Source organism: Adiantum capillus-veneris, chromosome 7 (genome assembly GCF_014529385.1).
Source record: "Adiantum capillus-veneris isolate H3 chromosome 7, ASM1452938v2, whole genome shotgun sequence".
Taxonomy (NCBI): Eukaryota; Viridiplantae; Streptophyta; class Polypodiopsida; order Polypodiales; family Pteridaceae; genus Adiantum; species Adiantum capillus-veneris.
Window position 1 is genome coordinate 56681907 of NC_140937.1, and position 72089 is coordinate 56753995.

General features: G+C 41.9%; 2 protein-coding genes and 1 pseudogene across 2 annotated transcripts; 1 reads left to right on the forward strand and 2 right to left on the reverse strand.

Moving 5' to 3' along the window:
• Positions 1-12308: 12308 nt before the first annotated feature.
• On the forward strand, positions 12309-37388 carry LOC147453895 (dihydroorotate dehydrogenase (DUF3598)). Its single transcript, XM_086515966.1, has 5 exons — positions 12309-12771; positions 35166-35678; positions 35760-35843; positions 35915-36054; positions 36140-37388. Exons 1-5 carry the CDS (start codon positions 12367-12369, stop codon positions 36579-36581), a joined length of 1584 nt encoding a protein of 527 aa, XP_086372092.1. The 5' UTR covers positions 12309-12366; the 3' UTR covers positions 36582-37388.
• On the reverse strand, positions 30918-31436 carry LOC147453896 (uncharacterized). Its single transcript, XM_086515967.1, has one exon. The coding sequence runs from the start codon at positions 31434-31436 to the stop codon at positions 30918-30920; it is 519 nt and encodes a 172-aa protein (XP_086372093.1).
• LOC147453897 (uncharacterized) lies at positions 32012-33112 on the reverse strand (annotated as a pseudogene).
• Positions 37389-72089: the final 34701 nt, after the last annotated feature.

The following is a 72089-nucleotide window of genomic DNA, read 5'->3' on the forward strand; positions in this document are numbered from 1 at the left end:
TTTCTTCCCACCTTCTTCTTCCTTTAGCTTGTACACCCATTTGTTTTGAAGTGACCGCTTACCTTTAGGCAACTCAACCAACTCCCATGTTTGGTTGCGATGTAGTGAGTCCATCTCCACTTGCATGCTCTTCGTCCATTCTTCTTTGGATTCATGTTGCATAGCTTCTTCATATGATTCCGGCTCTCCAGAATCTGAGATCAAGAGATGGTTGAAGGAAGGAACAAACCTTTCTGGAGGTCTACTTGCTCTTGTAGATCTTTGGGGAATAGGTTGAGGCTCCTCATTTGGTTGACGTTGTTGCACATTGTCACCGTTTGCAGTCCTTGAGTCTTCACCGTCCTCAAGCTCCATGCACTCATCACCTGTTTCTTTTGTTTGTTTTCTTTCCAAGTAATCTTTGTACATATTTTGTTCGTTAAAAATTACATCCCTACTCCTTAAGATTTTACCATCTTCAGGATTCCATAGGCGATACCCAAAGTCTCCTTCTCCATAGCCAATGAAGAAACACTTTTTGGACTTTGCATCTAACTTTGATCTTAGGCTTCTATCTATGTGCATGAAAGCCTCACACCCAAACACTTTGAGAAATGCATAATTTACCGGTTTACCTGTCCATGCCTCTTCTGGAACTCCCCCATCCAATGCCGTTGAGGGTGACCAATTGATTAAGTACACAGACGTACTTACAGCTTCCGCCCAAAGCTCAAGCGATAGGCCTGCATGTAGCCGCATGCTTCGTGCTCGTTCCATGATTGTCCTGTTCATCCTTTCCGAAATCCCATTTTGTTGAGGTGTCCTTGGGGTTGTCCTTTGCCTCCGAATGCCATTGCTAGCACAAAAGCTTTCAAAAGCTTAGCTGCAATATTCGCCTCCATTGTCGGATCTGAGGCATTTAACCTTGGTACCTGTTTCATTCTCCACAAAGGCTTTCCACCTTTGAAATATGGAAAATACATCGGATTTATTCTTCATGACATAAACCCATGTTTTTCTAGTCGCATCTTCTATGAATGTTACATAGTACAATGAGCCACCAAGTGATGGTGTACTTGCAGGACCCCAAACATCAGAATGAACCAAATCAAGTTTTTTATTTTTTCTTTCATTTCTTAATTTTTGAAATTTTACCCTCTTTTGTTTACCATAAACACAATCTTCACAGAACTCTAAGTCCACTTCTTTCAAACCTGGTAGAAGCTTCTTTGTTTGAAGGATTTGCATTCCTTTGGCACTCATATGCCCAAGTCGGTAGTGCCACACCGCACTGTCAACTTCTGTAGTTGCTGCACAAGTTGAAGGTTGCGTGCTAACAGTACACAAGTAAAGTGTACCGACTTTTTCACCCTTGGCAACCACCAAAGATCCCTTTGAGATCTTCCACCGTTTGTTTCCGAATGCAATGTTGTGACCTTCATCGTCCAATTGTCCTGTAGAGATCAATTTTTTGCGAAGAGAAGGAACATGCTTAACATCTTTAAGCTTCCATTCATTTCCGTTAGCAGTTTTGACAGAAACTCTACCTTTGCAGACAATCTCACAAGCTTCATCATCTCCCAAGTATACATACCCAAAATTACCTTTGGTGTAGTCTTGGAAATGTTTCTTGTGTGGTGTCGCATGGAATGAAGCCCCGGAATCTACTATCCAGGAATTAGACACATTGTCTAATGAGAGAATTAGAGTATCTTGCTCTACTTTACCTGCCACATTGGCCTCCGATGTTGGCTTGTTGTCTTGAGACTGTGTCTCCTTCTTCTTCTTGGACCAACAATCCTTCTTGACGTGGCCCTTCTTGCCGCAGTTCCAACATTCAAGAACTGACTTTGTGCGTGACTTGCTCCGCCTTGAGCGATCACGACCCTTTTGGTTTTTGAACCTCTCCTTAAGCCTTCCTCTTGTTTCCACTGATAGTGCAACACTTGATGATTCTCCTGTGCTTCTCCTTCGCATTTCCTCGCTTAGGAGAACACCCACAACATCATCAAACTTAAGAGTATTTGTGCCAGAGATAGAATTACTTACAGCCATCACAAGGCTGTCCCAACTATCCGGTAGAGATGATAGTATAAGGAGAGCTCGCACTTCGTCATCGAAATTGATTTTCACTGATCGAAGTTGACTTATGTTTGTGTTAAAGTCATTTAGGTGTTCTGCAACTGAACCATTCTCTGCCATCTTTAGATTGAACAAGCGCTTAATAAGAAATACCTTATTGGATGCCGATGGTTTCTCGTAGAAGTCGTCAAGTGACTTCATCAAGTCCTCCGTGGTCTTCATCTCCAAAACATTGAAGGACACCATTGACGCCAAGCTTAACCGGATTGTTCCCAGTGCCTTTCGATCAAGGACAATCCATGCTTCATCTGCCATTGTTGCGGGCTTCTTCGCAAGACTGCCTAGTGGCAAATAGAGGTCCTTCTGGTAGAGATAGTCTTCAATCTGCATCTTCCAATGTTGGTAGTTTTTGCCGTTGAACTTCTCAATCTTGAGCTTCCCTTCCTCCGCCATAACTCCCACTCAATTCAAGGAATCCTTTCCTTGAGATAATTTAGCTACGAGCAAACCTTGCTCTGATACCAGTTGTTAGGAATAAGACGTAGCTAAATAGATAATTGAGTAGATTACTTAATGGAGAGAGACAGATTTATATACACGAGATTATAGAGTAGAGAGAGAGAGAGAGAGTACACACGATATACGTGGTTCACCCAATGTGGGCTACATCCACGGGAAAGCAGCCACTCAATGGCTTTAGTACTTCAAAACAAGAAGTAGTTTACAAAGGGATTATACCCTTAACGGAGCTCCCGCCTTGCTTCACTCTCACCACCTCACACTCACCTTGTTGCATCAACTTCACACTATGAAATGTGTGTAGAAATGGCCTCCTTTTATAGGCCAAAAGGGCTACCCTCTCTTATGAGAGACAGCCATGTGTAGCCGCCCTTGTGCGAATAAGTCCAAATCGGACCCTCCAATCCGTCCATGTGTGGCCGCCCTTGAGAAGACAAGTCCGCTTTTGAATTCGGCCACCGGCCACCGGCCACCGGCCATTGACTTCCGACCACCGGCCACCGGCCATTGACCTCCGACCACCGGCCATCGGCCATTGACTACCGGTCACCGGCCAACCGACCGGTTGTTTTTCGACCACTTTCCGGCCGCCGTCCGGCCATAATATTCCGGCGAAAAAGAATATTCCGGTGAAAAAAAGTCTCGGGGGCCTCCACCCCCGAAGCCTTTAAAGTTGCCCCTGATTCTTGTCCGTGAAATTTTTGGTTTCCTGTGAGTGATTTTCCTTCACGCACGATGGCTTCTCCTCATAATGGGGGCCTTACAAATGTGCGCTTTTACCACAGAAAATTACAAGGGTAAATCAGGCTCCATACTTAACAGTTCAGCTATCTCTTTAAGCATTTGCTCCTCTTTTTGGACTTGCATCGGTGCAAGGTCTCTTCTCTGTGATTGCTCTAGCTTCTACTCTAGCTCGAGTTCATTTCCAAAGTCTTATAGACTTCATATGTACCTTTTATTGACGCAACATCACAATTTTCTCTTATCTGTCTCAAAAAGGCTACCTCATATTAATCCTTTGCTCAGAGTACTGCAGAGATGTGTTTGCTACATTGAGCTGCACTTGGATCTTCTATACTGACAGAGTCATGGTTAGTAGTTCATTTGTTACCTCTGTCATTTGTTGATCTTTGGTCTTGCATGCATTGAATAACTTGGATAGAAGTTCTCCCAGCTCCTCCATTTCTTTCTGTTGTTTCTCCTTTGCAAGTTGGTGTTGTTCGGCTTCAGCTTTCAGCTCTTTGATCTGTCTCTGTAGATCTGAAATGACATTCATCCTGTCATCTAACTCTCCTTGTAGAGCATCAATGACTAGCTCAAGCTCTCTAGCCTTAGCATTGTGGCTAGGTACTGTTGTTCGCATTTTTCTTGTCATCTGCTGCATCTGCTTGGCATATTCATTTACTTGCTTGATGACTTCGTCGTTTGTCTCCCATTCTTCAGACTCTATAGGCTGCCTAGATGTTTCAGCCATTTTAGTTTGTGGCTCCTTGGGTGGTTCTGTGGTGGCTGCTTATGGTTGCGGTGGGGGTTCTACTTCTCCTTGAGGCGTTGCGGTTGCTTCGGCTACTTTTGCTTCTTGAGGCTTCATAGATGCCTCAACTATTTCTTGTTGGGTGGTCATAGAAGGTGTGGCCTCTGTTTGTTCTGTTGGCTTTGGTTGTTCAAAACTTGCTGATGCCTGTTGTTCAGGCTCTTTTTCTTTGGCTTCCTCTCCCTCATTGGGTTTAGCTGTGGTTGATGGGCTAGGACTTGGCATTGGATGGTATGCCTACTTTGTAGTGGGTGAGTTGGGATTTGGAGACATCTCCTCCTGGTAGTGCTATGTCTCGCTTTTTTTGTAGCCTCCGCTTGTCTTTGTTGTTCGGCCGCTTCTTCCCTTCCTTTTCTCTCAGTTCTTGAGCTTCTTTTAACTTTAGGGCTTCTGCCTCTGTGTACATGCATTCAAGAAAGTCTGTGGCGTCCTTTGCTTCTTTTCTTGCAAGGTTTTTGGTTCTGGGTCTCCTTCTCTCTCTTGGAACCAATCTTTTTGGGTCCTCACCTGCATCTTGGTGGCTTGTTTCATAAGTTTGTTTTTCCCTTTCAAACCTCACCTTCTTTTGCTGAGGTTTAACTTGATGTGCAGCCACTGCCTTCTTCTTCATCTCATCAATTCTGGCCATGCTCTCCTCATTCTCCGAGCTCTCACTGCTATGAGCTTCGTGAGAGCTTTCTGCCGATTCTTCATCTAACTTATAAACGCTCTTTGATGAACGTGTGGTTCTTAGAGAAAAATGCACAGATACAATCCATGTGTTCTATTGATATGGGGCTAGCGGCAAATTGTCAGCAATGCCAATAGCATGATATCCTATTCTCGTCAGTACTTCAGGTGCGTCCGGATATGTGATTTTACCTTCTTTCTTGGTGCCCTTCATTTTGATTACTTTTTTCTATTTTTTGCATTTTTGACATCATAGGCTTGAAATACATAGCATTTAGGTGCTTTGAGTGAAGTGTGGGCTCAATTGAGTGCACTAGGTGGAAATAGTGTCAGATTTAGGCTTTTAAACTCAAAAACAGATAATATAAAAAGATTTTGAGATTTTGAGATCCAAATTTGCTCAAACTTGGTCAGTGGACTTGGGACATCATGTTCTTTGGTCCCATAAGGTCAAAGTTTATTTTTTTCCCATTTTGGAAAGAAAGTAAATAATCGCGATTATTAACTTTTTCATCAAAATGTGCATTTTTTGTTGCAACTTGGTTCTAGGCATGATGCAGACTCTGTGTATGAGATATGGGGTGATTTGGATCAAAAAATGTGACAGATAACTCAAAAAGTTGGATTGGAAAGACTTTGGTGCGTTTTTTGACAATTTCCAAGTTTTCCTTGATCATTTTAGCTCATGCTTGAAATATGGCATGTAATACATGTGTACAAGTGATAGGTGAAGTGGAGTTATCATTTTCAAGCCAGAAAAGGACAAAAGTAAATTATCACGATTATTTACAACAATCAATTTTTTTGCTAAACTTGACAATTTGATGACCTACATATTCAATACATCTAAAACAAGTCCTAAATTGAATTTGGTAAAGTTTTGTCATGTCGGCACCACTTTGTACTTTGTTGACTTTGAAATCACCGATTTTTGTGACTAGATGGCCTGTGGAGTTGGTTAGTCACTTTTGAAGCTATAGACTTGTCCGCTACATAGTCCTAATGCTACCTATCCAGTTTTGGCACATTTGGAGTCAGTTTGACTTCCTATGTCAAATTTGACGCTTTGTAGCCTTCGAGCTATTTTTTGTTGTCCGAGAGATTACCTTGATTGTTTTCATGAAACCATCCATGTACATTGTGTATAGACCCAGCCTATAAGCTGTCTGTGGAGCCAGAATCCAATTCTAGCATCTGGCAACAACCTAGATTTTCTACTTAGGACTCCCCTCGACCCCTGCTGAATGGTCATGTGGTGATATAGAAGTGTTCTATTATATAGGGGCATGCTACAGTTCAAGTCTCGTCCAATTTGGTTGAGCTGACAGGCCGCTATGGTCAATTTTTGGTCGTAGGACTTCGTGCACTGCGAGGTTTTTAGGGTTTTTTCCTTGAGCCTAGACTTGCTACCGGCCATATAAAATTGATCATTGATAAGCTTAGAAATAACCCCTCATGTCTCGTGTGAGATGGCGCTGTAAATGGGCGACTGTGGACTTCCAAAATCGCGTGTGAAGAAGGTCGAGAGCTCTCTTCTCCAAGGGCGACTAGTGGAAATGAGGTGATTTTGGACTACCTTGGATATATATACTCGGACTTCCCAAACTATTTTTCTCCGAATTTCCCTGTTAGTCGTGAAATCTATGTTAGACTCAAAAAAATTCTCAATCGGATTCCGGTAGCTCATTCTGCAAGAATTTGCGAAAGTAGGTCTTGACGCCCTAATTTAGGCTTCCCGCTTTCATCTGTCGATTCGATTGAATTTTTTTGTGTCTGTCCACCTTGTCCTTTTGATCATCAGCGTATCTTCAGTTTCTCCATCTTAGCTCATTTGCTATTTATTACTAATTTTTGACCTGTCTATTAAAAAAATTAAGGATAATAACAAAATGCACTAAAAAAGCAAAGTGAAAATCCAATAATTAAAAAAATCCATTGAAAAACACAACTTTATTATGTTTGGTGGATTTCTCCCAATATCAAGAAAAATGGTAAAAAATAACAAAAAAATATCATTTTTTGATGATTTTCTGATAGTATATACACTATTTACTCTCATCGCGGAGATGTTATTAGTTAAATTTTCCTTTTTGATGACTTGTTAAAATAATTATTAGGTAATTTTGCAAAAAATCACACGTTAACGTCAAACTTTTTCCTCCCTCTTCAAACATTGCCCTTAATTACTTAGTTCCCTTCCACCCCTCCTAGATAGCGTACTCCGGGACGACTGTGTGCATGGGTTGAACAATTGTGTCTATGCATAGCCTTGGTTGGCTCTACCATGCTTTGAAGATCAATGTAGTTAAAACCATTATGATGTGTAAGAGTTGGATCTTGAGTAATTAACTCAAGGGTTTCTGATGTAGAGGTTTTCTTTTGTTGCCTTCCAAAGAGCAATTATTGTAGCTTGTGTGCTCTTTGCTTGATTCTACCATCAGGATGCTTTGTCATGTTGATTTTCTGAGCTGTCGGTATCACTAATGGTTGTTGTTGAGCTTTTATCCGCCATCGGTATCTTTGTTTGTCTTGGTCAGAATGTTGTGGTTGATTCTTTTGAGACTTAACTCTCCATTGCTTTATTGGATTTAAAGTTTGCGGAGAAGATAAGTGCTCCTTTTTCCTCCAATCCATTTTGTTTTAGGTTCCCTGCTTGAAGATGCTCCTCTTTATGTTTTGAACCATCTTTGATACAGTAGATGATGTTTTGGGCACCCAAATTTGAATCGGCTTGTCTTTAAGCTGTGCTTTTGGTACCCAAATTTTCCTGACTCCTTGCATGCTACTTGTAGAATTTGCTTGTCTATAGGATGGAGAAGATTGTTTGCTTTGTGGTTTGCTCTGCTGGTAACCTCCTTTCCATTTCTCTTTGCTTGGTACAATTGGAACAATGAGTTGTCTGCTTTTAGGTGATAGCTTGAGCTGATTGGTATCCCAATCTGGTACTGCCTTGCACGTCCGCATCCATGAGATTCCAAGAATCATTGTTTCATTCATGTGTTCATCTGATAAGCATACAACTTGATGAGGGCAGGAACATCCATGTACTATCACATTTAAGTTGACTATTCCCAATGTCGGTGTTGGGTTCTTGTTGCATCCTTTAATAGTCGATATTCATGCTGTCAAAGACTGACTTGTTGCTTTCTTGTACGTGGAAAATTAACTGCATTTACTCGAGCTCCTGTATCGACCAATGCATTTGTGCTATGATTATTGAATTTTACTTTGAAGGTCCATTCCATCTAACCATTCATCATCTGTTGACACTACATCTTTCTGTAATTCCCCTAGTCGGTCATCTAGTTTGAGAGTGTTGATGGGAATAGGTATTTGTTGATTTTTTAGAGCAGTTTTCCTTTTGAGTACTTAAGCTGAGCTTCCTCTTGGGCTTTATCAATAACCTGCTGTCGTTTTATCTTTCTTTTCTTTGTTGCATGCATCTTTTCTAGAAATTCATTGGTTAGCGACAAATTGTACTTCTTTAAATGGCATCCACTGATCCAATTAGCCATTGGTTAACCATCTAGGATGGATAACTTAACTGCTCCACTTGGAGATACATCTTCAATGATAAACGGTTCATTTTCCTTTTTCTCAAACTTGGGGATGTGTTGCTTAAGGGAATATACTAAAACTAAGTCCCCTTTCTTGAAGATTTTTGTAACTAGATGGGTATCAAAAAACTATTTTTGTTTCCGCTTTTGTGCATAGATGTGAGCTACAACAATTAGCCTTTGCTCATCAAGATTTTCTAAAAGTGCAAGCCTCTCTGATAATTCATGTCCAGTCCACTCAAGATCCTTAGCTACCCTTAGTGCCGGCAATAGAAATTCTATCAACAGTATGGCATCAAGACCATAAACAAGGTTAAAGGGTGTAGCATTTAAAGCTCTCTTGAATGAAACTCTATAAGCCCATAGAGCGGCATGGAGATTCATTTTCCAATCTGTACATCTTGAACTAACCACTTTAGTCAGTACAGAGCTAAAATTTATTCGTATGCTCAGCTTGTCCATTTGCTTGTGGGTGATAGGGAGCCGATTTTTTATGGATGACCATAAATTCATTAAGCAGATACTCAATTACCTCATTGAGAAAATGAGTTCTTCTATCACTGACAATTTCTATTGGCAGTTCATACACTACAACACGGCGCGCAAAAATCGGTGCAAATACCGATGAAATAAAGTTAGTTTTAAAACTAAAAAAGGCTGAAATAGGCCTCGAAAGAGACACCGGTATCATGACGTCGATATAAGTACCGGTATATTATGCATCGGAATAAACTATGAAACGAGCATCAAAATACGGAATAAAATAACCACCGATAATACTATAGCATATTCCGACACGTCTATTGAAGTCTATACCGACGCCTATACCGTACACTGCACCGACGACCAAACTTGCAAAAAGAAATTGGACTGAGAGGACTCGGAACTGATGCTGCATGTACTGCAGCAAAAGAAAACAACCCTCTCTGCCCAAAGGAAGAGTGCACAAGCAACCGCACTCCACCTACAGCTGACGTTAAAGAGCGAGTGTATGGCAATTAGCAAAATTGTCAGAATAACATAACCACAAAGTCAAAAATCTTGATCATGGCATAACGGCATAAAGATTTTATAACCATAATTAAAACATGAGTCGAAAACTGCAAAACCATAAACATAACATGTTTGCCATAACATAACCATTACCATAACTTGCTTGTCATACCATAACCATAACAGCCATACCATCATTGCACACCATAACCATAACCATAACCATAACCATAACCATAATCGTAACCATAATCATAACCATAACCATAACCATAACCATAACCACCACATAATTGCCATACCATCATAGCAAAACCATAACCTTAACTTGACTGCCAAACCTTAACCATAACATTTGTGCCATACCGTAAACCATAAACATAAGCACTACAAAACTGTACATATGCAAACAATCACTGAGTGAGAAGGCCCTCATGGTAATGCCTCCCAGTCGACGTCCTCTCCCACCTCTTGCAACTGGGTCAAAAGGGCCACAAGTCCATGCTTGTACCCATACTTCTCCTCTCGGTGTATCTGAGGGCGCTTCATCGCAACTTCTTGTAAAATTATGGTTTAATCATTAGATAAATCTTCAAATAACATATATATTTTAAATAATTTAAAGCATACGTATAATACTTACAAACTCGTGTCGAAGCGTATCGTAGCCTCCACTCTTAAGATGTGACACTCCAACAGACTCCAAATGTGCTCTGGCTGTATCTCTCTGCCTGCTGAAATCTCTCAGGATTGTCTTGTCTCTCTCGTGCAATCCCCGCCCACTCCTCTGTGTCCAACCATGCCAGCTTGTGACTGTCATCATTGTACCTATCTCTCGCCTCTGGCCAACGGTGTGACATTATGGACTTCACTACACTCAAAATCCAGGGGTTCCAGACTCAATCGTACCCCTCTGCAGGGTATGTACTCTCTATGAATGGCCACCCCAAAGAGGATACATCGAGGCTCGTTCTTAAATGTAGGCCAACTTTTCTCTATGTGCTTCCATGCACGAGAGTCAACAGGTGCCTGCATCACATCATCTGTCGATCTAGTATTTGCGTGCCATGCCATCGAAGCAGCTATGGACTTGCACTTGAACATGCTCTTTATTCTTGGAATGATAGAAAAGTGTCGAAGGACCTTTGTAGGGATAAATTTTCCTTGTGTGTCCTCTCTGTACCTGTTTGATCCACAATTGGGACATTATTCCAAATTTGCATACTCATTGCGAAAAAGTATACGATCATTAGGACATGCATGTATTTGTGATAATCCAAGCCCAAATTAGTAAGAAGCTTTTTAGTGGTTGAACGCTTAGGAGGCATGTAATTCCCTTCTGACAAGATTTGCTCATTGAGTAACCTGTTGTTACATGAATAAGTCAGCCCGCTTATGATAAATGTCTCAAGTCGTACTTGCACTTCGAGTGTGCAAAGTACACACATTTTCGTTGCATGCCAGATTCTCAACGATAAATAAAGAAAAATAATTGTGTACCTTATGAAGCCCTTATGCCGGCTTACCTTGCCGTCAGAATAACACTTCTTTGGCTTGACACCCTCGATGTGCATGGCTCTTCTTTGGAAACTTGAGTACTGCTAATTTTCTTCAAGAAACCCCTTGGCATATGGAGGTGATAATATTTGCCTTCCATGATCTGGATGGTATGCAAACAACCATCCTCAAGCTTGCATGAGGATAGACCCAAGAGGAGCAATCTCAAGCTTCCATGCCATGAGCTCTGTCTACCTCACATGCCTTCGAACCTTGCATGCCTTCAAACTCGTCTGATAATAATGCTTGTTCGAAATGATGTCCTAGCCATGCTTGGAATCCCTTAGTGGTAGCCAATCTCGATGATTTCGTGCCTCTTAATGATTATGATGAGGGCCTTGCCTTAAGCCATCGAAATCGGGCATGGGGCTCGGCTCTTAAGAGGAGTTTTTCAAGATAAAAAATCTCTCTGTCAACAGCGATGGCGGACTGCAACTCTGCGCTCGCTTTCGGTCAAAGATGGCTCACAAGAGGTCGCCTGTGTCACTACCGCGTAGAGGCGTTTCTTCATCCTCATGCCTGTGCGCATCTCCCAAGCCAACTTGGGGGTGATTCTGTGATGGTCGACCCCGACTCTACCTTCCCTTGCAAGCGATCGATCCCGCCCACTTCTCTGCTTCCCATCAAGCCCACCTAAGGGTGCTTTCTCACAAGCATGACATTGTGAGTATGAGAAAGAGAGAATCCTTGCAAGAGATGTACCCACGAGCCCTAGCTTGCCATGGGGAGAGAGAGAGAGAGAGAGAGAGAGAGAGAGCATGCATAGCCATGCAATGCCACCTTTCCCCTTCCTCTATAGCTCTCATCTCCCCTGAGATTTGATACCAATCTAGGACAAGAGGGGGGTTGGACCATGCAACTCTTCACCCAACCATGCCATTCTTAGCCGTCTAAATATAGCACCCCTTAACCGCATGCCAATCCTGGCCCTTGGCCTGACAATAATGCTACATTTTCCTTGCATAACAAAACACATGCACAATCATAGTGACATGACATTCACTTTGTGATGGGGAGATCATGAGGTCGAACCTCGTCCAACCAATATTTTTTTTGCCAAATTGATTGGATGGTCCACAATCAACAATGATTTGGGACCATAGAGCCCCTCCACAAACGGAGGCGTCGAATAGTGCCGACTAATTGACACTGTCGATTTTGATAGGCGGATGTGAACATGTTGTGAGCTTGCATGTGAACTTCGCAATCGACGTGCATTGCATTTTGGTGGTGTGAATTGGATGTGAACTTTGCGTAAACCCAAAGTGAACTCAATGTGAACTAGGATCGCGGGTGGGTCAAAACCACTCAATATAATGCTATCGTTTCCCTTTCATAACAAAACGTGTGCTCAATTGTAGGGTAAGAAATTTGCTTTGTGAGGGGCAGATCATGGGATCAAACCTCGTCCAACCAAATTTTTCCTTCCAAATTGGAACAACATTACTAGCGTGGAAGAGGAATTGTTCAACAACAATGGGATCGTCACCTCTTATGAGATTGGAGTTCCCGAGTGGGTGTGCAGCTCACAAAACACAGGTAGGATTCTTGTCGAGAGGTCTGCCATCTGCAGGGTTTCGCAGCAGCCGCAGCAGGAACACTGTGTTTGTGCGTGCATCGAAAGGGGCAGGCGGAAAGAAGAGCAATAGAGGCAGCGCCAAGGCGGCCACCAAGAAAAAGGAAAGCCCTTGGATTGATGCAGACAATGACTCCCAAAGCACAATTAGCAGCAAATCAAGGAGGACGGCGCGGTCGCGTTCAAGCAGATCCAGCAAGTCACAGACGAAGTCCTCACCTGCCCCTGCCCCTGCCCAGGGTGACTCTCGAATCTTGGTTTCTGGCATCATGCCTGTGGAAGTGGAGGAAGTCTTGCAGACTGGGGTATTTGATTTTGGCTTTCCTTTTATGTCTCATTGCTGCGTGATTTGCTTGTTCCTACCTGGCTGGGTTGATAGTGGTCAATGGTGCCATGTGTTTTTATGACTATTCAGATAATTATAGAACAGGCTGAAATAGAGCACAACATATGGTGAGAGAGAGAGAGAGAGAGAGAGAGAGAGAGAGAGAGAGAGAGAGAGAGAGAGAGAGAGAGCAATGCAATAACTCAAGAATGAATGGGGCCATATACAAAACGATAACAAGGGTTTCTTACATATTTACCAAGTAGAAAGTTGAAGCAAGGGCCTCTCAACTAGGAAATGGGCCAAAATGGCCTTTAAAGCTTATTGAAATCCTAAAAATGTGACATAATCGATCTCAGAAGCCTCCTCTTCAAGAATAGATGCATGGCCAACACCAACACCCACGTGTTGAAGAAGATGATCTAAAGCAGGCACGGTGAGAAGGTGTAAAAACAATTCAAAAGGTGCCTGCTTTAGATCATTGTCATGGTAGGACATTCCCCAAGCTGTTACAACCGTCTCAATTTATCTTTCAACAAAGTGGTAATGGACATCAATATGCTTAGTCCGACACAAACAAGAAAGCAATAGCATTTGTGAATTCGAGTAAATTAGGGTAGTAGATGATGGGGAATGTTTTTCATAGCCTCTAACAATATATTTAAGTAGATGTTCCACTTAAAGTCCGTTCTTTAGGTCACCAATTGATATAAGCTCCAAGATATAATTGTCTTCTAAGGTACATGCATAATAAAGACGTGACACAAGAGGCAATGATCAAAAGAAATGAGGTCAATCTATGAACGGCATGAATGCTTGATAACACGATGCCTTGTGTAACAAACTTGGACACTCCAAGTCAAGATTCTACCGCGACACAGCAGAGATTCACTCCAAAACAGTTCTCAGTTCACAATTGATTCGACACGGCCTGACGGAGGTTCGTGCTTAAAGATATTGGCCCGAAAGATTGACGTCCCTTTCGGTATTTGTTTTTGTATTAATCTGTAACTCAAAGTACAAGGGAGTGGGAGGGTTCTCACTCAGACTCTGCGTCCAGATGCTCTGAAGAGTGGGAGCCCAACCACTTATTTAAAGGTTTACAAGGGATGCCAAAAGCAGAGCCCCAATAGCTTCAAATTCAAAAGCTTCTATTAAAATCAACTTAAAATAAAGCAATTTATCCAAAAAGCTTTCTCTAAAGCCTTGCATAGGCTTCAACTGCACAAAAAGCATCTTTCCGTACAGCCCTGCCACGTCAGCATGTTCTCGCAAATTGCACTGCAAATCACGGAAAGCCGTACACTGCCACGTCAGCACTCGCAGCGTGTTTTCCGGGCTGTTTCCCTGCTGCCCTGTTTTGGGAGTGTGTTGCCACATCACCAGTTTGTGACATACCCCCCTCTTGAAAGGAATGTAATTGCCCTCGATTACGCCTGTAAAACAGACAGAGGCCATAAATTGTCTTAGCAGACACTGACTGTTAGTACCGACGCACTAGGAAAACACATCTAGCACATGTACCGATCGACAGTCACATCACAGGACATCACATGACAAATCACATTCAAAATTCATTCGGATCTCAAACCATCATTAATCGGCAACGTATTTAGCAATCGCATCTAGATCCAGTCGGGACCTCATTAACTAATCCTTATTGCAATCATGTCTATAGAGATCGTATCAGACCGAAATGCTGCAGTCATTTCGTCTATCAATTCCTGCACTTAGACAAGTGGAGAACAAATTAGTATCATATTATCGGGAATCCCAGTTCTTAAAGTCATACAGCAGAATATTGTCAGCTCACAGATCCCTGAAACTCAAAAGAGACGTCAGTGACTTTAGTATCAAAAATCGGGGCAATCTATTGACAAAGGAGTGGAGCGATTCCCCTCTTGTGCATACCCGCTGCACCAAATTCCGCCCAAGCTGAGTTCGGGGTTCTATTTGGAATAGGCTATGTTAAACCAAATGCTTCAAGGTAAAGGTTCACAATCTGAGGAGTATTTGCCAGGTCCTCCTCCTCCATCCACTTCACATCCAATGTGGCATAGTTCTTGAATTTAACCAAGAATTGCCTTATCATTTTACCTTTTACCTTTCTATCTTTATGTGCCAATATTTGTTCTGGAACGAGTATCTCCTTGTTTTCCTCCACTTCGGGTTGCTCATCTGGCTCCCCATCATCGGGCACATCGCCTTTAAAAGGCTTCAGGAGATTCACATGAAAAGCATTGTGAATCCTCCAAGTATCGGGCAGCTTGAGTCTAATGGAGACATCATTTATCTTTTCTTTTATCTAGAAAGGTCCATAGTATCTAATGCTAAGCTTTGGAAAAAGCAGCTCCTTTCCCTTTTTCTTTGTCAGGCGTGCCTTCTCAAAACGTAAGAGCACCCAATCGTTCTCCTTTAATTCAAATCGCGATGATGTCGATCTGCTGCCTTTTTGTGTCTTTCCTGAGATTTTTGTAAAGCCTCACGGACCTTGGCAAAAGCTGTGTCCAAGTCCCTTGTATACTAGTCGGCTTCAAAAATCTTATCTTTTGTGCTTAAGAAGGGTGGAACCTTCGAAGCACCTTCAATAATCTCAAATGGTGCCTTCCCCGTCGAAGAGTGTATTGTGTTATTGTAGGCAAATTCCACCAAGGGCAAATACTTTTCCCATCGAGTCTTCTGATCCGAAATGTAAGACTTTAATAAATCCAGTACGACTGAATTTGCAATCTCAGATTGCCCATCTGTCTGCGGGTGGAAAGATGACGAGAACTACAACCGCGTGCCAATGTTCTCCCAAATAGCCTTCCAAAACAAACTCGTGAATCGGGGATCTCTGTCGGAGACAATTGTCTCAGGCATGCCATGTAATCTGAATATCTGGGCAATGAACAGTCTCGCTAAGTGATCCGGCTTGATTGTCTTCTTCATTGGAATGAAATGAGCTTGCTTGCTAAATCTGTCGATAAGAGTCCAGATAACATCGTGCCCACTGTGTCTTCGGGAGATCAAAAATGAAATCCATTGCAATACTTTACGAGGGGCGGTTGGGTATGTGTAAAGGCTGTAACAATCCCCGTGCTTTATGCCTGTCAAACTTGACCTTCTGGCATACCAAGCAATTGCGTACAAAATCGTCCACATCCTTCTTGAGTCTCGGCCAAAAGAAGTATTTCTTCACACCTTTCAAGGTGGTATCAATGCCGAGGTGACCCGTATATGGTGGATAGTGGCATTCGGTTAAAACCTTTTCCCTCAATGGTTGTGTAACGCACAACATCGTTTTCTTCATCAAGTAGCCATCCTGAATGGAATATCCCGCTACTACCTCCCCATTCTGTATTCGCCCGAATACATCTGCAAAATTTGGATCTGTGGCGTACTGATCAACCATGTCCTCGAAGCTTCTATGGTGTATCGCGGAAAATAGCCAGAACCAACGTCTTCCGGGACAAAGCATCTGCCACCAAGTTCTTCTGTCCTTGCACATGGACAATCTGAAAATGAAACTGTGACAAGATGTTTGCCCACTGCATTTGCTTTTTCGAAAGCTGCTGTTGTGACAAGAAGTAGCGTAAACTCTGATGATCTGTGAAGACTGTAAAATCGGTTCCGAGTAGGTAATGTCGCCACAGAGTAAGAGCATGGATAACCGCCAAAAGCTCTTTCTCATATATATGTGCTGTCAATTCCGGCCTTGAAAACAATCGGCTTTCATAGGCAATGACATGGCCTTCTTGCATTAAGACCGCACCCAGACTAAGCATCACAATATACTTCAAATGACTTCTGCAAATCCGGCAAGTCAAAACTGATCCTGTAGTCAATTTCTCTTTCACAGTTTGAAAGGCAGTCACCTCTGTAGGTCCCCACGAGAAAGGGACTCCTTTCTGTGTCAAGATATGCAAAGGGGAAGCAACCTCTGCAAAATTTCTAATGAACCGCCGATAGTAAGAACATAAGCCCAAGAAGCTTCTAACTTCATGGACATTCTCAAATTGGGCCAATCACCTATAGTCTCAATCTTGGCCGGGTCCATCTGCACTCTTGCTGTTGAGACGATGTGTCCCAAGAAGTGTATCTCCAGTAGGAAAAATTCACTCTTCTTGGGCATTGATCACCAACTTGTGATCTCGCAATGCCTAAAAGACCTGTATCCGATGATGTCTATGTTCTACCTCATCCTTGGAGTCACAAACTGTTGACGTGTCAAAGCCCTGAAGAATGGAGCCAACTTGTAGATGTTGGCCGAGGGGCCTAAACCCTAAGAAGAACAATTAATAGAAGAAGAAGTCCTACCAACTTATGAGGACCCTGTCCGATGGGGCCCCAGTGACATAAAGGAAGTAAAATAAAGCAGGACCCACGCAAAAATTGATGACATGGCAACTGTACGGATGCTCCGTGTTTTTTCGCTGACTGCTGACGCGGCAGTTGTACGGAATTTCGCAAAACACAATGGCAGCTTTTTGGCATTGCTTTTGGACCATAAGCTTTTGAGTTTTGAAGGCTTTTCACTGTAACTGCTTTTCAGGCCAAGGGCCTTTAAATATGAGGTTAGGGCTCATTCTTTGGCATGCTTCTTGGAGGAGGTGTAGAGATTGGAGTACCGGCTTGTACTGTGTTGATGCAATATATAGAAATACCGAAAGGGGCGCCAGGGCCAATACTCTCTGGGGTGGAATTCCGCCACTCCGTCGCGTGTCGTCTCTCTCTCTCTCTCTCTCTCTCAGTTCAATTGCTATTGAAGTGCTAAAAGTCTGTTCAGTCTGTTCTTTTCTATTGCACGAGGTGCCCGTCCTGTGACAATGGTATCAGAGCATCAGGCGTGTGCTTTTCTGAAAGCACACCGGTCCTACAAAAGAGCAGACAAAGCCATTGGAATTTCTACTTGAATTTTACTTGAAGTATCTTCGGGTCCCGACCCGAGACTTATTAGCCACTCCCACCCTTAACTTCATCGCGCATCGGGTGCGCTCCTATCTTCATCGCTCTGTCTTACAGGGCATAAGCCATAAAGAACCCGATACATAGAATTCATGGATTCATCAAAATATTCGCAGTTTCTGCTCAACAAACTTTACGACATTCTTTCGCGGCACCCGCAGCAGAATCTTCATATGCTGCAAAGTTTTTAACAATTTTTGAACTACATGTTACCCCCTTTGATGCCACAAGTGGTACCTCCTCCTCCAGCATTAGAAAGTACGAGAGCTTCCAACCGGCAACCTTCTCAGCCGTCTTTTCGATCGGGGGAGTCTTCAGGAATATGGTGCAGCCATCTGACCCTGATCAAGTGCAATTGCCTTTGCCATCGCCATTGCCACCACCTCCACCATCGCTGCCACCAAGCTGCAATGGTTGGAGCCCATATGGATACCCTTATTCTAAATACCCGGGATATGCGCCTAACCATCCCCAAGATTTCAAAGATGGCGGCACGACAGTCAAATTTTTCACTTTTTCCGGGGTGAAAGATCGCAAGAAAGCATTGCAGTTCCTACAACAATTCGACAACATCTATGCTTTGGGGAACTATACAGAAGAATCCAAGATTTCTCGAGCAGTGGGATTTCTTAAAGATAATGCTATGCAATGGTGGAGTTCAATCGCGACACAACCGCATGCTCCAAGGACCTGGCAAGCTTTCAAGATAGTTTTGCACGTAGTTACATGACTTCGATCTTTGAAGTCCGGATTTTGGCAGAGTGGGGTAACTTGAAAATACTTGCCACCGAAACCATGGACGACTATAACCAAAGGTTTCTCGACGTGTACCTTTCGGTGACCTTCTTTAAGTTTCATTTCCTTGGAGGACCAGTGCGTGCGCTACACCATTGGAGTACCATCACCATTGCAGGAATATTGTCTTTCCATATGGACCATGCCGCGGTCGGCTACAAGCTCATGAAAGGAAAGTTGGAGTTTACCACAGAAGAACCTTTGGCCACTAACCAAAACTCCCGGCAACAATGAACAAACTCTCGAGAATCCCGTGAAAACCAACCTCAACGGCCTCATCTGACACAACGTCAATGAGACGCCTTGATGCAAGAAGGCCGATGCTTCGAATGTTTCCAAACAGGGCATACATTCAATACATGTCCTGAGCGAGCCTCGACATCCTCAATGCAACCTTCCGCTCCCACGTCAGACAGATCCCCGGGGCCACCTCCGGCCAAGAAGGCTAGACCTACTATTGGACTAGTATCCGATACCCGATATTTATGGTATACACCTCGAGAGTTTTAATGAATTATGCAGAGCTTATGGAAAAGTCAACGGCTTGAAAGCCCTTATTTTCTTTGACCCCGGAGCTATGGAGAACTTCATCCATCCAGAATTCTTGAAGCAGATGCACTTTGATTATGATGCAAAGGGTGGAGAAATTGAAGCTGAGCTAGCCATGGGGTAAAGTAAGAAAGTGGTACCGCTCATTGGTGCACTTCCAGTGACTATACAAGATTATCATGGAAAAGCCGATTTCCGCATTATGAAGTTGGGCAATTGTGACGTTCTCTTGGGCATGCCCTGGCACGACAAGAATGATGCAACTCTCCAGGTCCGGAACCGAACCATCACCGTGATGCAGCAGGGCAAGCGAGTTGTCCTCAAAGTTCGGTTGTCCGAACAAAGCCCTGAATGACCTCTCTAGTTGTTTTCTAGTTAGATACTTTTGAACATTGTTTGAGAGTATTGTTTGAAATGGATGCTATCTGTTTTAAACCTGTCTTGGTGCCGATTTGAATTGTTTGACTCTGGTTTTAAATACTGGTTTCAATGATTGGTGATTTTACTCCCGGGTGGAGAAGTGAGAGATACTGTTTTGGTATTGTTTGAACCTCGGAACGACGCAGGCCGATGCCTGGCCAGCGTTTCGTTGTATGTTTGAAAACCTCGGAACGATGCAGGCCTATGTCTGGGGAGCGTTCCGTTGTATGCTAGAAAACCTCCAAATGATGCAGGCCGATGCCTGGGGAGCATTTGGTTGTATGCTTGAACCTCCAAGCGACGCAGACTGCGGTCTGGGGAGCATTTGGTTGTATAGTCCTCTGAGCTCATGGCCCGGACCTTTTTAGGTTATTTAGGGGGTGATGAGGTAGTCGTTGAGTAGCTTCATACCTCAAACAATTTGTCTCGAGGAGTGCTCAGTGGCGCTGTTTGTTGTGTCTTGTAACATGCATATGTAAGCATTTGTGTTGCATTGTGATGTGCCAACTATTGAATGTTCCTAACTGGACGAGATTGCCTGGGTATGTAATTTTAGTGCATCAAGACACCCGTGGAAGATCAATGCGGTGTGGGTGTGATGGCATAATTTAACTATGCCAACATATCAAACAGTTCCGATCTGGACGAAAGGAGAAGCCAACTCCTTGATCAAAAGAGCCGAAAGGAGAAGCTAACTCCTTAACAAAAAGAGCAAACTGATTGTCCATCCGAAATTTTTGAGCTAACTTGAGTTGTTTTGCAGATATACTGTAATCGCGGACGATTACTTTCTTTCAAGAAGGGGGGATGTCACAAACTGCTGACGTGTCGAAGCCCTGAAGAATGGAGCCAACTTGTAGATCCTGGCCGAGGGGCCTAAACCCTTAGAAGAACAAGTATCCTACCAATTTATGGGGACCTCGTCCGATGGGGCCCCAGTGACATAAAGGAAGTAAAATAAAGCAGGACCCACACACACACTCACGCAAAAACTGATGACGTGGCAGTTGTACGAACACTCCGCATTTTGCGTCGGCTGGTGTACAAAATTCCGCAAAATGCGATGGCAGCTTTTTGGCATTGCTTTTGGGGCCATAAGCTTTTGAGTTTTGAAGGCTTTTCACTGTAATTGCTTTTTAGGCCAAGTGCCTTTAAATATGAGGTTAGGGCTCAATCTCTGGCATGCTTCCTGGAGGAGGTGCAGAGACTCGAGTACCGGCTTGTATTGTGTTGATGCAATATAAAGAAATACCGAAAGGGACGCCAAGGTTTGGGGCCAATACTCTCTGGGGTGGAATTCCACCACTCCGTGTCGCGTGTCGTCTCTCTCTCTCTCTCTCTCTCTCTCTCTCTCTCTCTCAATTCAATTGTTATTGAAGTGCTAAAAGTCTGTTCAATTTGTTCTTTTCTATTGGCACGAGGTGCCCGTCTTATGACACAATAATGTCATCAAAGAAAAGTGCCAACAAAGATCTGTACTCTCTGAGAATCCTGTCCATCATTCGGTTAAAAGTCGTTGGAGCATTGGTAAGGCCAAAAGGCATCACCAAAAATTCATATAAACCGAAGGTCGTCCGAAAAGCTGTCTTGTAGACATCTCCCGGTACAATTCGGATCTGATGATATCCACTTTTCAAATCGATCCTGCTGAAACAAGAGGATCCCTGTAGTCTATCAAGAGTATCATCGATTCTCGGATTTAGAAATCTGTTCTTGATGGTGATTTTATTGAGAGTTCTATAATCAATGCACATTCTCCAAGATCCGTCTTTCTTCAAAACCAACAACATTGGAGAGCAGTAAGGTGAAGTACTCGGCTGGATAAGACCCTTTTGCAAAGAGGTCTTTCACTAGGTTCATAATCGATTCATTTAGGGCTTGGCTCATACAGTAAGGTGGCCGGTTCGGTGGTGTGCTTCCAAGTATTAGATCAATAGTACGATCCTCAGGACGAGCTGGTGGCAACTCGCTTGGCAGGCCCTCAAAGAAATAATCAGCATGTGAGGAGAAAATCTTGGCGTTCTTTTCGAGGTCAAAACATATTCGACCTTTAATCATTATTCATTCAGCTCTCTCCAGAAAATCGAATCAAGTACAATCTCTATGCCTTCATTTGTTAAAGTCGCTTTCTCAACCTGATAGTCAACCACGATGGTGTTCTTGTGCACCAAGGGATTTCGAGGAGGACGTCACAACCTCCCACGAAGTTTGCCAATGATCGGTGTAATGGAAACATCCTGTCCGTGTGCCGCTAGAACTACCTCCGCCTGTGGCCTCAGCGTGTCGGACGTAATTCCAAATTGAGCCGCCAATTCAGGCGAAAAGAAGTTGGCCTTGGCTCCTCCATCAAAGAAAATGAGGGCTTCCTGATCTCACTTTGCCCTAAGTGTGGCAAAGTTTTGTACTTTCGTTCATCTGATTCGGTTCGGGCCCCACGCAATGTGGTATCAGTTCTGCTTTCATCTACCTTTTCTGCCACATTCCTCTGCTGCTCTGGAACTTTGTGGCCTGTGTTCAATCTGTTCTTGCTGTGCCCTTATGGGGCACTTTGCGGAGATGTGTCCGGGAACATTTCCCCTCTTTGAGATAGATAACCCTTTCTCTAAGAGTCTGTCGGGGACGTGTATCTTTCTTTTCTTTGTTCTGGGAACTCTTTCTCTTTCTACTCTCATTGTGAGAGGTCTGTTGGGTTTTCTGAGTCAAGATCTCATCAGTGGGGTAAGTCATTTCCTGAATGTATCGCAAAACCCCGTTTCACATGACCCATCAATTCTTCAAAAGAATTCAACTTTTGTTCCAAGCAGTAGTCTCAGATCTCTGTAGGAAGTCCGTAGCAAAACCGCTCAATCTGTTCCTTAAACAAGACCTTCGTAAATGAAGAGGTTGGTAGAAAAGAGTTCCAAAATCTCTTGCAATAAGCGTCCAAAGAATCTCCCTACGTCATCCGGAGATAATTCCAAGCAGTTCGTATATCTCATTCGTACTCCCGAGTTAGCCAAGAAGAAATAAAAAACCTTTTGAATTTCCAACCATTTAATCGGAGCTTCCTTGTTCATTAGAAGGGTGGACCACCATGTTCAAGCATTTCCCTTGAAGAAAGCTTCAAAATCAAAAGCTTCTTTTAAAATGAACTTAAAATAAAGCAATTTATCCAAAAAGCTTTCTCCAAAGCCTTGCGTAGACTTCAGTTGTGCAAAAAGCATCTTTCTGTACAGCCCTACCACGCCAGCATGGTGCCGCAAATTGCGCCGCAAATCACGGAAAGCCGTACACTGCCACGTCAGCACTCGCAGCGTGTTTTTCGGGCTGTTTTCCTTGCTGCCCTGGAGGTCCGCTCCTTAGAGAGTCGACTTTACTTGGAAAATAGGATTACAAGGAAGGAGGAGAAAGTGTTTATACTTTTTATGTTGCGCATGACGAGCTAAGGGCTTTTGGCTTCTATCAAGAGTTTGATGTTCCTTGCTTGGGAGGAAACCTCAATTTAGCCTTCGAACTCGAGAAAGCCTCTTTGTTTTTGAAAGGCAATGCTTCACATTGGTGGTCTCCATTGTTGTCACGGCGACAAGCCCCTAGGGCTTGGTTGGAATTTAAGCACGCTAGAGCTATTTGCTTGGCTTACACATCTTGGAGTTTTGGAGGTCATGTCTTGGGTTTCCTCTTCTACATCTTGTGAGAGCTTTTTTGTGGCTGTGCTCGGCCTTGTGAGGCTTTTCGAGATTTTAGGCATGTGGAGGGTTTTTTTCAGATTTGGTTCGATGAGCCTCTTGCAGCCGTTATGGTGGGTACCTTATTTTTTGGAGGGTTTTTTCCAAATTTGGTATGGCCAGCCTCTTGTGGCGCTTTTGGTGGGCGCCCTATTTTTTCCATATTTTCCCACATTTTTATGGGTCTTGGGTGTAGGGTGTGGGCCATGCATTTTTGCTTGGTCCATATATATGGAGAGGAGGTGCCCCTCATTTTGGCATATTGAGAGCCTTGTACTCTCTTGAGCTAGCAAAGTTTGTTGCCCCGTAGGGCTTGTCCACATTGTCTCCATCTTCTTTCTCTAATAATTTTTTTCTCTGGGGTTCTCTTCTCACCACGTCTTCTGTTGCATTTTGACATGGTATCAGAGCCTAGAATTGACGATGCCTAACCGATCCGGGGCACGAGGAGGGGCTGGTCTAGGCCGCGTATGAAGACAACTCACATCGAGGTACAATTGTGTATTAGAAACCATCGGCAATTGAAGTCCATGAAGTATCAAATTGAGAAGATGCAAGAGATGCAACATGTGATTCATCATTCTTTAGGTATGGAAGTTGATCTCTTTGGAAGATATGCTATAATCTAAATGATGCATTTGACTCGTGAGTATAGTGCTTTCTTTTCGGCCTTGATGACTTTGGGAAGGACTAGCGATTTGACATGCAAGGAGTTGTTCCCACAATGCTTAATCAAGAGAACCAGTTACAAAGGTGCAGATTCAGTTTGGCTTAGAGACCCTGGCTAGACAGTCGTCCAAGAAAGGAAAGCAAAAGCAAAAGGCACAAAAGGATGATTTGGTACTGGTGAGAGATAAAAAAGGAGGCGATTTCTCAAAAGTGTGGAGAATAGGGGCATATCCGGAGAAATTGTCGGAAGAAGTCAAATTTGGACTCGGAGCCCGTTGAGGCGGCTACTGTTGCATCTGTTTCGGCCTTTACACACTTGGCTCACCAACCGTCATCTTTATCAGGTACTCACAAAAACTTGTAGATGGATAGCACCCTTGTCAGATTTCTTTCTCTCAAGCGGTGGCTCCTATTGCCTTGACAGAGCCTAGAGGACCTATTCAATCTTTGGAGGATGGCGTGGGAGATGAGTGAAAGGTTGTACATCTATGTGATACTCGAGCATGTAACGTGTATGTTGGCTTCTGACATTGTTAGCCGGATTTTGGAGAAGGATGGCTTGACTAGTCCTCAGAGGAGTCGGGGCCGTTCTCTAACTTTTCCTATAACCTATAGCTATTGATTACATCTCCACTTGGCATGGTGTGTCTAACCAGGACAAGCACTCTCGAGTATTTATGAGAGTAGGATCAAGTTGGAACATTGTTCTATGAGATGAACTGGTTTGCTAACCATCCAGAAGGTCAATAATTAATCAGTATCCGGTAGTTCTCCAACAAATTACCTGCTCTTGCGGGTAGGGCAGCCGAAAGAAAGGAACCTTTCCAAGATTTCAAGAAGAGTAAAAGCTTTCGCTAAGCTTGAAGCATAAACCAATTAATGAAAGCTATGGCAGTGCTTTTCACACAAGTGAATGAACACTCTCTTTACGAGGGAAGGAACAAGTGACGGCTATGGCCTGTGCTCGAGGAATCCAAGGATTGAAATCCTAGTTTATTTGATGAGCGGGTTTTGCTCTAAGATCGAGCCAAGGAATCGTCAGGTTGAGCGTCTTCGCTCTAAGGATCTTACGAAAGGAAGGAAATCTTCCGATTTCATAAAAGCTTTGACTCTAACATAGCATTAGTTTTATGTACACTTTCGGGTACATGGATAACACACAAAGATGCAGACCTATGCCAAGGAACTGGACGGGAGTATGTTATACTCTCTTGAGCGCCTTTTTGCACGCAAGGATATTTTGACACAAGAATCTCTTTGTCAAATGTGTTCGGTTGCTTTGAATTTCTCTATTGAGAAGGGGTATTCTAATGGTCAATGATTATCAAGTACGCTACTACAGTAGCAAGTTATGGTTGTAGCATACGCTTCTCCATAAACAGGTCAAGTACCATTAGCATAGTGCTAGTATGAACATGAGCTATTTTGTTTGTGCATGTAATGATCGGCCAACCGTTTCAAAATGAGATCTAAAGCGGGTTGCCCTTAAGTGGGCCGAGTTTGAACTTATGTTCACAGAATAGTCTGGCTAGAATTTTATCTGCCTAAGATTTTGCGAGCAGTCCTAGATGCTTGCTAAGAGAAAAATTCTTGACGATTTCCGCAAGAAATAGACGCTAGTAGGCGTAAAGAAAAGAGTACACGTGGTAACAACCCGCTCGAGGAAAAAATGCGGAAAGACGTGTGGCAATGCACAAGGGATCTTCGGATCAGAACAAACGACCTGGAACAAGAACCTTCTTTAAGGTGATCGCATACTCTATTTGTGAAAGAAAGACATCGAGATTAATGCTCTATGACTTGGGCATTCCCTATGTGGGAGGACACAAGAGGTTTAATAACCTCACGATTGAGCAAAATTTTGAATTTTTTCAGTTTCTCCCCGGCAGTTCAGTTGGATCTGTACAGCTGAGGACAACTGTTTATAAGTGAGAGGGATGTTGCTAAATTGGCTTTATCTGACAGAATAATTCTAAATGAATTGTTGGATTTATAAGTGAGGGTTTTCTCGCTTGGAACACCAAGGAAAACTAATTCTAAATGAATTATTGGAATTTTAGTGAGAGTTTTTCTCACTGGAGACATTCGAGTACAAAGTATTCCTAGTGCGTCATTCAGAGTAATGACGAGAGCACTGTTTAAGGGAATATCCCCATCCGGGAACGGACATCTCTGCGTCATAGGATGGGTGACATAGAGCATCGCGAAGGAGATTGTACTGTAAGTTCGGTATTCGTGATGCGTCACAAGGTGGGTGACAGGTGCATCGGAAAGGGAATATCCATAGTTAGGAGGAAATTCGGAACCGTGTTAGAATTGTGCACAAGGAAAAGCAAGCACTTGAATGAAGATGGGTTCAGAGGAAACTTTGAGGAAAAACAAATGCTTCTTGAGAAAGCGGGATTGCTTTTCGGGAAAGCAGATGCTTTCCCGCGAGGAAGTCTGTCTGCATTGCAACTGTGAATGTGATTGCATCCAGGGACGCCTGGGAAGTGCTGTGAAAGCATTGTTTTTAACTTAGAAGGTTTTATTGAGTTTTTGGACAGATTCAGACCATTTTTAAAGGTGACCGGCTGCCCACTTAATAAGTGGGTAGCCTATGATTAAATAAAGCAATAAAAACCAGCCATTGATTTTTCCCTCTCTTTTTTTGGCAGAAGAGCCAAAAAAAAAAAAAAAAAAAACCGGCCGCGATCTCTAAGCAATCAGCCAGTGCTCCGCTATCTTTGTGATGGCCAAGGAGCTATAAAAGCATCACACGTCCTCCCCCAGAGGTGTACTTCCTCTTAGTGAGGGAGTAGGAGCAGAGGAAGGCATGAGCCTCTGTAGGAGAAAAGCGCTCTGAGGAATTAGAGCCAGATTAGCCCAAGGGTTTGGTACCCAAGTTTGGGAAGTAGATCCACGGATTGGAGAGAGGTAGTCTCTCAAGTTGTGATCCAGAAGTTGAGATTCCCAAGTAAGGACTTTGTGTCCGGGAAAGCAGAGTTGATCTGCGGGAAGAGGACTCTGGAAATAGAGTCGGAAAAAAAGTTGCAGGGATGTCGTGCCTTGAGTCTGGAAGGTGAGCTCCAGAGGCGAGAACCTTGGTTCTCGAGGATTTGGAATAAGGAACGGAAGTTCCTTGGAATAGGGTTTTGCCCTAGGAATAGGAAGCCGAGGCTTCCAGGAACCATCAAGTCTTATTCTAGAACGAACGTATTACACGTTTGGTTCAAGTGCTTGTATAGACTTATCCTCAGTAATAAAGATACTATTACGGGGGGAGACCAGCCCATCTTCTGGTCCCCAATACTGCACTCTCTCTCTCTCTCTCTCTCTCTCTCTCTCTCTCTCTCTATATCCTCTGGCTTCAGTATTAAGTGATAAATTCTATTTATCCGAGTATATTCTATATTGCTATGCACTCCCGTTTGTGACAGTGTGCACCCTTTATCGTCAGTTTTTGTGCATCAACAGTGTGAGACTACATTTTGGCACTCTCTCCCTCCCCCCCTCCCTCAGAAAGTTTCTCTTTACCGCAACATTTTTCTTTGTCTAGCATTTTCCTCTCTCCGTGCCTTGGCATTTTTGTAGATCCCTCTCCATCTGTGCCTTAGGCAATTCTCCTCCTGCAGTGTCCTTGGAAATTTATGAGATCACCGTGATGGGGTTGCTCTTGGAGCTTCCACATTCGGAAATTGCTATTGTCTACCATCGTGGACGAGAGGTTGTGTAACTGTTGCCACTTGTTGTTTGACTTAGTAACACATTATTTTGTTGTTTTGATCTCTAGCGCTTCTAGTATTTTTACTCTAGCTTGACAAATGCTAGCCTTTATCATGGCTGAGTATGCTCATCATCTCCGGAGGGTGATAGAAACTCAGCTCGTTGGTTTTGTAGCGTATGTTCAAAGCATGATTGACCTCTATACAAACCTGCACCTACTCTTGGGCACTGACGACGTGAGTAGGGATGTCATAGCTGTTGTCTAAACTATGCATGATAAAGGTGATAATTTTGTTCTTCCTGTTTGGACAAGCAGCGAAGTTGAGGTCACATATTGTCAAGTTTGGATCTTTGCTCTTTGTAGGTTTGTAGTAGTATTCATTTTTAGATTTCGTATTTAGCTTATGTGAGGACTTAAGAATTTGTTCCTTTAGAAGTTGTTGTTTGAAGTTTGATTTCTAGGATTAAGTTTTTAAGATGTCTTATCCTTTTTTGTTTAAAGTTGAGTACTTGTTTTAAGCCAAGTAAGCTACGTCAACTTATTTGTGCATGCCTTTTCTAAAAACATTTGTAAGTTAATAATGTTTCGGTTTATCTAGTTTTGTTTTGTAGCAAATAAAGTGATTTAGTCTGTTTGTTGTTGTTGTTTTTTTTTTTTAAATTTGCCTTTTCTTTTTTTGTGTCCCTTGCTTTTATAGTTTTATGAGTGCTTTATTCCCTCTTATAATTCGTAAGTTCGGATTGTAAGCGCGAAGAAGGGAGCACTGGAGGATGCGCGGCTCGAGGAGTGCAAGCTTGGGCTGAGGACAGGAGGGCGAGAGCACAGAGAGCCAATGGCGTGGAGGCTCAAAAACAGAGACAGAGAGAGAGCTTGTACGATTTGGGGGAAAGACCTTATATTCTTTGTGGTCTTTGCCCACTTTTATTATAAGTGACTTTAAAATAATGTCTAGGCTCAATGTGAACTTCGACAAAGTATAAAATGTACAAAAGGGAGCCTAGGCCTTGGGCATTTAGGCCTTTAACCCAACAACCTCCCACTTAAAGGCATAAATGACGCCTTTAAGCTATCCAACTCCCACCATCTGCATGCAATGCTCATGTTGAGCCTTGGCAAGACTCTTGGTGAGAACATCTATAGGGTTATCCTTTGTGTTGATCTTAGTCAAGGTAACTAGATTATCTTCCAATACCTGACGTATGAAGCATAGTTACCCGGAACGCGGAACGGGAATGGCGACGGGATCCCCCGCGGAACGGGGGAACGGTGAGGGGTCCGTAACGGAAAGTTGCGAGGCGGGAGGCATAAAAACACCCAAATAATGCAATTTTAGCTCTATGTGATTGAATAACAGTAGTGTCAGAGTCCTTTGACTCTAACACACACAAAAAACTTGATTTGAAGACCATTCAATCTTACTATGGCCAACGTGTGTCGTATAGACTTGAGAGCTTGAGGGGGGAGGGACTCGGGGAGAGAGAGAGAGAGAGAGAGAGAGAGAGAGAGCCTTGTCGACTCTAGAGTCTAGAGTCTAGACTAACGAGGCTAGAGCTTGAGAGTCAAGACTCGAGACTCGAGAGGGTAGAGCTTGAGCTTTGACCCTTGAAAGCTTGTGTGCACAGTGAAGGTAAGGGGTGGGGGGAAGGGCATTTAAGAAGGGGGAGCCTCACAAGATAAAGCTCAAAAATCTGAAAATCTGCCATTCCCAATCGTTCTGGGCCATTCCGAGCCGTTCCGGTACCAAATCCCCTTGCAGAACGTCTAGCCGTTCCGGCGTTCCCAGCCCATAGGGGGGCGTTCCCTGGTAACTTTGGTATGAAGTGGTACTGCACATCAATGTGTTTGGTACGTGCATGAAACATGGCATTTTTGGCCAAATAGACAGCACTTGGCTATCACATCCCAACACTGGAGTACTAGCAGACATGCCAAGTTCTTTTGCAAGTCTGCCTAACCAAATGGCTTCTTTAGAAGCCTCAGTGGCTAAAATATATTCAGCCTCAGTAATACTCAATGCCACGATTTTCTGCAACCTAGAACACCAAGAGACTGCACCACCAGCAATAGCAAAAACATATCCACTGGTAGATTTCCTGGTATCCAAGTCACCTGCCATGTCTGCATCACAATATCCATGCAACTTTAGGTCACTTTTGCCGTAAGAGATACACTTTGAGTTTGTACCTAACAAATATCTCAAAATGCATTTAACAGCTTCCCAATGTGCTTTGCCAAGATTCGACATGTATCGACTAACAACTCCCACTGCATAAGCAATGTCTGGACGAGTAGCAACCATAGCATACATAAGAGAACCACAAGCAGATGCGTAAGGGATTCCCTTCATTGCTTTCAATGCCACCTCATCCTTTGGGCAATCTGCTTTGCTAAGCTTAGTACATGGAGGTAAAGGCACTCCAAGAGGCTTAGCAGCCATGTTAAACCTGTCCAACACTTTTTCAATGTACTTTTCTTGAGACAAATACAATATGCGTTGGTCTCTTTGCCTTGTAATCCTTACTCCAAGAACGTGTTCAGCTGCCCCAAGGTCTTTCTTTGAAAACGCAGATTTCAGCTGTTGTTTAAGAGCATCTACAGTGCTTCTTTTCTTCGCAGCCAGCAGCATATCATCTACATAGAGCACAAGAATGATAGGGCTGCCATCTTCATCAAGTTTTGTGTACAAACAATGATCTGCATGGCTTCTTTTGTAACCATGTTTGAGCATAAAAGCATCAAACTTTCTGTACCATTGTCTAGAAGCTTGTTTCAGCCCATATAAGCTTCTATTGAGCATACATACCAAATGTTCCTTTCCATGAATGACAAAACCTTCGGGCTGCTTCATGTAAAGCTCTTCTTCAACATCACCATGCAAGAAAGCTGTATGTACATCCATTTGGTCTAACTCCAAATCAAGGACAGCCGCTATGGCAAACAATACACGTAATGTGGCCATTTTTACTACAAGAGAGAACACTTCCTGAAAGTCTATGCCCTTGGTTTGAGCATATCCCTTTGCAACCAGCCTTGCTTTATACTTGGGTTTTCCATAAACCGTCTTGATTTTGTACACCCATTTGTTAGTAATGGCCTTCCTTCCCTTGGGCAATTCCACCAAATCCCAAGTATCATTAGCATGTAAAGCTTTGATCTCTTCCTACATAGCAAGCTCCCACTTCTTACTGTGCTCACATGTCTTAGCCTCTTTATAAGTGAGAGGCTCCCCTTCATCTGTCAGCATAATATAATGCAAAGAGGGATCATATCTACTCACATTCCGCCTTGGATGAGTAGAACGCCTCACCCAGTGATCCACATTATTTGGAAATGGGTCTACATCAGGTGAACAATGATATCATCAACAAAGGGTTGCTGTACATCATTTTCAGCTCTGTTTTCAGCATTGTTATGTGGCTGCACATGCCCTTCAGGAGCTTCATTTTGCTGTCCAACATCATCTGGCTCAAACACCACTAGTTCATAAACATTTTTAGCCATATGTAGTGCATCCCGAGGGTCAAAATTAGGCCTAATAGGTGGTTGTACATGCTGAAATTTGACCTTCTTATGGTCACCATTAGAGGCACAATTGTTTTTAAGTAGCCTTGCCTCATAAAAAACAACATCTCGGCTGCGTACAGCCTTTTTGAGCTGAAGTAACCAAATTTTGTAGCCCATTTCACCTTCTTCACCGTATCCCATGAAGAGGCCTTTAATGGACTTTGCATCCAACTTACTCCTCAACTCAGGCCTTACATGCAGAAACGCTTCGCAACCAAAGACGTCGAAGTGATCATATGAAGCAGGTTTACCAGACCAAACCTCTTCAGGGATGTCACCTTTCAAAGACATGTGAGGGGATCGATTACATATATGCACTGCAGTTTTTAGAGCTTCTCCCTAAAATCCATGAGGGAGATTAGCTGTGGATAGCATGCATCTCACCCTCTCACATAAAGTCCTATTGTATCTTTCAGCCACACCATTAGAAGAGGGGATGTATGGAACAATAAGCTCCCTCTTACTGCCCAAATTTTCACAAAATTTGTTAAATTCACCACTTGTGAACTCACCACCATTATCCGTACGCAAGCATTTCAGCTTTTTACCTGTCTGGGTGGTCACAATTGCATGAAATTTCTTAAACGCAGCAAAGGCTTCATCCTTAGATTTGAGCAAATGAACCGAGATTTTTCTAGAATGATCATCAACGAAAGAGACAAAATAATGTGCACCCCCCATAGATTTAGTGGGCATGCTATAAACATCAGAATGTACAAGATCAAGCACATTAGATTTGCGAGAGACCCGGGAGTAATAAGAACTTTTCACTTGCTCGCCATATTGACATTCATTACAAAAATCAAGCTTTGTGCCTTTAGCATCAAGCTTGTTCAAATTACAAAGCTTAGTAAGGTCTTCTTGGCTCATATGGCCAAGCCTCTTATGCCACAACTCCATATGTGAGCTAATTTCAGCCAAAGCAATAAATTTACCCGACAAGGCCTTTCCATGCAAGCAGTAAAGTGTCCCTTCCTTGTACCTTTTACAATCAGCCTTGAGCCTTTTGTCATCTTCCATGATCCTCTTTCAAACAAAATGTTGTAACCATGCATATCCATCTGACCAACAGAAAGCAGACTCTTCTTGATTCCTGGCACATATCTAACATCGTGCAAGACAAGCTCATTTGTGCCATCTATAGAAAGATGCACGTTGCCAATACCCTCAATGGAACATGCATTATTGTTTCCAAGGTAAACATGGCCATGGCTGCCTGCAACAAAAGTAGAAAAGCACTCCTTGATAGGAGTCACATGAAATGAAGCATCGGAATCAACTATCCAAGTGTGGGATAATGCATCATTAATAGTCAATAAAGCATCAATTAGATCACTCTTGGTGATCTGCATATCCTGTGTATGAACATTGAGAGAGGCATCAAACTTATGAGCATCATCAACTAACAAAGTGACACATAAGATGTCTTCAACATCTGACAGCTCCTCAATAACAACACTAGAGACTACATTGGCTTTCTCTTTGTCCTTTGGACTGTCCTGTGCATCTGTCTTTATCTCCTTCTTCTCTTTCTTTTTGTCTCCACCGTTCTTCTTTCTTTCCAATTCTGCCTTATACTACCTGTAGTTGGGTTTCTTGTGACCTTTCCTGCCACATTGATAGCATGTCACATCACCCTTGCCTTTGCTGGTATTTCCCCTTTCTCTACTCTTACTCTTACTTCTCTGTGCATAGGCATTCTTCTTCTCTGTCCTGCCTCTAACCATGTTGGCTGAGCCACCTCCTTCTCCACTTGCTTTCCTCCCGATTTCTTCATTCAATATTGAACCCCTAACTCCATCAAAAGTCAAGTTGGGATTATTTGACAGTGAGACTACCAATGTTTCCCAAGAATCAGGTAGAGTCATCAGCAAAAAGGTAGCTTTGAGCTTATCATCAAAGTGCCTGTAACTGAGATAGAGTGCCTGTAAACAATGACAAATGCTCTGCAGCGCTCTTGGACTCATCTAATTGCATGCCAACAAGTTTCCGCATCAAATGCACCTGATTAACTGGGGTCGTATTTCTCATACGTTGCCTTCAATTTCTCCCACAACTCAAACGCATTGACAAGACCCTTGAGATCTACCAAGATCTCGTCAGAGACGACCATTTTAATGTAGGTAATGGCCTTCTTGTTCAATGTAAGCCATGCTGCATCTGACATATCTTCTGGCTTCTCTGCTTCAAGTGCCTTGTCACAATCTTTAAGAAAGAGGATTCCTTGAATCCTATCCTTCCAAAGATCAAAACCTGTTCCCTCAAACCGCTTGATTTCGTAGAGATTTTTAACGTCAGTGGAAGTTGATGCCATAGTTGCACAAACAAGAGGGTTTAAATGCTGAAATTTTTGGGCAAAATGCACCAAAAAATAGCATATAACCTCACCGCAATGTGCACAACAGCTCCAAAGTGTCACAGAAGCAATGTGAGCCAAAAATATGCAAGTTTAGGCAAGAATAGCAATTTCTGAATTTTTTGTGCAGAAAATTCAGCAAGCAAATTTTTGCCCAAAAACAACAAATGTTGTTTTTAACTTCAAAGAGTGTACATAATGCAAAAACACAGTCTTTGGGAGTATGTATGGACAAAAGCCCCAATTTTTAGCATAAAAGTGCAGAAAATTGACTTGAAAAGGGCATTTTGCATCCAAAACTTGCTTAATGCTCAGGAATTACAGCATTTAATACTTTCCCCAATCCAAATACATCAAATGTACATTTGCATAAACCTGCGTAAATCTGTATTTTGCCGTAAAAACCTGTTTTAGAATCTGTTTTTCAGCAAATTTGGTTGATTTAGGGTAGTATGGACCAAGTACAAGTGTTCCCACAACTTAATACATCATGAGAGAACCTGTACTTTGCTGTAATAACCTGTTTTTGACCTAAAAACAGCCTGTTTTGGGCTGCTTTGGCACTCTAGGTATCCCCGGTGATCCCGGAAGCAAGGGGGTTCGCGATAGAAGTGGAGATTGTCGCAAGAAAACACCTTTTGCTTGCTGTCCAGCCACTTGCGTAGGTCCTTGTGAAACCCTAGGGCTCTGATACCAGATGTAAGCACGAAGAAGGGAGTATCGGAGGATGCGCTGGCTCGAGGAGTGCAGGATTGGGCTGAGGACAGGAGGGCGAGAGCACACAGGGCCAATGGCGTGGAGGCTCGAAAACAGAGACAGAGAGAGAGCTCGTACGGTTTGGGGAAAAGACCTTATATTCTTTGTGGTCTTTCCCCACTTTTATTATGATTGACTTTAAAATAATGTCCAGGCTCAATGTGAACCTGGACAAAGTTTAAAATGTACAAAAGGGCCTAGGCCTTAGGCATTTAGGCCTTTAACCCAACACAGACTATTCTGAATGTATGAAGGTATATAATTGTTGCGACTGTTTTCAGCAATATCCATCCACCTTACACAGCCACTTTCGATAGTGCCATCAGATGATGTCTATAGCTCGGTGGTTCGTTTCGACTCATGTCCATAGGCAGTCCAGTCAGCTGGGAGAACATGCCTCGTCCTATATTTCAGGAGATCATGCAAATCATTAGAGGAGGCTCCCATATGTACACCATACTACACCCCTACATCATCACAGGATGAAGCTGATTAGGATCGCCATTTTCATGTTTATGTACTCTCCCAGGCATATAGTTATGCCATTGAGCACCCAGTGAGTAGAGCGCATCTAGCCCTCATGTATCCCCAGACTATTTTATATCATTTTATACATTGTATCCTACACATCGACACCTTGTTCATGGTTTTGTCGCATAGGTCACTTCTCTTTCACCTCTATGAGAGGTTCATCAAAACTTGTTCTCTTCCTCTCTCCTATTCTCCCACATTGTCTATAGGCAATGTGGTCAATTTTATCTTGTGTGTACACTTGCGCACTATGCTATTAATCCGATACAGTTTTTTGCTTGCTTCATGCATAAAAAATTTGTAGAAGATTCGAAAAGGACAAGTACTGATGTTTGAGGCACAAACGAATCTTATCAGGCTCTTGGGTGTGTGAACAGGAACCTGCTCTGACTCCATCTTGGCAAACATTTGTGAGCAGTTTGTGTGGGGTATGGAGGGGAGTTGGAGCAGCTTTCTCTCCTGTAACTGCAGAGATGGAGGCAATTGCTCTTGGAATCCAGGATGAAATGCTTTATGATAGTCGTATCCTAAGTACAATTGAGGAATGCAAGGGAACAGGGATGAGTCAAATTGAAAGGAAGACGGTTTGGGCTGTCGGAAATCCCTCAGGTGAACAGGGTCAAGAAACCCTTCGAGTGCAGGAGCCATTTTTGCTACCTCAAGAAATTCCAGATAATACAGACGGCAATAGGTTGATGATGGAGGACATTGAGGACCTTGGTGTTGAGCTGTTGGAGGACGGCACACTAGAGTTCATGGACTCTACTTCTCAATCACGAAAGGCATCAAGTGAAAGCATAACTTCAGACCTAGAAAGCCCAGATTTGGTTTATGATACAGTGATGGAAGAAGACGTACTGGAATTGGAGCCTGGCCTTGTGTATTTTGAGGTGAGATTGTGCAATAATACTGTCAAGTGGTTGATCTAATTGTCTCAAATTTGTTTGCCAATTTTGCTTCATTATCACCAGGATGGAGCTTATTCACGGGGTCCCTTGACTTTGTTAGATGGAGATTCTGATGGTCTGACTTCTCCTTCTTTTAAGATTGAACAGGTGGGTGCTTTTCATCAGATTGTCCTCCACTTTAATTCGTTGAAATCCTAACTAAATGCACGCAAATACAGTGTCTTGTGAGAGGTGGGCACACTAGGCTTCGTTTAGTGCATACGATAGCTGTGGAGGAAAATGGTGAATCGATCCAGTTACTTCGTGTGGCCGTGTACAATGAAGAGTGGATGGGACCACATAACATGAAGTCTATTAGGTGCAACTGCCAACAAACTTTTGCTGATTATATGAGTCGGTACATACAGTGTTGTGGATGTCTGAGTTTGTTTGTCTTGATTTAGTGATTCAGGAGGACACCATCTAAAGCTGTTCTCTCAACATGCACGTCTCAAGCCCCAAGAACTTATTGGCTCATGGAAGGTCTTTGAGCTAAGTGCTACTGCTGTGCTTGCTGACAATGTAGAGGCTGGAGAGTCAAATCAGAGACCTCCGTATGTATACATGACTACAGAGACGAAAAAACGTCGCCTTTTACCAGAACTGCCTTTGCATTTTTCTGATGAGGATATAATGGACATGCAAGACGTTACTGTTATGTGGCTTCCAGGGGGCATCAGTGCATATGTTGATGTGAAGGACGATGGGATGCTGACAGTAGGGGTTGGATGGTATGAGAACGGAGTTAACCTTGTCATGGAAAGAGATTACAATACGGAGGGAAATCTCATTGAGGTTCATAACAAGTCTGAAGTTAAGGGCGGATGGGTTGGTGGTCGCATGTGACTGTTCTCAGAGTATACCGGGTAGCAAGTGGAAGTTCATGCTTGTGCTGTCGACTTAAGCTGTTATGTGGTATGACTGTAAAATTTTTTCACCATGCTAGTCAACATTGCCGAAAAATGAGGATGCTTCAAGATCAGGAATGCTGCACAATTTTGTTTTGATACAGTTGAACCCTCATGCAATCAATGTGGCACTATGTTCTCCCTTCCTTAGCTTGTTGGTGGCTTACTTGATCAGTAATGCACTGATGGGACACCCGCTGAGTGCCATCCTCAATCCAAAACGGATGTAATATCAGCAATGGTTAAGCTGTCACTATGCAGGTCAGAGGACGGCATATTCACAAGCTCGATAAAGTAATTTTATTTGTCAATTATATGCTGTGTCTTGGATTGGCATGAGACAGTATATTCCAGATTGGTTCAGCACAAATATGTACATACTCAATGATCACTTGATCTTATGACACAGAAAGGCGGTGACTATTGCTTGGTTCTACACGCTGTTTGGTTCAGTACAAAAAAAAGTGGACAAGTTAATGTACATACTCAATGATCACTTGATCTCCGGTTATGACACAGAAAGGTGGTGGACTATTGCTCGGTTCTACACACTGTTTTCTACTTGTTTATGGTGCTCGAATTTGTCCTGGCTGCTTAACAGCTTTCATGTACTTTAATTTTTATACCTAAGGTCCAACTCAAAACGGCCCGTGTACTGTATGCATGTTTCTGTTGTGTGAAAGCATGCTGATACATTGGACAATCGGTGATCATCTTTGTTATTGAATGAGTGCCTTTCTTTGAAGTGTGGTGCTTGATGTAGTTCTCACTGCTCTCACCTACTACTAGTTCCCTCTGGGTACTTTGATCGAGCCTGTCTTTTATTTCTCATCTTTCTTTCCTTGGGCTAAGGCGCCACTTTTTACCTGCTTCAGGAGAGCTTTTTTCATCTGGCCTGTTTCAGTTTTCCACTTATTGGCCCTTGATGTTTAGGTTTATCAGTTTTTATTGTTTCTTAGTGTAGCCACTGGCTCAGTTGTATCATCGATCACATGCTTTAGCTCGGGGACTTGCCTTTCTGTCAGCTCGTTTTTGTGGCACCTTGGGGGGCAGCAGAATATTGACATAGCCTTGTTTTGTGCACACACACACAGAGAAAGAAAAGAAATGTTATATTACCGTCTTAAAAGGCCAAAATGACCTATGAGACCAAATTGGAGGGTAGGTATCCAGGGTGGTGTCAAAGATCAAAGGCTCGCATCGGTGGATGTTGAATGGTATCAATATCCTCCATAGAGAGGGTTTGCATCAGGACGACTCCTGTGTCTTGCCAAGATAAGTTTGATCTGTTGCTGAAGTCTCTTTGTCATTGTGGGTCTTTTGGATCTCGCAATTTCGACTGCTCGATCATTGAGTATGTTTCTACTGTTGATATGATATGTATCTTCGCTCTTTGGCTGCTCTCGTCTATGCTTTGGCATGAAAAAATCTGTGATTTGACTCTGGGTGTGCCTCTCCAAATCTCTCTCTCTCTCTCTCTCTCTCTCTCTCTCTCTCTCTCTCTCTTTGTTCAATGTCGTTGTATCTCTATCAAATATAGACCTAGGCATATCTGGTTGTAGAATCATATGACTCTAGATAGAGGTCCAAACCCCTCTTGAAGTGGCAATGGGAGCGGCCATGTATCTCATAGTAGGTTGTACAGTGGCATATGCAATGAAGCTTTGTCTCTGGCTCTCTTTGACATAGCTAACAGAGTTTGTCCGCCGTTGGGATGCCTCAATTTGCTTGGGGATAATAAATTTGCAAGCTTTTAATTTAGAGCTTTTTTAATTGGGTGCTCAAATAAACTTATCGTATGTGAGAATGATCCCAAACATTGAGTTTTTTAACATGATTTTACACTTATGTAAAAGTCTGTTGTAAGTGTGTAAATTTATGTTCCAAACATACATTTTCTTCGATAGATTTAGTATGTGTACCCATTCTATGCCACAGAAATCAAATTTTACATACTTGTTCTATACACATGTATAATCTTAAAGGATATTTAAAAGTGCATTAGTACTACATGCAATGCACTGTTAGTGCAAATTGTTTCTTAGCCATGAAAATTTATCTTTATTTTGCATAGATGTTTGACCTTTGTGTCATATGGCAATTTATCTTTATCTCTCATTTGTAATTGACCTTTACCTCATCATATGATTGGCTTTAACTTCCCCATTACCATACAAGGCCCTCTCTCTCTCTCTCTCTCTCTCTCTCTCTCTCTCTCTCTCTCGTTGTTGGTGTGGTAGCTCACGGAGTGCTAGCAATGTTCTATGCTAAGGTTTGGTTGGAGTAGCTGTTGAAGTGGAGGTGAGGTAGCTCATGGAATACTAGCAATGAACCATGTTAGGATCACATTGGAGTAGCTGCAAAAGTGATAACTTATGGAAAAGTGCTAACAATGAACCATTTTAGGATCACATTGGAGTAGCTGCTAAAGTAAGAGCTTATAGAGGAGTGCTAACAAAGCAGAATGGTAGCCAATGGAGGTGAGCATGGTGTGAAAATAGATTTCAGGGAAGAATATGGTGGGGTGGGGTGGAGAGAGAGAGAGAGAGAGAGAGAGAGAGAGAGAGAGAGAAGAGCCGGAATTTAAGATAAACATTTACCTCCCCGAGTCCCTCTATATCTTTTACTTCATATAGAAATAGTAATGCTTGTATATCACAACCAATCTTGGGATGAATCATTATCGCCGAGTAGACATCGAACGTCCAATAAAACATTTGCAAGCATCCAACAAAACAATAAACTCATTAAAAAATTTGACAAAAACACACATTCTCACACTCAACAATGAACACCGTTGATAAATTTATAAGCAGGCAAAGAAACCAAACCCCTATTGAAAGTAATGAATTTTGGAGAGGTTTTGTGAGTCTCATTGCAATTTTTGAAATATCCTTCTTGGGATATGGAAAATTAAGTTCAAGATCTTGTAGCTTAAAACTATCTACATCTGTGAATGCTACACCATAGCTTGTTTTGAACGTATCCAATTGTTCTAGCCACTTCATTTCGACACATGATGTCATGAACTAGCTTTGCTCTAGGGTACACACTCAAGTGTATATCTTTCTGCTTAACAATTTCCTAGCTTAAACAAGAGAAAACTAAGCTCTATCAAAAAGCCAAAAGTACAAGAACATTGTTCTCAAAATACATGTACCTTTCATCCATTAGATTTGAGTGACTACGTGATCTGAGCACAATTGCAAAAATGACTATATATGGAGAGATGCCCTTGTCTTGCGCCTAATAAAAAAAAGATGCCAAAGCTTTCTTTGCCAACCCTTGGTAGCATAGTCTAGACCAAGAGACATCATCTATAAAGAAACCCTTGATTCGCATTTGCAAAACATAGCCTATAGCTTTTTTGGTATATTTTTCAATTACACACTTGAAGAGACACTATTTCAAATAGGGCTCTCGTCAGAAGGAACTTATTACAATTTTTAGAAGCAATAGCTCAATAAAGTGTACAAACTGAGTACTTCTTTCACTCTAAGACCCATTTTTGCATCGCCTATGTATCAGCTTACAAAGAGCCTTTCATGGTCTTCTATGAAACCCGTCTATAAGCACTTGCTCTTGTCAATCTAGCCAAAAGTGAGAGCACTGCATGCTATATTAAGCTCAATCCCGTTTTTTGAAATCATGCCTACTACTAGTCCATCTCAAACAAAAAGCATAATCTAATCAAGCATCAGAATCTTGAAGGGTGCCTCTTCGTGCTACAACTACTAATGATACCTCCTCCTACCATTGACAACCACAAGCCTATTAGAGGGGCTTGCATCATCTGCCCCAAGACAAACACCCCCAAATGGTCTTCCCCTTGAGACAACATGCTGCTCTGTTTTTCATCTTGAAATCCCCAATCACAAATTGCGTTGGAAAGAAGGGCTAGAGCAAGAAAGAAACCAAAGCTTCTCAGTGCTTTAGACTCATCCATGTTTGATACACCTTGCATCATTGTAATCCAAGAGAGAACTTCATTGCATGTTCTTCATGGTGTGTTTGCATATTATGAATGAGCACAGAAGCAACGATCAACTCCGTACTACGCATCATGTACAATGTGAGTGGCAAAACTTGTCCTAAAAATTTGTTTGTGAAAACATCTAGTCTCATGAGCAATCTCAACATGCCACAAGCTGTAGGTGATGGCTCTTTGGAGATAAGCGCTTGCATTTAAAAATAATCCCTTTCATCGTGGTCAAAGCTCTATAATTTCCCATACAACCGATAGTTTTTCAGGCCTCTCTTATGAACAACCGTGGAAGAAACAATCTGAAATATAAATATATATTGGCATGTTACCAAGCCCTATGCTTTCCACTAACATTACCACCACCTTTAGAGTCTTTGTAAACGTTTTTCCAAGTACAAATGCGCGCGCGCGCGCGCACACACACACACACACACACACAGAGAGAGAGAGAGAGAGAGAGAGAGAGAGAGAGAGAGCACTCAAAAAACATCCTTGCGCTGCCATAGCCCAAACAACCATGTGCTTTGCCTTGCTTGTCCCTGCGCGAAGATTGGCATCCAGGCAATTCAGAAGTTCTGAGCATACTGTCCGTCCGCGCGCGCGGACAAACATTGAGCAGGCAAGATACCCCACATAAGATTCTCAGGCGTCTTAGGCATTTCAAGAGTCATCAGCTCACTTATCGTCCGCACCCACGTGAACGGACAACGTGCTCGTGACTCTCGAAATGTACCCCTCATAAGATTTCCTAAATGCCCATAAATTTCTTAAAAATTCGCAAGGATGAGCAGTTTGCTCAAGTTATGAAAACAAAGGCATCTTAGCGTTCTCAGGCATTTCAAGAGTCACGAGCACGTTGTCCGGTGGCATGCGCACGGAGGGTCAGTGAGCTCAAGCTTTAAAAAGATATTGGGAAAATTGCCAAAATAGCCTTGAAATTTGGAGAATTCCATAAATACCCCTCATATTTCTCAAAAAACTCTTAAAATGCCCTTAAATTTCTCTAAAGTATCCCTTTTTCTTCTTGCAAACATCTCCTAACACTTTCCTTTTTGCAACTTTTCATAGAAGGACTAGTTCTCCCTCAAGAGAAGATGATAGAACTAGAATTTGGGATGGTGTTGTGTGCTCTCAAGCTGAAATGGCTTATTATCCAATAGATGCAATTGCCTCTATGTTTAAGCTATATTTCAAGGGCATTTTGGGAGTTCAGCCAAATTTCATGGGTATTTCGATAATCTTCCCAAAAATATTTATGACATATCTCATGGCACAAGCTGACTATCTTTTGTCGCTTAGGGTACAATTCCCTTCTTTCTCGAGACAATGTGTATGAGCATACCATGTGGTTGAGCATCAGCGTGTATGCAAACACTCCGTGCATTCTATATATGTCCATCACTCTAGGGCTATCTTATCTTTCCATTGCACACTAAGTAATATACTCTCTATTGTGTGCCTTGAGCTTCCTTCGTCTTCTCCAAGCTGTGTGTGTTTCCTTGAAACACTAATTCCAACAATTGGTATCAAAGCAGGGTGTGTCCTCCTGGGCTTAGTCACCAACAGCTCGAGCACATGCCTGCTCACTTTCTCCGATTTCTGTGAGCTTTGGCGAGCGTCAACAGGTCGACAAATACTTTGGGCGAGCACTACATGCAGTACTGCGTAGGCTATTTTGTCATTTTGTGCAAATTTTTTGTCAATGCCGTTTTTTGCATAACAGGTCCCTTACAGTCTTCTACGGTTTGTGCTATATAGCACGTGTTGTTCCTGCTTCGTTTCTCCTCTTTTCGGGCAATTTTCACATCAAGTGCAGTATTTGCCATGGCTGACTACAACACAAATGTGTTCAATATGTTTGCTGTTGCTAAGGATAGATTGGATGGGAACAATTGCTTTATGTGGGCTTATATGATGCAACATGTTATTGTGTCAAAGGGCACTTGGAATATTGTGCAGGACATTGATGTACGATGGACTTATAGAAAATTGATAGATGGCTACCATGCAATCAAAATATGCTGCCCTTATAGAAAATGACACATGCACTTTATGTGATTTTCCTCGTGGCAAAAAGGCCATTGATACGAAGTGGGTTTACAAGTTGAAACATAAGCCGGATGATGAGATTGATTGCTATAAGGCTCGACTTGTTGCAAAGGGTTATGCACAACAAAAAGGCATAGATTATGAAAAGACTTTTGCTCCCACTTGTCGTATGACTACTGTGAATTTTCTATGTGCATTGGTAACTGATTTTGGTTGGGATGTACATCTGTCAGACATTGTTACCACTTTCTTGAATGGTGACATATTTGAGAAAGTTTATGTAACGCAACCTCGTGGTTTTGTCATTAAAGGGCAGGGAGATAAAGTGTGCAAATGTAAGAAAGCTTTGTATGGGTTGAAGCAATCTCCTCGTGCTTGGTATGAGAAGGCTGACACTTGTGCTTGACACTCATTTGGTCAAATGAGGCTTTTGTAACAGTCCAACTGAAATCACATTGTACGTAAAGCGTGAGGGTGATGTACTTCTCATTATCGTTCTCTATGTGGATGAATTGCTGATCACTGGACCAAATGAGAGTTATATTGCTGAATTTAAGGTTGATTTGAATGCTACTTTCAAGATGAAAGATTTAGGGTTGTTACACCATCACTTGGGGATACAATGTAAGCATTGTGATGGTGGTATTGCTTTGTGTCAAACAAGTTACATAGAGACATTGCTATATAAGTTTGGACTTGAGGATTGCAAACCTGTTGCCACTTCCATGGAAACATGTTTGAAATTGAGTCTTCATGATGCTGGTGATCCTGCCGATGTCACTCTTTACCAAACTACTATTGCCACCTTATTTATGTATGTAACACGAGGCCGGATATTCAGTTTGCAGTCTCACAGGTCATCAGAGATTCCTGCATAGCCCACGGTGTAAGGATTGCCAGGCTGTCAAAAGGATTTTTTGCTACTTGAGTGGCAATTTGCATCTTGATTTGTTTTATCTCAAGGGGAGATCATTGCCGCCAGATTTACATGCTTTTTTGGACTCAAATTGGGCTGGTTGTTTTGACACACGAGTGTCCACAAGTGGTTTTTGTTTCATGCTCAACAGTTCATGCATATCATGGTTGAGCAAGAAGCAACCTAATATGGACATTCCATTTGTGAGGCTGAGTACATGGAAATCTTCACAGCTATTTTTGAGTGTGTATGGTTCAGATGCCTTATGGTTGATTTGGGTGTTGGACAGGACATTGCCAACACTATCTACGCTGACAGTCAGAGTGCATTGAGGAACCCAATTTTTCATGCTCGCACAAAGCACGTTGAGGTGCATTACCACTATGTCAGGGGGAGACTCTCAATAAGAGAGATTAGCTTGGCTTATGTGCCCACATAGGGCAACCTTGCAGATATCTTCACAAAGGCATTGCCTCGTGAGAAGTTCAAAGCTTTCTGCAAAGCTTTCGACTTACTCCCCTTTGTGGATTGATCATGTCCTCAGGTCATGGCGCTTCCCTATACTCTATGTGCCAGCTCTCGTTCACCGCATCACTCCCAGGGGGGATTTGTTACCATATACATGTGGTAGTGATGTGTGTGAACACACTTAGGACCGTAGGGACATTTTTCCCTCACTAGGAGGTTTTTTCTGCGTGCATTGTATATACGCCCATCACTCTAGGGCTATCTTATATTTCCATTCACACTAAGTAATATAATCTCTATTGTGTGCCTTGAGCTTCCTTCATCTTCTCCAAGATGTGTGTGTTTCCCTGCAACCCTTATTCCAACAATTCAAAACTAATGTCTCTATATTAGGGGTGGATGACTTCCTTAGCCTATATGTTTCAATACTCTATATTAAAATTTATAATAGAAATGTTTCAACCCCCTACTTCTCTGGTGGTGACATGAGAGCACCATCTTAAATTATTAGGATCATAGTCTTGCTTTTTCTCAATTCATGGAAGAAAAGTGTGTTGGTTGTCCACATGCATGTAGGTAGTCAATGCGTCTAGATCAAGGCTCTTCAAGGTGCCTCCCAACCCATAATGTTCCCTGGCAATGATGAGAGAGCCATGCCGCAAGCCAAGATATCATGCATGTATACAATGTCCTTCCCTCTCGTAACTCTATTGTAGAAGGATTTTGGACATTTGTGCTTTACAAATGGTTTGTGGTCTCTTGTGCCATGGCTTGCAAGCATTGCTCTCATTCCCTTTGTGTGCTTTGCCTATGGCTAACAAGCATTTATCTAATCACCATGCCTATGTCTAGCCTCCCAACCATAAATCAGTGACAAGATTTAACCCTACCAATCTATTTGGTAAATGCGGTAGGCCACCTTGGGCAACTATTCGATCCATCAAACCAACACAGTAGGGTGCCATGTTGCTAAATGAAGACAAACTCTATTCATATTGACACTAGGTTGGTAGTGGGACACTTTTATATTCTGTTAAACGACTTTTTTTTTTGAAAAATTTGAGGAGTTCTAAAATACCATTTTTTAGTGTTGTTTGTTGTTTTTAGTACTTCACAATCATGACTAGGATCCTTCTTCGAGAACTTTTTATGTGTTATTTGCATACTCCATGGTTCCTCATGGATGTAAAAGCCCAAAGGAACCCAAAAGAACATTTATATATTGACAATATTGAGCGTGGCAATAGAAACTTTGATAATAGATCATAGGTTAGCAGAATGGAAAAAAAAGAAACTTTTTTTGTGCCTAATTCTATGTCAAAAAAATTGATGTGTCTAAAAGAGTGATAAGTTTTGATCATCAATCCATAGAAGTTCGTAGGAAAATTTATCTCTTGCGAGACAAAAAACCCGAGTTTTCTCAATATGCGATAGATCACAATAATTTGAGAAAAATGCAGCGGTACATCAACTTTGGAGGCATGCCATAGTCAAAATATGAGATATTTTATATGTTTTTTTTTTTTTCATATGTGTTGATCCGTTGAACTATAAGTTCAAGAAATGATTTTCCAAAAAGAGTAGATATTCTATGGTATTGCAATTTTACTCCCAAAACGTGGAAAGACACTTTTATGTCACGTTACGTTACCAACCTAGTGTTAAGAATTTTTGTCATACTACATAGACTGCTTACAAGTGAGAATCCTTATTCCAACTTGGAATTGTTGCCCACTTAGTAGAAGATTTAGACATAAGCTTCTTTAATCTTGTCCCTTAGAAAGAAAATACACTATATATACGTATATGTGAAGCATGGAGTTCTTGAAAGATGATGGGGCCAACATCCAAATAGGCTACCTCATTTTGAAGATGGTGTGAGGTGGCATAACACCAAGTTTGAGTTCAAGTAGGTAGCCAAAACGACTTTTTCATTTCCTTTTAGAAGGAATCAGCAGAGATGCCTTCACGTTTTGAGATGAAAAGGTGAGGACTGGGCAGCATACACGGCACGTGGCGGAGCGAGACGTGTAGAGTAGAAGAGAGAGAGAGAGATTTTTGGTGATTGGGTGAGCTGGCAGTGCCGTGAAGAGCAGCATTGGAATTTTATTGCGAACCAGACACAAAGGGCGCTCCTGGTGTTCTTGCGCGATTGATAACAGAAAGTGCTTGTTTGCAGGGTAGGCTACGGTTGCACCCAGAATGCCTCTCTCTCCCTCTTGCTTGTGTGCACGCGAGGGCTTGGGTGGAGCAAAACAGGCATTGCAAGGGCAATGGTGAAGCTCCGGAGAGAAAGAGAAAAGACAGACTTGCTACGAAGCAAAGCCGAGAGAGAGCCAATTGCATGAGCGGGGTGCGCAGAGGCGACGATGGTGAGGGGCGAGGGCTATGCAGGTGGATGATGGCGACATCTGTTTTTTGTTTGCTTTAGATTCACAGATTCCATACGAATCTTGATCGAATCTGGAAGACTAATTAATAGCGTTTTTGAAGTTGGACCCAGTAGGAAGAGTAGCTAGTTGAATTAATTTATGATTACATGTTTTGTTAAGTCACTTTCTTCCTTTTTTTTTTTCTTTTTTTTTTCCCTTAGGATTGAAAAATCTCCATGGGAGTGTTACTATATGGTAAAGGAACCAATATTTAGATGGGCCCCAAAAGAAAAAGAAATCCTACCCATAATAAGACTCTTTCTACCTTTAAGATATCTCCCCACAAAAAGGCTGAACGGATACCCAACTTAAAATATTGCCCCACAAGAAAATAGTCCAAACCCCAAAGAAGAATCTAGGATTAAGCTTTAGCATGTATCCTACCAAGGTATTTTGCTTTTCCAAATAGGACATTAAAGTACAGATGGAGAGAGCTCAAACTTTTTTTTTTTTTTTTTTTTGGCAAAAAAGCTCTAAGTTAAAAGTTCCCTTAGAAAAAAACACTCATCGGCCTAGGAATAATAATAAATTTTCAAACTTTTAATTTAGAGATGATGAGATGGTGTGCGTATCTATCCAATAGCCCACCATAATCCATGTGACAAGTGGGAATCCATGTAAGCTAGTCTAGTTAGAAATCCATCCTCTGTGAGTTGTAAAAGATGATCTATGTAGAAAGCCATCTTTGTACGGAGATCCTGTGTCGGCTAAATCCATGTCCTCTAAGTGGAGAGAGAGAGAGAGAGAGAGAGAGAGAGAGAGAGACTAGTTTCTGTGGTTTATATGGACACTTAGAAATGCTATTTTTTTGAGAATACTACTCTTTCAAATCTCTTCTGATTAAACTTATCAAGGACAGGATCCTAGTTGTATATATCTGTTGGTTTGGATAACAAGACCAAAGCTCATGCTTTAATGATGAGCAAGATGTTACTCTATCGAAATGCTATAGATATAAAAAATAGATTTCCTTTGAAATAATAAGAGGAGAAGAGAGGTATTAATGTTGTAGGATGTAGCTGATAACTAGAAGCTTCTAGAGACACCTCAAGCATTGCACAATATTGGATATACCTTAGAGAATGCAGTTGCTACCATTCTTTGAGATCAGTCTGATTGTGATCACAATAGGCTATGCCATGGTTTTTAATCCCTATAACAGTTCACAAACCTTGCCCATCTCTCAAATATTGCACAATATTGAATATACCTTGGAGGATGCAGTTGCTACTATACAATTGTGACTAGGTTTTGTGATCCTTGAATCCTATGTACCCATCTGATAGAAATAGCCACAAACACAAAATCCACCTTTTTGTTCGTGAACACTATGTGTCTCAAGCTTGGGTTTCTATCTCGATAAGTTAATAGACCTCAAGGCTTCACAAGAGAAACATGAAGCCACAAAAGAATTTGTATCAACTCAATGAAAAGTTCTTTTATTATTCCGATATGTTTGCTTCAAATTTTAGGTTCGTGCTTTCAACACAATGAATGTTCACTCACTCTATTGAACTTCTAAATGAAAGAAAAGGAAACCTTGAGAATTCTTTTTCTTTGTTGGGACATATTAAATGCCCCCTATTGGAAACAAGGAATGAAAAATTTCATCCGTCTCATTTTCTACTAATCAAAATAGAGTCATAGACAAGTGTCATTGGACGTGTGTAATCACATCAATAATATCTATATTTATCTACAAATTATGTAATTTTTGGGATTATAAAATAGAATTAAGTTAAGCCAAAAAGAGTAAGCAATGATATAGATTCACCTTTTGGACATGCCACAAATCCCCAACAAATGACTCCTAAGAAACAAGGTTGGAAAAATTACTTGCCCCCTCTCACAACCACATGTCTAGATTAGTAAAAATCAAGTTAGAGGCCATACTTTATGTTGCTTAAAGAAGGACTACCCCCTCCTCAATTCGTATCAGTGCTAGAGAAAAAATAAGATAAATATTGCTTTTGCTTCATGACAAACTTGGAGAACAAGCATCTAATGGGATTGTGGAATTATGGACATGGGCAATAGAATCTACTACGAAGGGTAAAATGACTAAAGAGGTTTTGTATGAAGCTGGAGATTGCATTAAACTAGAAACAAGTTGGAATGACCTTGTGGACTCTTTGTCAGTGCATGCATACATTGCCAAATGTGCAAGCCAATGAAGTTGTTGTCAAAGAGAAATGTAGGCGTGAGACTAGGGATGAAGAGACTTCAAAAAGGGCTATGAGGACTGGAGGCAGAAATGACACAGTTCCTCCTAGATCAACTTTCCCGCAACCGACGCCTATCTTGGAAGTGCCTATGTAAGAAGCCTCTAAATAAAATAAGGATACAACAAAAGCTAAAGCAAAGGGTCCGGCCTACAAACTCCAATCCGATATAGAGGCAACAACTGATCTCAAAAAGGTTTTGAGAGGGAGGATTTTAAATAGTAAGGTGGAATTTACCTTGGGTGAAGTCCTTGGCATAGCAAAGTGGGAGTTCCATGAGAAAATAATTGATAGTATCAAGAGAAAGAAACAATCTCTCACTAAATCTATCCATGTATAGGGTGAAGAAGAGACTTTAAATGCATAGGGAATACAAGTCTATGGAAATCCAAGCGCTGAAACTATTGTTGGATGCTACAAAGCTAAGGGAGGAGTAAAACAGGTTTGGTTCTTGGATGATGAAGATGAAGTCAGGACCACTCACAAGAGTTATTACTCCAAGAGTTGTTGGACAAGAGAAACTACTGAGACTTTGGTTAAAGTGGGAGACTTAGAAGAGCCACATATTGCATTGATAGATCAGGGTAAAAAATAAACCTCATGTCAAAGAGTCTGTATTAAAAAGGAAAATGGCCAATTGATATAAATCATGGATGGATGATACGTGCAAGCACACGTTGGATGATGTGCAGGTTTAGAGGGGGTGGATGTTGTGCTATGGAACGTGCATAATGTAAACAAAATATCTACGTCACTCTTAATGTTTTTGTTTTGTGGGACCAAATCCTATGATGTCCATACTGTGGTATATGCGAAAACAGATGCCACCGTTGCAGTCGTGTACATACATTGCGGGGCAAGAGAGGCCCTGGACGTGGCATTGACACGTGTTTTATCACATTAAAACATTCTTATTTTTCTTTATAAATGTACAAATGTGAATTATTTTGAAGTGGCACGCTCGTTTTTCCTAGAAAGCTCAATGCGGGCGATCTCGGCAAAAATAGCAGGTTTTATGCGCGGGCGTAAGAGATGCATCTATAGTGTTTTCTAAGTGGTAAAATGACGTTCAAGATGAAATTTAAGCCCAATGGTATTTTTCCACAATTTTAGGAATTTTTCCCAGCTCGTTTGGACATTTTATGGACTAAAATGGGCATTCTTGGGCTAAAAATGGCAAAAATGGTAAAAAATGACCCAATAATGGTCAAAATGCCACATCACTCATGGTGCCATGACTATGAGGAGTGAAGGAGTTTTCTGGAAGTACAATATCAGCACTTTGAGCTCCTCTCTGTGAAGGGATACAAAGCCTGCACCTATGGTCAGCTAGTGCAGTCCCATGCTGTTCCAACCTTGTATTCGAGGCTGTGAGGCCACCACTTAGGGTTTCCCCTCTTTAAATACTCACTTGGGAATGTCTAATGAAGTTATGAAGCTTCCATGAAATGGCTACAACAAACAATTGAAGCATTTGTTTAGGGTTTTTATCAGGGTGAAAGAGCATTGCAATTGTGCAATTGGCAATGAGGCTACACCAAATTATCACACACACACACACACAAGAGTTTTGAGTTGATCTTGGATATTTTTCAAATTAAATCTTTCATGGTTGGAGTTTTTTTTTAGTGTCTTTTTAGCTTCAAATCTTCTATGACTTGCTTGATTTTGGTGCGAACTCTCACAGTTAGAGGCCTGCGACGCTTTCCTAGCTGCACTGCACACTTCTTAACAATGGGCAAGGTAATACAAGGACGCCCAATGGATCACCGGAAATATTATGCCAAACTATAAAAAAAAAATTATTTCCCATTTCAAATTATTAAGCTTATCAATGAAACAACTTATAAGTTAAGGTTAATAAGTACTTGGATCATTCATAATGCTTTTTGTGTGAGCCTCTTGAAACCGTTAAAGGGTGAACCACCCAAAGAACCAATAATTGAAGAACCATCTCACTTTGAGGATCAAGAAGTGATTTTTCATCCAGAGATAATCCTACGACATGAAGACAAGGTTTTAAGAAGTGGTAAGACTATCTAGTGATATCTTGTCAAATTTAGGAATTAGGAATTATTTCTTTGAAGATGCAAGGTGGATGCAAGACATCCAGCTAAAGGATAATGTAAACCTTGTAAATACTTACAAAGAATCTTGTCAAAGGTAAGAATAAGATATGAACAAAGTATATTTTATAAAGATTTTTTCTTGTTTTGACTCTAAGATTTCTTTTAAATGCTCATAAGTTTTAAGTGTATGTATACCATGAATCAATCTTGCAGCAACAACTCAATATTCAAGCATCTAGTAGGCCTTGCTAATCTACTATGAAAGATGATTAGGTCTAAGTAAATACATGCTTGCTATAGCTAATCTTTCCAAGCACCAAGTGGAATTGGTTACCATTGTAAAAGAATGTCGGCGGGTAAAAAGGGATCCTCTATCCAAAGCAACACGACTAACTATGACTTTATTATTTCACCCCATAGTCGAGGATGATTATGATTTCAAGGGAGAAGTAATGTCATGAATATTAATCTCTAACCTTCTAAAAGTATTTTCCAACTTAAATTGTCCACTTAAGTCTAGGGAAAATAAATAGAGAACAAGTGAGATTGATTAAGTGCTAATGGAACAATCGATCAAGGCTTGGGACCAAAAGACCAAAAGTCAATAAAAGGCTCAACATAAATGAAGCTGTGGCTAGAGCCAGGATCAAACATTATGAAAGCATCATGCTCTCTTACTTTTCCCCAAGCATAAGAGAGGCGCACCTTTTTAATGGCCTTCCTCTTTTAGAGATTCCACCATGGTGGCTCTAGGAGGGATGTAGAAATCTTCTTTATAAACATATCTTTTCACATGGATCCTTAGATTCCCAATCAATGGAGTGACTGAGACATATTTCCCTTTAAAAGCTCCATCTACTTGTACCACATCTCCCATCTCAAAGTCATAAATTCTTAGCTTGGTATCTAGCTCAACAAAAATGAAGCTGTGGGTAGAGCCAAGGTCAAACAATATGAAAGCATCATGCTCTCTTACTTTCTCCAAGCATAAGAGACTGGTGCACCTTTGCAATGGCCTTCCTCTTTTAGAGATTCCACCATGGTGGCTCTAGGAGGGTCATTATGTTCACTTCTATTTGGACATGCCTAGGAAACATGACCTTTCTCTCCACACTTGAAACACTTGTTATCTTTATGATAACATTCAACCTCTTTAGTAGAAAGTTCATTTTTAACTTTCTAGCCCTTTTCTTTTGCCTTTACTTTGTTGTTGTTGTTAGACTTGGTAAAATTTTGTGTCGCATTGTTCTTCCTGTTTGGCTCAATTGATTATTTGAATTCCGTTGGCTTTGAGCCCTTCTTGTTCCCTTGTTGGAAATAAATCCTCAAAGTGACCATAATATGATGTATGACCTCTATAATAGTTTAAGGTCTTTCTGAGTTGACATAGTCACACATCTTCTTGGATAGGACACCATTACAAAATTGTTGCTTTGTTTTGCAAAGTCTATCTTTTTGTAGATTTTGGATTTGAGATATAATTCCCAAAGCTTATCCACATGCTTTTGGACAGATTCATATGGGGCCATCTTCAAGCTTTTCCATTCCGTGAGGACTTCGTCTTTGGCATCACTTAGAAGAAATTTCTTTGTAATAGCAATCCTCAAAGCTTTCCAAGTCTTCACCTTCATTACATAGTCCTGCCCACCATTAACAGATTGACTTTTGGAAATGCATAGAAACGTTTCAAAGCTTTGAAGATTCCGAGAAATCTCCACCTCCAAAAGCGACGTCAAATTGTGGGACAAAGGCTAATACTTTGCCAGTTGCTCCAAAGGTTCCATCAAAGGTAAAAAAGTTGATATTATTTCCTCTCTCTTTGAATTTATTCAACTTACATGACCTCTTTCATGCCACTTAGATCCTCCATTTACCCCTTGTCTTCTCTCTCTTGGGTGGCAAGTCGTTGACCTCCGTGTCAGAAGATGGTGATGATGATGAAGAGGAAGAGGAGAAAGAAGGCAAAGATGGTGACTGCTTTCTTCACTTCCTCTTGCTTGGATTTATTTCTTCCTTCTTGGAATTAGCATGGGAGGGAATGCTTGATGAATTCTTCTTCTAGTTTAGAGGAGTAGATTCTCACTATGCCTGCCATCTACTTGGGACAACATCACTTTCAGAGGTAGGTGGAGTGTCACTTTCTTACCTCTCCCTTGAAAGTTTAGGGCACACTTCTTCTTCTTGAACAGTTTGTCTTGGAGGTCCTTCCGTCAGTATCTCCTCTTATTACCCAAAGAGATTCCTCTTTTGGAGGTCTCACTACTTGGAGGCCTCACAAAATTCTTTCTTCTTGGGAATTTGAGGCAACTTGGGCTTGAAGAGAATGAATTTGGCTTTGAAAATCCACTTGCAAAATAGGGTTTCCCATTGCTTCTTGTAACTTGTTAACACTAGTTTGGTACCAAAAAGGACACTTTAGTGTCCTTTTTTTGCGAATTTAAATAAAATGATACATGAAATCTAGAACACATCTCAAGAAATTCTTTTGCAAACTTATAAAATGTTATTCAAAGTACTCATAGAAATTATAATCCCTCACTTTTGATCATAACCTCAATAGTAACTACATTCATGAAAAGAACCTACACAAAACAGCATTCAATGTTTCATTAAAACTCGTACTCTAGCCTAAGAAAAAAATGAGCAGGGTGCATGCAATAATCCGTGGTAACTACTTATATATGTGTTTGATATTTTTGCAATTTTCATGTGAGAAAAAAATCCTTTGTGACTAGAATTAAATATAGAAAGTCCTGTAGGTCAAATATGCAACGTTCGCAAATTCAATTAATGATCACAAAAAACATTTAGTTCATCTAAATTTACAATGTCATATGATGCATATATACTAGATCTATGACTCCATTACATAAGGTGATAATTTTTAATGGTTATGCAAGCCACATTTGGTGATTTATGGCGTATCCAAAAAACTGCGCATGTTGTAATTATGATTTTTTATTTATCAAAGATAGGCCTTAAAATAAAGTCCACTTTTGGATTTTTCCATTCATCTCACTTATTTGTATACAAATACCTCATATGGACACAATTGGGAGATTTATATACACACTTTCATTAGTTTTTCATAGCAATGTTTTTTTGCAAGAAATTATGCACTACAATTTTTTTTAAATGGGCTTAAATTACAAGATGCCTATGAGTTTGAACCCTTGAAAAATTCTTAGTTGATGGGTATTGACCTATATACACCTTATGTTTTGTCCCATAACCTCATCATGTTAATGAAAGAGACCTTGAAAGACCAAAATTTTCCTCTTCGTCAGCATTTTCAAGATTTTGATCTTTTGATTATAACAAAAATCTAGTCCCACAACTAATATATGAAGCTCAATATCTCGCTATAATAAGTTTTTTCCTCTCCATACACCTTGAACTCTATGCAAAATCTTATTTTGATGAAAAGTTATATTCAGTTTATAAAAATTTTGTTAAATCTGCACTAAATTTTTATGATTTTTTCATCTTAAAACTTATCATTATAATCTTAATTTGGTAATTATTTTGGCAAAAGTAAAATTTGGCTATGTTCTTTACCTCGTAGTTGACCTAAGATATGAACGTGACCTCTTATTTTTTTTCTAGATTCACCAAATAATTATGACAAGTTGCGAGAAAAATAGGACACTTTAGTGTCTCAGGACATTTGAGTGTCTGATTACAGAACTAATGTTAACAAAATAGTTGACAACTCTGCAACAAGTCAAAATCTATACCATGAGCCATATCTAAGTTGTTAGTATTAATTACATTCCATTGATTATGTTGGTACATGATTAAATTTTCTTATATGTGTATGCTAACTCTTTCCTTGTCACTTACAAAACTTTGGCTACCACTCCTCCTATCCTTGAAAATTAGTAGTCAACTACACTTGTGATTTAGAATATTGTTAACTGCAAAGAGTAGTGGAGTGGATTTAAGAATGCAAGGTGGCACCGATTCCTACGAGCTTGCTAATAGTTTAATAACAGTTAAGCCATAGGCAAGTCCCAAAAGACTCTGCTATTAAGACCATAGCTCGCGATGGTGTCCCCCATACCCTATAAACAAGCATACCAACCAAGCTAAAAAATCCTAATCACACTTATCTTATTGCAATGAGCAACCTTTCATAGATTACACAAGGACCTCCTTTCTTAGGCAAGAAAAGAGAAACCTCAACTCCAATACCAATGTTAGAGAATTTAATAATTACTTTTGAATTTAGAGGAATTTAACAATGAAAAGAGAGAGTTTTCCTTAGGAGAGAGATATCAAGGCGATCATACGTTGTGTCGGACTGATTTCCTTACACAAATACACATTAAAATCACTTTAACCATACACATAATTTAAAGAGAATAACCAATTAAGATTGACAACTCGAGGAAGAGTGGATTTTCTTGGAGCCGGTCCCACCTCCAAAAGGACTTGTATTATAATCCTCTCAAAAGAGAGATTCGTTACAATACATGTTTGTAGAAGGCGAGAACTACCTCTAGCAGGACTGTCAAGCGGATGAAGCTTTCAAAAGTGGTAGCCAACAAGTTACCACAATAACTGACACTGTACAACCAGTCAGATGTCAGCACAGTGGCCTATAAATAGGACCCGTTACTCATTTTGTACAGCTTTTGACTCCCTAGAATCCTTAGTTGTCTACATCTTGAGCTACTTGGGCTCCTTGTATTACTTCATAATAATTCCTTGCGCTCTCTCGTCTTGTGTTATTCTAAAGCCAACTACTAGGATGCTTGATGCTCATCAGTTGTAATCTGAATACTTTTGAAATAGAATTCCAGTTCCAATTTTAGTTACACTGTCTTGTCTTTCAATTCTAGTATCTTGTCTTTCCAGTTTCAATTTTGTCTTCTAGTGATCTCTAAATGTTCTAAATCTGGCATCTCTAGTTCTAAGTACCAACCTAGAATAGTTGTTTCAACACATCCAGTTCATTTCATTTTGGCGATCACAATGGTTTGAGCTAAGTTGCTCTAAGACAAGCGAACTACCTCCAAGCTGGTATTAGAGCTATTGTATGTCCACAATGCCGCCCAGAACGAGCACAAGTGGTCGACCACCAGCAAATCGCTTTATGGAAATCCAAGAGAGGGTGAGTCCAATTCTAGAAGAGAATGAAGTAGGCTTTGAAATATATCTACACCCTGGAATGTAACTGAGGTCTCTCCAAAAAAGGGCACTACTGACGAATCAAGGGATTTGAAGCATTTCGATCATTCGAGGCATCATAGGGCTGAAATAAGGAATAGGTCTCAGGGATCCAAAAGTGAAAAGCAAACTAATGATAGTTACAAGAGTAAAAAAAACTCATCTCTCATCACACAAGGAAACCAAGAAGACAATTGAAGAGACAATCACAGAGAGAGAGACTGAGAACTGTGAGGCTGACAGTGATCATTATGACAAGGGAATTCACTTGATAAGAAGCTAGTACACAGAGCCAGAGTCATCAAAACCAATATTCAAAGGAGGGAAAAAGGATGACCCAAATGTGCACATACAAGCCTTTGAGCAGTATGTTGAGCTGAAAGATATTGATGAGATGAAGATGAACGGGAGGAGTATTTTTCTCAAACACTGAAGGAAGCAGCTAGGAAATGGTACTACCATTACCTAGATCATTAAAGCCTTCAAAATACTCAGATAATAGGGGGAATGAAGATATTCTCTGTGAGCTTGATAAGATCAAGCAAGGCAAGTTGTCGGTTAGAAGTTATGCCAAAAGGATAAAAGAACTAATCAGAAAACTGCAAGAACCTCCCTCAAAGAAAATGATGAGATCTTGGTTCCTCAATGTATTTAAGAGGAGGAAGTTGAAGCAAGAGGTACCACCACCGGACAAAGAAATTCAATGACCTGGTATAGAGAGTGCTGAAGTTAGAGCAGCAGGCAAAAAAGGAGAAGCGGCACATGAGAAGAGAATCCAGTGATGATGAATCCTCTACTAAAGGGAGTTCTGAATCCCCTTCCAATTTTAGTCTTTTTAAAGTGAGTCAAAGGACAAAAGCAAAGCTAAAAACGTTTCTTGAACCAAAAAAATTGAAGAAAATGTCCAAGTAAATCACTGAGATAGCCAAGACAAGACCCTCAGTGCAAATGACAGAAAGAGTCATTTGTCAAATGAGTGTTGTTCATGTATGGAACGATTGTGGGATTAAGATTCAGCATTTTAAAAAGGGAAAGGACCTATCAATGACCCTACTTACCAATCCAGAAGTGCCCAAGGGTGATGAAGCCAGTGAGGCCAGGGAAAATGAAGCCAATACAAGTACTGGAGGGGGCAAGGGATGCTACCAGAATGGATCTTGCAAGGGTAGAGGCAGATGAGACTTCTCTAAGAGGAACATGAACTGCTATGGTTGTGGTAAGTATGGCCACTTTGTAGCTCAGTGTCCAGATACACCAAAGCCAGAGGTAGTCGACTAGAAACCGCTAGAGCCAATACTAGTGAGAGTGGTCACCAGAAGCAAGGGAGTAGTGATTGAAGAGATTCCTACTGAAGAAGACGATCAAATTGCTGAGGCCAAGAAATGCTAACATTAGAGGAATGTGTGGAAGGCTAAAAGTAATGAAAAGATTGTACATGAATGGTACGAACAAAGGGAGCTTACAACAAAAATCACTAAAAACTTGTCAAGGAAGCTACAAGAACAACCAAAAAGTTCACAAGCTTGGACCGTTCCCAAAATACCACATCCATCTTTAGAATCAAGACAAGAGAAGACATCAGATAGACTAGATGAGCCTATGATTGCTGCAATATAGAGCCTGGTAGAAAAAACAAGGCAAGTCAAAGGAGACTTGGCCGAGGCTGGAAATATTGGCCTGGGGAAGAATTAGGTGGATTCATCATTGAGCCAGCTAGCAACTATAGGCAAACCAGTGAAATGGATCTGTGAAGATTCTCAGGAGGAGAAGTCTTTTGGTTCATAAAGTGGGAGCTTGGGCAATGAGCAAGATGAGATATATGTCAAGGTTTGTGATCGAATTAAAAAATTATCAGTGGAATTAGACGACATTTGATGCACATTTCCAATGGCAACTAAACTTATCAGCCAAAAGAGAAAAGTTGAAACAGAGGCCAGAACGGTGGATTTGGAAGCCATCAAAGATGATGAGACTATAAGCTCATAAAAAAATGGGAACCATTATCTAGTGTCATTCTGGATGGAGGAGTGGGTGTGAACATTCTTGGAGAGCATCTTTGACAAAAGCTAGGAATAACTGAAATGAAGCTAGCTCCATTCAAAATCAGGATGGCAGATCATAGGGTGGTCCAAGCCAATGGTCTCATTGCAAAAACATGCAGATAAGGGTGGGGAAAAAGAAATTCAAAACCAGTTTCTTGGTGTTGGATGTTGAAGAAGCCTATGGAATGTTTTTGGGAAGACCATGGCTCAAAAATTCTGGGGCTATACATGACTATGCAAACCAGACATTGACTATTCAATGCTCTGATAGAAGAATCCAGATAAAGACAAATAACACCAGGTCATGGAGAAAAGCACTAAGACTAGAAGAGCTGTGTAGGAAGTATGGTACGAAGAAGATTGAGAGGATACTAGTCTCCATGAATATCTTCCCCTTAACAGAAATCAACCTCAACACAGTACTGATGGACAAAGAACAAGCTAAACAATAAAAAAAAGCAATACCAAGATAAGTTTACTGAGTTGAACAATGGGGAGAGATCAGTCTAGATTGATGGTCATGTACCAGACTAGTCTGTACCAAAAAAGCTTAACTTAAGGGCAGAAACCAGTTCAGTAAATGATTTAGATGTTAATGAAAAAATTCCAATAGCACTGCAACCCAATCTTTAGAATGATATTCTAGAAATCAATAATCTCTTTAATGACTATGCTGTTGGTATTTGGATAGACGAGGAAGGAAAGAAGAAAGGTGGGCCAAATTGGTTTCTTCTAGATGATTAAGAATTAGAAGAATGGGATCTTGGCTCAGAGGAGAATCCTAGAATGATTAAAATCAACAAACATCTGAAGCTAGAGATCAAGGAAAAATCCAAGGCATTGCTCTAAAAATAGAAATACATATTCTCCTGGGAACATACGGATCTAAAGGGAGTAGATTCAAAAGTGTGCCAACACCGCAGATGTTGGGAGAAGAGGGGGAGATCGACCGCTTAGAATATTCAACACAAGCTTTCAGGCCATCACCATCAAACTGTCCACCTCTTCTTCCAATTTCCAAGCACACACACTCACCTAGACTATGACACACACACACACACACACACACACACACACACACACACACACACACACACACACACACACACACACACACACACACACACAGAGTAAACATAGAATTGACATAGACAAACTTGTAAGAGAGTGTAGGAGATGTGTAAGAGATGGAGACTAGATTAGAGAGTACACAGCAAAATAACCATAGCATTAGAGAGTAGAGAAGAGAATCTGCAAGAGAAAGGCCTAAATCTAGCCCCAAACTCCACGGAACCTCTCTTGTGGAGTTGGTATTTAATATATTACTTTGAGTTTAAGGTGCCAAAATTGAGGCCCCTCTTTTACAACCACTTTACTTTTGCAAATGAGTGAAGCTCATTAGTTCTTGCATGACCCATAAGGGGAGTTCCCACTACAACTATTTACAGAGCCATAGTGGCTTATTGAAATGATGTTCTAAGATACTGTGCAAATATAAAATGGCCAAGAGTAATTGCCGTCGCCTCTTCATCAACTCCCTGCATTCCACTCTACAAAATCATCATCAACTCAATTAGTAAAATAGACAGCACATAATTAACCATTACGCCCAGCTATCCCAATTGCAGCTAACCACTACAACAGGAGGGTGCCCAGTCTCGTAACAACAGACCACTAAAATCTGATGCCAAACCAGTAAAATTGCAGAGATATAGAATGAATCTTGATTATGCAAAGAAGGTCAACTAGGAAATTGATAATTTGCTCAAAGCTGGGTTTATTACAAAAGTGGCAAGCAACAACTAGCTATTTCCTATAGTGGTTGTCCCAAAGAAGAACGTCAAGCTTCGAGTGTGTGTCAGTTATAGGAAATTGAATGTCGAGACCATTAAAGATCCATTCTCATTACCATTCACAGATATGATGTTAGATGAGATTTTAGGCCATGAGATGTATAGCTTCGTGGATGGCTATAGTGGCTACAATCAACTGAAGATTGCACCAGAAGACAGAGCTAAAATGATATTCATCACTAAATGGGGAGCATTTATGTATTTGGTAATGCCATTTGGACTTTGTAATGCTCCAGAAACCTTTCAAGGGTGTATGATGGAAATCTTCAGTGAGTTTTTGCACAAATTTTTGGTCATCTTCATGGACAACTTTATTGTCTTTTCCACTGAATAAATGCACATATTATTTCTAGAAATGGTCTTCGAGAGGTGCAAGAACAAGAGGATCAGCTTAAATCCATTTAAGTCTATTTATATGGTATGGAAGATCAGCTACTATGATATATTGTTTTAAGAAATGGCATTGAGATGGTTGAAGACAAGATTAAGAGTATTCAGCAATCCAAAGCACCAACCACGGTTTCAGAATTGAGTTAATTCTTGGGGTACATTAATTTTTATCGGAGATTTGTTCATATGTTTGCAGCCAAAGATTTACCCCTATATGAGCTCACAAAGAAAGGGAATAAATATATATATGGACTGAATAATGTGAGATTATTTTTTAATGCTTAAAAGATGTGATTACTAGGAAGCCACTCTTTTGCTAGCCTAATTGGGATATACCTTTCATGTACATATTGACACTTTAGGAATGGTGATGGGGGCTATACTGGCTCAGCTTGATGGAAAGACGTACTACCTAGTCTACTTTGCCAGTCGCGCAGATTCAGTTCAACAACAACAGAGAGGGAGGCACTAGGAATAGTGTTTAGTGCAACCAAATTTAGACATTATCCACTTGGAAAATTATTCCACTTTTATGTTCATCATCAGGCTTTATTGTTTTTTATTAATAAATTGATCATACAAGGAAGGTTAATCGGGTGGATGGAACTCAAATTCAAGATCTTTCACAAGCCAGGCAAGTCACATTGTGGGGCTGATTTTCTTTTTAGAAGCACTGAAGGCCATTCAAAAAAATCACCCAGAGATGAACCAGTAGATGTTGAATGGTTTCAAAGCACGGCTGAGGAAGAGCCAGATCCAGAATGGCAGGAAGTGTATGATTTCCTCCAGCTAGGAAAAATCCCAAAGGATTGGTCAAAAACAAGAAAAAGGAATTAATTATTCAAAGTATGAAGTTCACCATTATTGTTGGAGTGCTTTATAGATTGGGAATTGATGGTGTACTTTGAAAATGTGTGCCATTATAGGGACGGTTGCAAGTTATCACTGAAGCACATAATGCAATGCATGCGGTCATTTTTCATTTGATATCACATACAAGAAAATCCTTCAAGTTGGATTATGGTGGTGGTCGATGATGGATGATGTCAAAACATTTTGTAAGACCAGTGATATATGCCAAAGAATGGGTAGACCTACATCAATTGATATAACACCTCTAACTCTATTTCAACCGCTAGGACTACCCATTGAAGAACCCCGATGAGAAATCAGCCATTGGAAGGTAGATATCATGCGAGCCTAGAAGCTAGCTATCCCATAGATTGTTCTATCTGCATCGTATAATGATGATCATGAGCTAAAGCTACTACTGCATGATGATGGTGATGAGAAGCGATTGAGATTGTGTGCTAGATCGCTTGTGTGTAGATCTCATGCTCCGCAATCCACATCCGACATTGTCACTATCATTCTAAAGCGAGTCAATACACATGAGCAATGGCAAGTCAATACACATAAGTGATGCCTAGTGCAAGCAACAGAGAAACAACGGTGATGTGGTGCCCCAAGAAGGGAGGGCGTTTACAGCACACTTCTGTCGTTTGCACATCTGGAAAAAAAAAGGGGGGGGGGGGGGGCTAAAGCCCTATCATCGTCCGCGTGCGAGCTCTGTAATCGTCTACGCATGCGGACGATGATGGGGCTCCAAACCCCCCTTTTTTTTCCAAATGTGCAAACGACATTGCTTCGTACAAACAAGGATGTGCAAATGATGGGTCGACTATCCAAATGCTATCATCGATGCTTGCAATATCTTGATTGCGTTGTTCTTAGCAAGAAGCTTTGTGTTGTTTTCAACACATGAGTTGACGACATGTGGCATTAGGCAACTTGACAGTGACAGGAGAAAAGCGAACCCCAAACCCCGACGGCCTCTAAAACATCGGGGACCGAATGGAGCACCTCGAGCCTGTCATGGTAAAGCAAACAGGGGGCACCACCTAGCTTCAGCAGCTAGGACGCAAACAACACACCACCATAACAAAGTTTTCATCCAAGAGAGATGGATGCTTGGGAGTAATGATGAAGAGGAAGGGGAATGAGATCAAGTGAGTGAAAGAGAGAGAGAGAGAGAGAGAGAGAGAGAGAGAGAGAGAGAGAGAAAGAGAGAGAGAGAGAGAGAGAGAGAGAGAGAGAGAGAGAGTATAGCGGCTTAGTACTTAGGCACCACAGAAGGATGGCGAATCCGCACACCCTTCACACATACACAAGCTCACTCCAAACACAAGACTAGGTGGTGATTCCGCACACCTCACATGGGAAAAACATTGCAAGAAAACATACTCACAAAACCTCAAGCTTTGTTTAGAGAATAAGGCGATGAAATGGGGGGGCATAGGGTAGGGGAAAGAGAAGGGAGAGAGTGGTAGAGCACATGGATGATAGGTGGGAGCTGATGGCGAAGACTCGCACGAGGGTTATGGCCATCATCCTTCATTTAGTTGCCCTTCATCTTCCATAGCCAAGGGTGTAGAGGTCATGCTCAAGACAAGCATGGTGATTGCGGTGATGGTGATGGTGTGGGTGTGTGTGTGTGCACTAGGCACACACAGTGCATAGTGTACTCTTTGGTGATGGTGTGTGTCTTTCTGTGATGGTGACCCCTCTTTATATAGGGGGGGAGGGGGGAGAAATTCTAGAATTTAGAAATGAAGAAATCATTATCTACATAGGCCATGTGACTGTGGGCCCCACTTGTCTGGCTGTGTGTATATGCGCCAGAACAGCAGTCTCATGAGAGAGACTAAGAGAGAGAGATGGGTTGATGAAAAAAAGTGAGAGGTGACATGGAGAATAAAGTAATTACAAGAGGGGAGAGAGGGGAGTGTGTTCAGAGGTGAATCTGTGTGCAGATGTGTGTGAACACAAGAAAAATCAGGTAACCACCGGGTGGGGATGGGTCTGTGGGCACCTTTTTCAGTGAAACTGAGTGTGTGTGAGTGTGGGGGAGGTTATTTAGCTACAAGACAAGAGACATGGTGCCCTTTAGAGAGAGAGGGGGGTATTTGGGTCATGGGATATGATAGGAGAGAGAAAGAGGGGGTGGGGTATACTATTTTGGAAGATAGGGTAAGTTACATGTGAGTTGGTGCATTATTGGTGAGTTATAATGCATTATTGGTGAGAGGTGGGGTAGCTTGAGGGGAGAGAGAAAGGAGAAAGGACAAGGGGAAGAGAGAGGGGGTTGACCTTTTGAGTGGAGGAGAGGAAAAGGGGCACGCGGCGGGGCAACAGTGAAGAAAAAAAGGAGGCAAGGTGGGGATGGGCTACCCCGCAGGCATGAGGTGGCCTATTTTACCTTTCTTATATATTTACATAATCATAATTTATTTTTTCTTACTTTTTCCAATGCCTTTTATCACTCCCTCCCTAAGAGGGGGTTTTCATGGGGTGGGGACGAGAGAAGAGGGGTATGGGAGCTTGGCTTGTGAAAAGCCCCCATCATTAGCCCTCCCCTTTTGGCTAGAGGCATTCATGTCTCTAGCTCATCTGTTTGATCATTATCGTCGGAGGTGGCGGCTGATGGTGTGTCCTCATCTGGAATGTCAATTGGTGGAGCCTGGTCAAATCGAAGAAAATAAGGTTTAAGTCGCCAACCATTTACCCTGGTTTTATGAAGTTTTCCATCAGCCTCCATAAGCTGGTAGCTTCCATTGGCATACTTTTTCCTGACGATGAAAGGACCTTCCCATCGGAGTAGGAGTTTCTTATCCTCGCGCGTGTCGAAGCGATTGTCGTAGCGGAGCACCAACATTCCTTTCTTCAATTCTTTTTTCCGGAGATGCTTGTTAAAGCTAAGCCGTCTATGCTCTGCTTGTGCTGCATAATAATTTATTGCTTCTTCTCTGTCCAGCTGCAGTCTTTCCAAGTTGATGATGTGGTCTCTCAAATGCATGTTGGGCTGTTTAAGCTGGCTTGCCATTACTCTGAGAGTTTGTAGTTGCACTTCAATGGGCAAGATTGCTTCCTTACCAAATACTAGATGATATGGTGTGAATCCCAAGGATGTACGAAATGAAGTTCTGTAGGCCCATAAAGCTGGTAGTAGATACTTATCCCAGTCTCCAGGATGATTGTTTACCTGCTTGGTAATAATTTTAGAAACCATTCCATTTACCTTTTCAACTAGGCCATTACATTGAGGGTAATATGGTGAAGAGTGCCTCCTTGTAATGCCCAGTTTCTGCATTAATTCTCCTACCAAGTCTGCTCTGAAACCTAGCCCTCTATCAGAGATGATCTCTAAAGGTGTGCCAAACCTACATCATATGTGCTCGTAGATAAATTTAGCTACCTCTACCGCTGTGATTCTAGTGGTGGCTGTAGCCTCTGCCCATCTAGTCATGTAGTCGACCCCCATGATAATGTAGAATTTTCCTGAGTTGGCCCTAGGTAATGGCCCAATGGCATCAATACCCCATTTTTCAAATGGGCCATATGAGAGAATAGGTGTCTGTGGTTCAGGCATAAGTGACCTAGTGCCGACCTTTTGACACAACTTACACGTTTTGCACCAGTGGTGTACATCACGGTTGAGGCTAGGCCATATGAAGCATGCCTGCAAGATTTTCCTACTTGTTATGTCTAGGGCAAAGTGACCACCAAAAACTCCGTCGTGACAGCTAGCAATTACTCCCATGATTTCGTGAGAGAGAGGGACCTTCGTGAGTATTTGGTCCTTACCCTTACAGTACAAACCATCATTGATGAGTCGATACCTTGTGGCCTTCCGCGTCAGCCATTGCTTCTGTCCCTTTGTTAAATCTGATGGGCATTCCCCTGTTTCCAAAAAATGCATGATGTCAGGCAAGGCATCACTGCCTTGAAATAGAGGGAGCTTTAGTTTTATTGCTCCAACCACCACTTCCTGTAGTCTTTCACTTGCTAGGGCATCTGCTTCTTGGTTTTGAGCCCTTGGGATATGGTGTATTTGAACTTCTTCAAACTTACCCAACAAGGTTTTTACACCACTTAAGTGAGTCCTTAAACTAGGATTCTTGAATGTCCATGCTCCATTTACTTGCCTTACCAGAAGTAGAGCATCCCCAAATACATTAAGGCGTTGTACACCTTGGGAGACGCACCATTGTAGACCCTTGTTTAGTGCTGCATACTCAGTTTCATTGTTAGAATGTGAATCTAACAATTGGCCCAACGAAAATACCTTTGTCCCTTTGTCATCAAAGACCACTATGCCTGCAGCTGCTTTGTCGGACGCTCGCTTGTAGGCTCCATCAAAGTAGAGAGAGTATGCTCCTTCTACCATCGGTGGTACTGGAGGTAATCGGACTTCTCCTTCCTTAGATTGCTTCTCCTTCCTTTCAAAGACTTGGTAGGTCATGAGTCCCCCCAAACTTGCCCTTGTCGTGCTTTCTACCTGTACCGTGTAGTCAAACTCTTGCAGACGAACTAGCCATTTAGTAATTCTAGCAGACACATCCATGTGTTGTACAACATAGGGAAATATTTCATCCGTGGTTAGAATCACAAATTGCTTAGGCAGCAAATATGACCTAAACTTTGTAGTTGCAAATCTAAGAGCTAGGACTAAGTGTTCCACATGGGTGAAACCTTTCTCTCCTGCTGTCATCATTCGACTAGAGAAGTAGATTGGCCTCATGAAAGATGTCGTCGTATCCTTTTGGAGTAGCACAGCCCCCAATGAGTCATCACCAACACTTGAAGTGACATAGAATTTTTCATCCCACTTAGGTGGTGAGATAGTTGGCAGAGTGGCTAAGACCTCCTTTACCTTGTTGTAGTGATGTTCACTTTCCTCATCCCAAGTGAAAGTTGATCTTTGAGTGAGTTGTTACAGTGGTAGAACAAGTTGTGATAGTAGATGTATGAATCTACTTAAATACCTCACATTCTGTAGAAAAGAGACCAGTTGACGTGCGGTTGTTGGTGAAGGTAGGGCTATGAGTGCGGACACCTTACTTGGGTCGGTGTTGATACCTCTTGCTGAAATTTCATGGCCTAGTAGAATGACTTTACTCTCCCCAATGTGACATTTATCCACATTTAATTGCCCGCCTAGGCTCTGCAACTTGGCCAAACCTTCAGTTACCTTTTCTAAATGTGAAATACGGGAGCTATATATACAAAAATCGTCAATGAACACTCTTATGGATGTTCCAAAGAACGGTTGAAAAACATATGTGACATATCTTTGGAATGTGGCAGGTGCATTTGTGAGACCAAATGGCATAACCCTGTATGCAAAACAACCCCATGGCGTGATAAAAGTGGTTTTTAGCTGATCTTCCAAGGCTATGCGTATTTGAAAGTATCCAGAATAACCATCACAGACGGTATAGCATTCAAAACCCGCTACTTCATTCAGAATTTCATCCAAGAAAGGGAGAGGAAAGTGGTCTCTCTTTGTAGCTGCATTTAGTGGTTTGTAGTCAACACAGACCCTCCACTTACCATTCTTTTTAGGCGTCACCACTACGGGTGACACCCATTCTGAGTTTTCTACAAGATAGATGAATCCCGCCTCCAGCAATTTCCTTACCTCGGCCAAGAGTGCCTTTTCTTCTATGACCCCCAGTCGTCGTAGCTTTTGCACAACTAGTTTTACCTCTTCCTTCAGCTTAATATGATGTTCCACCACTGTAATGTCTGTGATTCTTTCATAGTTGTCAATGAACAGGTTAGGAAATCCCATCAACATTTGCAAAAAACTATCTTTCTCCTCAAGTGTTAATTCCGTAGACAACATACCCTTCAACCTACTTCCTCCTAGGCCAGGTGATTTGCTCTCCTCTTCATTTGGTTGCCCTTTTGGTGATGGATCACCAGTTGTGCTTACCCTTTGTGGATCCTTCATAATGATACCCATCACATCAATGGTTTGCTCTCCTCTTCATTTGGTTGCCCTTTTGGTGATGGATCACCAGTTGTGCTTACCCTTTGTGGATCCTTCATAATGATACCCATCACATCAATGGAACTGTCACTTTCGTCGGTGGATGTGGTCTCCTCCTCAGAACTGGAAGATTCGCTAGTGGTTTCATCTGCCGATGTTTCCAGATTCATTTGCTTCTGCTTGCCAATCCTCATGTCGTAGTAGATTGTCTTCCCTTTTTTACCGGTCATGCGTAGAAGGCCAGTACCCCAGTCTTGTTTTGCCTTCATGGCCATCAACCATGGCCTTCCCAAAATTAGTGGATAGCCCTCCCCCTTAGTAGGCATTACAAAAACATCTACCTCTACCTCAGTGTTGAAAGCTTTGATTTTCATGGCACTTACCACACCCACACACTTTACTTTTGCGTTGTTTGCCATCTTTGCCTTGCATGGAGAAGGCCTATCAACCTCGAGCCCTAATTGAAGCATCATAGCTTCGCTCATTACATAGATTTGTGCACCTCCATCAATGTAGGTGTTTCCAACCCTCTTTCCTTTTATGTTTACATCGACAATTGGAAGGATGTCATCCATGTTGCATCCCGAAATTGCTCCGGCTACCTTTGTTTTGGAGTGTCTTGTACTTACCATTTTAGACCATTGTCGCCTTACTTTAGGTACAAGATGTAGCAGCTGTGGCCATGTAATCTTCGGTCCTTGCTCTGCCACATCCAATGTTAGATCATAGGGCTTTGAACTTTCCCCTAGCTGGAAGTCGGTGATGCCCAATTTCCGTCGTGGCCTGGATGGCCTCTTGCTAGTTTCTCCTCTCATGCTTCTCTCATCATCTGATTGTGTAGCCTTCTCCCTCCTAGCTCTTTTCACAGTCATGGCCTCAAGTGGTTCTAAAAAGGTTACCTTCTCCTTACCCTTGTCCCTCTCCTTTGCTCTGGGTGGATCCACTACTACGGCTTTTCCTTTCTCTTCTAGCCTTATGATGTTTACAGGGCGATCAGGTGGTGGGGCTGGTGGAAGAGGTGGAATGGATTCTTGTAGTGGTGTCTGGGGTGGACGTAGAATTTGTGTTGGTGGGGTTGGTGCTCGGGGTGGGGGTGTTCTTTCTCTAGGGGGTGACAATTGGTTCCTCCTACCTCCTCTATTATAGTTTTGTCGTGGTTTGGGACAGTAGTACATACCGTGACCGTCTTCTCCACAGTTGTAGCAATGATACTCCCTGTTTTGTCGTCGTGCTCTTCCAGGGTCTTGATCTCTTTCTTGACTCCTCCCTTGTTGTATTAAGTGGACAGACAAATTCTGCAGTTGGTCAGTAATATGGGCCAACATATCTTGTTGGTCATCTCTTACCCCAAGAGCCGGTGGTGGTGGTGGAATGGTGGTTGTCGTAGTTGCTGGTCGTCGTGATGTTGCTGTTTCTGTTGACTCGGTTTCTTTGGCTTTCATTCGCAGCTTCTTGTCCTTAAGGCGAGCAATCTCAACGGCTAACTCGTACGTAGCCGGGAATCTACCTTTCACCTTCTCCTTGAGAAGCGGCCATAAGCCATGCGTGAACCGATCTTTTTTTAGGAAATTGGGTGCGGCTTCCCCCCTTGCCAGTGACTCAACCCACCGTTCCCACAAATCCACAAATTTGGACTCATAGGTGGCATATTCTAAAAGACCCTCCTGCTTCAAGTCTCTCAACTTGTCCCACAACTTTTCTGAAGTGGTACCTCCCCCAAAGCGCCTCTTAAAAGCGGTTTTTAAGGGTTCCCAGTCATCCTTGGTTGCTTGTGGAAGTGCATTGTACCATGATCTAGCTTCTAGCTTCATGAGATGCTTAAAGATTCTAACCCGGGATTCATCCGTATCTTTGTTGCTCACTACACATGCTACTTCAAAGTCATCTAGGAAGTCTGTTACCAAATCCTCCCCCTTCTTTCCTTTAAATATTGGAAATGCTACACTTGCCATGATTACTGAGAGAGAGCTAGAAAGACACACTGCTTAACTTGCAAAAGTTTTTTTCTTCTTTACAAGGAGGCGTGTATACCCTCTTATACTAGGACATAGATTAAAACTTCAAACGGTACATTGCCTTGTACCAAAGGTAAGATAAATGGTTGATCTGATGCCAGAACCTCAAAAAATCGCTCCCCACCCAGCATGGTGTCAATGACGTGCTGGTAGTGAGCCTTCAAATCCAGTATTACCTTGATTGAGCGTACACGTGTTGGTATGTGTGATCTGTCTTGAGGTAGGTTGTACTGATTCATGTGAAGCTTAGAGGTGCTTAGTCACTGTCCAAGATTGTGGGAGAGGGTGGTGTTCTTTCTTGAAACAAACTCAATAGATCTCTAGTTTCTTTAGTGAGAGTGTGAGCCAACGATTCCGTTATCTGTGCTGCAGCATCAGGTGTGACTTGAAAACTGACTGTGATAATTACCTCGATGACTTGAGTTACCCGATTCTCAAAGTAGAATAGTGTTGATTCTCTATTGTGTAGAGCTCCTTCCATTTTGTTGTTGTGGGTTGGTTGTAGGTTGCGGACATGGTTTCGACCTTCTCCTTCTTCTTCTTGGCACTTGGCCTATGTATATCCACTGGGTTTGGCGTGTTGGTTGACTCTCCCACTGCAAATCGATTACCGTTACGCCTGGCACTCGAGCTTCGATGGAGATGCGGAGTTCGTCTAGTTGTGCTTGGAGCTCTTCTTCTTCTGTCGTCCAATTAGCAAATCCTGCTAGCCATTCATCCATTCACAATAGTTTAGGGGTTTCAGTCTTGTAAACTGAAGGGTTTCATGAAAAGATCCTCAGTGGGGGCACCAAATGACGGGAGCAAAGCGAACCCCGAACCCCGACGGCCTCTAAAACACCGGGGACCGAATGGAGCACCTCGAGCCTGTCATGGTAAAGCAAACAGGGGGCACCACCTAGCTTCAGCAGCTAGGACGCAAACAACACACCACCATAACAAAGTTTTCATCCAAGAGAGATGGATGCTTGGGAGTAATGATGAAGAGGAAGGGGAATGAGATCAAGTGAGTGAAAGAGAGAGAGAGAGAGAGAGAGAGAGAGAGAGTATAGCAGCTTAGTACTTAGGCACCACAGAAGGATGGCGAATCCGCACACCCTTCACACATACACAAGCTCACTCCAAACACAAGACTAGGTGGCGATTCCGCACACCTCACATGGGCAAAACATTGCAAGAAAACATACTCACAAAACCTCAAGCTTTATTTAGAGAATAAGGCGATGAAATGGGGGGGCATAGGGTAGGGGAAAGAGAAGGGAGAGAGTGGTAGAGCACATGGATGATAGGTGGGAGCTGATGGCGAAGACTCGCACGAGGGTTATGGCCATCATCCTTCATTTAGTTGCCCTTCATCTTCCATAGCCAAGGGTGTAGAGGTCATGCTCAAGACAAGCATGGTGATTGCGGTGATGGTGATGGTGTGGGTGTGTGTGTGTGCACTAGGCACACACAGTGCATAGTGTACTCTTTGGTGATGGTGTGTGTCTTTCTGTGATGGTGACCCCTCTTTATATAGGGGGGGAGGGGGGAGAAATTCTAGAATTTAGAAATGAAGAAATCATTATCTACATAGGCCATGTGACTGTGGGCCCCACTTGTCTGGCTGTGTGTATATGCGCCAGAACAGCAGTCTCATGAGAGAGAGACTAAGAGAGAGAGATGGGTTGATGAAAAAAAGTGAGAGGTGACATGGAGAATAAAGTAATTACAAGAGGGGAGAGAGGGGAGTGTGTTCAAAGGTGAATCTGTGTGCAGATGTGTGTGAACACAAGAAAAATCAGGTAACCACCGGGTGGGGATGGGTCTGTGGACACCTTTTTCAGTGAAACTGAGTGTGTGTAAGTGTGGGGGAGGTTATTTCGCTACAAGACAAGAGACATGGCACCCTTTAGAGAGAGAGGGGGGTATTTGGGTCATGGGATATGATAGGAGAGAGAAAGAGGGGGTGGGGTATACTATTTTGGAAGATAGGGTAAGTTACATGTGAGTTGGTGCATTATTGGTGAGTTATAATGCATTATTGGTGAGAGGTGGGGTAGCTTGAGGGGAGAGAGAAAGGAGAAAGGACAAGAGGAAGAGAGAGGGGTTGACCTTTTGAGTGGAGGAGAGGAAAAGGGGCACACGACGGGGCAACAATGAAGAAAAAAAGGAGGCAAGGTGGGGATGGGCTACCCCGCAGGCATGAGGTGGCCTATTTTACCTTTCTTATATATTTACATAATCAAACTTTATTTTTTCTTACTTTTTGCAATGCCTTTTATCACTCCCTCCCTAAAAGGGGGTTTTCATGGGGTGGGGACGAGAGAAGAGGGGTATGGGAGCTTGGCTTGTGAAAAGCCCCCATCAACGGCATGTTAATAACAATGTTGCACCACTGCTTCTTGAAGCCGCCATAGCCATTACCCAGCATGTAGCTCTGCTTCCTGCGGTCTCTTTTAGGGAACACTCCTGTAAGAAGAAAAGAGGGTCTCACGAACTTGTAAGTTGTGAATGGAGTCCTTATCAGAAATATTTTCTTATATTTAGGCCTATGAATATTAATATAAAGCATTAGCAAAGATCACCATGGAGGCAATATCGGGAGCAGTTAGGCGATGGAGGTTCTCTCTCTCTCTCTCTCTCTCTCTCTCTCTCTCTCTCTCTCTCTCTCTCAAACACCTACAGCTTCATATTGAAATTTGATCTTACTCTATTGTGTGCACGTGCTCTATATTGGTGGCTTCCAACATATTGAAGATCATTGTGGTTACAAAACTGACAGTTCTTGTGGTGCAAGAGATGCACCTACGTCATGAGATACATGTAACAGTTGCAAGCAGCTTAGTCACATCCTAGATAATGTCTTTGAGTCTCTCTCTAAATGGGCACCTGTAGGCCCTCTGCTGTGTTGTGTCTTCAAAGGGTTATTATAGCCATCATTTGTTGCATTAAATTGAAGCTTGCAAGTACATACTATGTCTTAACCAAGTGTAGACATCATCCCATCAGCTCTTGG

What these genes read in the sequence shown, in the direction of transcription:
- LOC147453895 (XM_086515966.1), top strand. Translation starts at nt 12,367, where the DNA reads ATGGGATCGTCACCTCTTATGAGATTGGAGTTCCCGAGTGGGTGTGCA. An exon ending in CTGGCCTTGTGTATTTTGAG is followed by an intron (nt 35,679 to 35,759) that starts GTGAGATTGTGC and finishes CATTATCACCAG; the next exon opens with GATGGAGCTTATTCACGGGG. An exon ending in CATAACATGAAGTCTATTAG is followed by an intron (nt 36,055 to 36,139) that starts GTGCAACTGCCA and finishes GTCTTGATTTAG; the next exon opens with TGATTCAGGAGGACACCATC.
- LOC147453896 (XM_086515967.1), bottom strand. Translation starts at nt 31,436, where the DNA reads ATGTCTTTGAAAGGTGACATCCCTGAAGAGGTTTGGTCTGGTAAACCT.